At 38.5% G+C, this 69438-nt stretch overlaps 1 protein-coding gene across 3 annotated transcripts; it reads right to left on the bottom strand.

The window, feature by feature from the left end:
* Positions 1 to 24107: 24107 nt before the first annotated feature.
* Galc (galactosylceramidase) lies at positions 24108 to 60687 on the bottom strand. 3 transcript variants are annotated; one of them, XM_005390247.2, is made up of 17 exons: positions 60458 to 60685; positions 57444 to 57512; positions 57089 to 57152; positions 55798 to 55911; positions 53200 to 53339; positions 51311 to 51349; positions 49903 to 50033; positions 47990 to 48145; positions 45192 to 45316; positions 43202 to 43329; positions 41042 to 41131; positions 40290 to 40376; positions 38634 to 38784; positions 36911 to 37091; positions 31001 to 31164; positions 29302 to 29378; positions 24108 to 24852 (listed from the first exon to the last, which is right to left on the bottom strand). In XM_005390247.2, exons 1-17 carry the CDS (start codon positions 60650 to 60652, stop codon positions 24706 to 24708), a joined length of 2058 nt encoding a protein of 685 aa, XP_005390304.1. In that variant the 5' UTR covers positions 60653 to 60685; the 3' UTR covers positions 24108 to 24705. The 3 variants fall into 3 exon arrangements, with proteins under 3 accessions (XP_005390304.1, XP_013372684.1, XP_013372685.1); XM_013517230.1 differs by lacking the exon at positions 41042 to 41131 and having other exon boundaries at positions 60458 to 60687; XM_013517231.1 differs by lacking the exon at positions 47990 to 48145 and having other exon boundaries at positions 60458 to 60686.
* Between the last annotated feature and the right edge of the window lie 8751 nt (positions 60688 to 69438).

The raw sequence follows: 69438 nt of genomic DNA on the forward strand, positions 1-69438 counted from the left end.
TTAAATATTCTAGTTGGAGAAGAAGAAAATCTATCACTTGATTGTTTACTTCTGTCAAATCAACATTCAGTTACTACAAAGTCCTCCCAGCAGGAGGTCATCTGGGAAGGATAATGGCTCAGGTAAGATCAAGTCCTTCATTTGTCACAGTGACCACAAGCTACAGTGGTGTAAGCAAGATAGACGCCACTTTCTGATCACACAGATGACTTCTGCAGGACGGCTTTGATAAGAGAGGCTGACAAAGTTTTTATGTGGAGAGTACATGCCTAGCCAAAAATCGGGAGGCTTAGGATGAAGGAAGAAGAAAGAAGGGCAATTGGGAGACAGTTTTTAGTCTGCACAGGAAGAAAGAGGCAAACTCTTAGATAAAAGGACGTATTTGTACAGTGTTTAAAAAGTCAAAATCTGTTTGTCTATGTCTAGGTTCTTTATTTACTAGCTCTATGACCCTTAACAAATAGCTTTATTTTTCTTTTTGCACATTAATGTTTTCCTAATGAGATGGAAAAAAATATTTAGTAGAGAAGGGCTCATAACTTACTAAGAGAATCAGACAACCTAACTAATTGATTTATCCAGTGCCCAGGATATCTAAGCCACAGTCTTAATGCTATGGCAACAGAAACACCAAAACAACACCCAATTTGTAGGCAGATTTATTTAATGTCAAACGGGCACTGACAAGGAATCAGTTCTCCCTCAAAATGTCAGGTCTTGAAGGCCCAGAAAGGGAGGTTTTTAAGGAATTGAAAGGGGAAGAACAGAGGCAGAATACTTGGCTGTCTTTGATTGGTTCTTACAATGTGCATCATCGTGACCAGCTATGTATCACAGTGACCAGCCGTTTCTAAGAGACAGAAGCAACAGAAACTTGTAACAGGAACTGTTACCTAGGCAACTAACAGGACTGACTGTAGGGGAGCATTTTCTGCTACAATTAGTTGTGTCATAATTTGCCTTTGCTTTGTAAGGACCAATGTATTGAAGTATAAAATATAAGAGACAAGATAAACAACAAACAAAGCTTTATGGTACTTAAGGGATAGCAACAAGTGAGTTAAATATTAGCACTAAGATATACCAGAGAAGAGTAGTTCTAAATCTCATGGGAACTTGTAAATTTAAAACAGTTTTACTGGAAGCCTTGGAAGGTCCAGACTTAGCGAAACTGCAGATGAAGGTGACACCATCGTGCATAAGAGTACATTCACTTCGGAAACTACCTGTGAATCCAGAGGTCACACAAAACCCTCCTCAGGATTGACAGTTTGATGGAGTTCATAAAGCTATTACACACACAAAAGGATTACAGAGTACAAGGATATGGATGAAAAGGATACAAAATAAAATCAGCCGAGAGAAAAAGAACACAGGGTGAAGTTCGGGAGAGTTCCATACATGCAATCTGTGGAGTCCTCTCCCCATGGAGATGGACATGGTGTGTTCTCCCAGAATGTGACAGTGTACATGAAATATGCGAGTCTGGTAATCACCTGCCATCTGGTACCACTGTTTTTAGAGGGGCTTCAATATATAGGCAAGACGGATGGATGGCATGACTCCATACATTTTTTTATTTTTATTTTTATTAGTACATAACAATAAAGTACATACTGATTACATTTATTGCGTCGAGTTGGTACACGTATGTAACACACCTGAATCTCTTTTCATCCCCTAGCTGTCCCATCCCTGCCTGTACCTTCCACTTCTTGGTCTCCTCCTCATTTGCAAAAGCTCTATTTGCATTTTTCTCTTTCAATTCTTTTTTAAAATTCCCTTTAGCTCCTGATACCCTTCCCATCTAAAAAAGAAATCTCCCTGCTTCCTATTATCTATGCTTTGTTTTGCTCTTCATTTATATTTTGAGTTTCTCACATAAGAGAAAATGCAATATTTAAGTTTGTATGTCTGATTTATTTCACTTAAGATTGTGGTCTTACAGTGCAAATAACAACAAATACTGGCAAAGTGAGGGAGAAAAGGAGGCCTTATACGCGGTTGGTGGGATTTTAAACTAGTACAATCACTATGGAAATCAGTATGGGGCATCCTCAAAAACTAAAACTAGAAATTCCATTTGACCCAGATGTCTTCCACTTCTAGATATCTTCTCAAAAGAGTTAAGAGGATCATATTACAGTGATACATGAATAGTCATATATATAGCAGCACAACTTATAATAACTAAATTTGAGTATAGTCTATTTGCCCATCAACAGGTGAATGGATATAGAACACATGATATTTGTATACAATGAAGTATTACTCTGCCATAAAGAAGCATGTTGAACTCAGTCTCCATATGGACTGATACTTTGCAACCTCGTGTTGATGTTTATGGCACAGCTAGCCTCTACTCTGACACTATCACATGTGGCCATTACTACTCAAGACCTGTTGTGGCCAGCACCCACCACAAACAAAGACATTTTAGCAAGTATGACAGGTTACCTCTCAGAAGCCAAAGGCAATGGCTAGACTTCTCTTTGGGAAAAGCAAAATTCTTTACTAGTTAGGGAAAGATATGCCACTGAAGAAATGGAAGTTAGATGAAAGTCTAACATGACTAGAGCTGGGTGTGGTGGCACACTCCTATGGTCCCAGCATGGGGGAGGCTGAGGCAGGAGGATCACCATGAGTTTGAGGCCAACCTTGGCTACATAGTGAATTCAAAACTGGCCTGAACAACAAAAGGAGACCCTGTCTCAAGAAAAAGTCAAATATGATCTGTGGAAGATATCAAAATTAAAAATCTTAAAGAAAGATGATGTAGTGAAAATATAGGTGCCAAAGAGGTGATCCAATGTAATTTTTTTTTTTTTTTTTTTTTGGTTTTGGTTTTTCTCCGGTACCGGGAACCGAACTCACGACCTTGCGCTTGCCAGGCAGGCGCTTTTGCCGCTGAGCTAAACCCCCAGCCCCGATCCAATGTAATTTAAATACCTAGAAACTTATCTGCTAAGATGAAATTTGAGGAGCCATTTGAATGGCAGTAAAAATGAAAATAATATATACACAAGGTAGCTAAGATAATTGCTCTACTAATCTCTACAGTTCATTGAAAGGAACAGTTAGTGCTTATATTGTTTGAGCAATTTTGCATGCCTATATCTAATAATCTGAGCAACTACTTTGAAGATAACAATATGCAATATAATAACCATTTTTAATTTCCTATCATCTTGTTTTGAAATTCTGTATCTTTTTTTCTCTTTAAAATAAAGAAATTGAGATATATAGACTAGTGATAGTTTCTAAAGAAACTAGTGTAGTTTCTTTATTAAAATTTAGAAGAAAGGATTTTGAATGTTTTGAATTCAAAGAAAAAAAATTCCAGCTATACCTTGGACAGAGGACTAATACCTACAATATACAAAGAACTCAAAGAATTAGAACTTCCCCCAAATAAAAGACCCAATAAAAATTTGGCACCTAAAGTAAAGAAAAACTTCTCAGAAGTACAAATGGCCCATAAATACATTTAAAAAGTTCAACTTTGCTGGTCATTAAAGAAATGCAAATTTAAAAAACAGTAAGATTTCATCTTACTCTAGAAAGAATGGCTGTATCAAGAATTCAAATAATAACAAATGTTAGTGAGGATGTGGGGAGAAAGGAACCCTTCTATATTATTGGTGGGACTGTAATCTAATTTAACCACTATGGAAACTGGTATGGAGATTCCTCTTAAAAACTAAAAATAAAAATTCCATTTGACCCAGCTATTCCCTTTCTAGGTACTTTTTCAAAAGAGTTAAAGACACCATATTGCAATGATACTTGCATATGCATGTTCATAGCATCACAACTCATAATAGCTAAATCTTAGAAGTGGCCTGTATATCCATCAACAGATGAATAGATAAATATAATGCAGTATTTATGCATGATGGATGTACATTGTGTCAACTTGAGAAGGTTAAAAGGTTAAGTAACTCAGCAGTTACACACCCTAGGGTATAAAGAACATGCTCTCCCAGGGCGATGTAAGATCTAGGATGTTGTAATAATTGATTCACTGTGTCAATGTGAAAAGTTTGGAACTTTAACTAAGTGACTCAGCAGACAGCCAAGGTCCTCCTTAGTAAATATCCTGAGCCTGTGCAAGAGGAGGGCACAGAGATGATGTAAATGCTACACCTGCCCTAGGGCAGGTAGCCTGCATATAATAAGGGAGGAAAAGAGCCTTGCTCTTCCTCTTTTTTGCTCTTGTTGCTTTTGCTGTCTTTTGCCACCATGAACTCTTGTCCCTCTGCCATGCCACCTTGCTTTGGAGGCAGTTGATTATGCACTGAAAACTCCACAAACTGTGAGCCAAGTAAACCTTTCCTTCCTTAATTTTGGGCATTGGGCATTTTGCCTCACCAATAAGAGAAAAGTAACTAACACAATGGAGTACTACTCTGCTGTAAAGAAGGACAAATCTGAGGCATTTGTAGGCACATGGATGCAACTTGAGACCACAATGCTAAGTGAGATAAATCAGACATACAAGTTTAAATATCACCTGGTTCCTCTTATATAAAAAATCCAAAGTATAAATAACTTGAAGAGGAAAATGAAAGATAGATAATAGTAAATGGGGAGACAGAACTTTTGAAAAAGGGGAGGAGACCAGGAGATGGAGGGTGGTGACAAAAAAGGATTGTAAAAACAATTAAGATATGTATATGTACTGACCCCCCATGAAGAATTTAATCTCTATGTACTATAAACATGTACTAATAAAAGTAAATAAACTAAAATAAAGCCCCTTCAAACAAAGCATTCATCATCTTTGTGACCTCCTTACCACCCACAGGGGACAGCACTCCAGCTCCACTCCCTTATTCCTAAGCCTCAGCCTCTTACACTCAACTTTGCACTTTTTTTGGTTTCATGACTCCTGTAAGCCCTCTGTGCTCCCTGTTCCCTCCCAGAATGACTTGTCATGATACTTTCCTTTCAAGGAATAATTCTGGTAGCAGATGTTAAAATAATACATTTGTCTACCTCTCACATACCACTTTCTCCTCTACCTACTCTTTGACTTGATACCGGCTAGCCAAGACAATAAAGAAATGATGTATTTTAGATATGATAAATTTTGGTAGCAAAGGATTCTTAATTTCAAAACCATTCCAGCGCTGTAGGTGTAGCACTAATATATAGGACTTTACTGGCCTGGGGGCTATATATCCCTTGGCTTGGAACTAAATCCATCAAGAGGCCCCATTGATTCTGTGGCTCTCAGCTCCATTTAGGGTCAGCTGGTCACTCACCAACCACAAGATTCAAAGCCTAGAAGACAGATATTCACTAACACAAGAATGGTGGCAGCAGGTATCTAGTGCATGATTCCATGTCAAAAAACAGTGGTGTGGAAACTCTGTTTAGCAGGAGCTAAAGAAAGCCGTGCAACTGAGAGACATTTCAAAATAATTCAGTAGGAGTGGGCATAGAGGGGACAGCTGGAGCCTTGCTTTTAAACTTCAGTCCATTGTGCCAAAAACCCAAATTGAACAGAGGGGGTAAATATAGAACAAAGTTGTCTACAGACACAAGTTCAGAGCACCAGGTGTCATCTTTGTGTGGCAAAAAGAGGGAGAAGAAGATGACTGATTTCCTCAATATGTGACCTTAAACATGAAGCCAATTCTGTCAAAGACCCTGCAATAGCGCAAGAACACCCCTCCCCATTTACACCAGCACTCTCCACTTCTCCTTGGCTATTGTGTCTGACCTCTACCCACCTACTGCTCACTTCAAATTTGCATATAAACATACACACTCACCTACTCTTGAAAAAGCAGTCTTGTTACTTCCGTCTTGTGTGAAAACCAGAATACTTCCCTTACCTGTCAGGGTAGCTACACCTCTACCCTGTGAGAGGAGAAATGCTGCTGTGATGAGCATATTCCAAGATTTCATTCACCTCATCCCACAGAGCATTTAAAAGGACTGTGGGGCCACCATGTGGGTATTTCCAGTGCCTGCCAATTGGCTTTCCATGTTTACTTGTAGTTGTCTGAAGCTTAGGCACCTTGTCTGACAAGATAAGGCCACAGCTGAAGATGTTTGGCTCCAACCCCAATTACTACAAGGAGACTGCAGCTGCAGTCTCCACACTCCTACAATAAATACCAACCTAAAGATAAGGTAGTTCTCCTGACTGACATAATTTACTACTTGGGAAAATTCTCCCAAGGTCCTGAGAGATTCTTGTATTTTCTTGAGTATCCTCCTCCTTTGTTTGAAAACCAAGTAAATACAGGCCACCCAGAGAAGTGTTTGGCTAAATTCAGAGAATATCAAAGCTGTAGGAGAGTTAGTCCCTCCTGGAACAATAAAATCATTTCCATTGTCTCATTTATTCAAGCCTTCACCATCAACTCGCTTGGGAGATTGCGGGCCTGATCAGCCTGCAATAACTTAGGGTTATTTAACCCGATTTTCAATAGGTTCTAGCAATCATCTCTGTCTACTGCTTTTTTTTTTTCCAGAACAAAGCTGAGCAGCTTCTCCAAGAATTATGAGAAAGTGGGAAGATACAATTTCCCTGCCAAGTTACCAAGAAACGTAGCCTGTCTAGCAACAACAGCAGCTGGAAAGAGTAATGACCTGGGAGATCTCTGAAAGCAGCAGCAGGGAATAGGGGAAATGAAACTCAAGTTCCCAAGAGGAACACTAAGGGCTCTCCTGCTAAGCTTTTGTGCCTCATCACACAAAGCCCAGTGTATATCCCATTGGTGTAGGCATCTCAGCTCTGTCCCACCACCCTGGCTACTTCTCTGTCTCATTGATGGGTACCTCCTCCTACTACTACTCTCCAAGTACTGGAGCATCCCAGGACTCAATCCTTGGAGCTCTTATCTACTTCACCGACTCTTTAGCTCCAGAATTATCCATATGATGACACTCAAATTTGTAGCATAAGAACTTTCATTTAATCTAATTAGTATATCCAACTGCCTATTCAGCACCTTTAAGTGTCTGATCTCAGACTTAACAAGTTGCAAACAGTACTCTTGGTCTTCTGTCTTTCTAACTTCTATCTTCTCTCTTCTTGTTCTTGATCGACTCAGTGAGTGGAAAAGCCATGCTTCCAGCTGGAGGCTGAAGTCTTATAAACTTTGCCCTTTCTCATTTGCCTCGTATCTGGATTATCAGCAAAACTTATTGGTTCTAGCTTTTAAATCCCTCTAGAATTCAGTCATTTCCTACCGCCTCATTCATCACTAGCACCCTGGTGTAACCCACCGTCCCTTGGTACCTGGACCATTGCAATAACCTCCCAACTGTTCTCTGAATTTCCATACCTACTCCAGCATGCTCCACGCAACAGCCACATCTTCTGGGAGTCAGAGCAAACCATTTCCCTTTTCAAACCTCCCAAGGATTTTCCATCTCACTTAGCAAACTTCCTATGCAATCTGGCTGTCATGATTTTAATTCTTAGCACATAATTAAACCTTCCATAATGGCATATATGTGCATATAAGTATGTGTGTGTGTGTGTGCGTGTGTGTGTGTTGTAAATAAAAGTTCTTCCATTAGACAGCCATGTCCATTAACAAAGATCTCTCCTTGATCAAACTTCAATCATTGTCTTCATCTCACCTGGACCTTAATCTTGGCCTCCTAGCCTGTTGAAGCCCAGTTTCAGCAAGAATCCTCACTTTCGATATAATTCAAATTCCACCCTTAACCAAGTCTTTGCCTGTTTTTAGCAAGAATCTCCCTTCCCTTGAAACCTGAATAAGTTCGTCTTCATTTTCCATCCCCAAACCCCTCCTTGTGCCATATTCAGAGCTGAGAAGATCTACACTGAAGTCTCTTCTACTGCAGTAACTTTAATAAAACCTGTCTCGTGGTTGTTAAGCATCCAGTGAAATTTTTTCTCTTCTTCCATTTATTTACAGATCTTCCATGGCTGCTTTATTACTACAGTGGTAGAGCTGAATACTTGCCACAGAGACTGCATGGTCTGCAAAGCCTGAGATTTTACTATTTGGCCATTTACAGAAAACTGTGCTGACCCCTACTCCAGAATGCAAGCTCCGTGAAAACAGAGACTGTAAATGTCCAATAAATAATTCTCAATTAAATAACATGAAAATATGAGGTAGAAGTGCAAAGTAGTGAGAGGGTTCCTAACAAAGCGTCAGAATATAACATCCAAATGGGTGCTGCCCTGCAAAACAGCACTTGTGATAATAAGGCCATGGGTGCCTCTCCCTGGAATGGATTTAAAAGCTTTGATGCTGCAAATGGAGACAGTTTGAATTGATTTTCAGGGAAGATCATATTTTAGTTTAGGAAAACTATCCTACTCATAGAAGCAGCTTCTCATCTGCTGTCCTTGGGGAAAAAACACATGCAGTGGGGTAATCAGAAGGTTCATCTGCTCCATTCACTAATGCAGACTGAGCTAGGGGCTTCAGGAGAACTTTATATTAAGATGAGATAAGTGCGCGCACACACACACACACACACACACACACACACACATACACTCACTCCTATGCTTTCTAACTGCTAGAGAAAGCCTATCTTGGGGCCTGAGGACAGTGTCTGCGAATTTCCAATGTTGGATGAGGAACTACCCGTTCCTGTTTGTGGCCGGTCAGGGGCTAGACGGGGAAAAGGCCCAAGAACAACAACGTGAAGACAAGTGTAGGCCCAAGACTTTGGGTTTCATGACTACACAAGCTATAATTTATTCTCTGTGGTTTCTCAGTCTCTGAGGTGTTTTGGGGAGCTAGAAGAAGAACTTGGCCCAGGATTAGACAAAAGGGCAAAGGAAAGAGAACAGTCTGTGCTCCCCTGAAGCCAGAGGTGGGAACAAGAGAGGATTCCCGGCACAGGGCATCCATGCGCACTGGAAGGATGGTCTCTAAATGTCATCAGAACCTAGGGCAGCAGCACAGACGCAATTATGGGGAGGCTGGAGAACAGTTGGGAGAACTGGCCCTGGGCAGAGTTGAGGGACATCATCCCAGACAGCTCCTAGAATTATTCTGGGGACAGGACTTCTGTGCTCAAGATAGTATGGGATGTTACAGTGTGGATACTGACAACAGAAACAATCCTGGCTTTTATTAAAACCTAGTGAGAGACCAGGACACTAAGCTTACAATAAGTTCACAATTTAAAGAAAATTATTTAAATGACCACCATCCACTATTCATTTATTCATTCACTTAATAAATATTGATAAGTGCCTACCTGCCACATGCCCATCACTGAGTTGGTAATGGAGATCTAGCAATGACCTCAGTAGAGCTGGCTGTGTTCTTAGGAGCTTAAGGTCTAGTGGCAGAGGCAGAAAATAAGCCAAAGTTAAATATTTACGCATTTTTTTAAAATTCTACAAAGGATAAATACAGGGAGATGGATGGATGGATGACCAATAGGTGGGTAGGTAGGTAGATAGATGGATGGATTTTCTGATTGCCCCACATTCCTAAATTAATCCAGTTCCTTACAGGGCATTCCTCATTCATAAGAGTTGACTAGATCTCTCAATCTTACACTTCTGATGAATCCACTTCCCTTAAACAGACCCTTTCCTTCCGTACCCTTACCACGTCACACACCTAGAGTCAGAAGACAGCTGTTTTTTTGTTTTTTGTTTTTTGTTTTTTTTTTTGGCAGCCTTATTCACCAGACCAGACTGCTTCCAGGAATTTTTAAAGAATTTTTAAAAGGAAGGAAACCCACCCTCCCAGTAGCTTACCAAGCAAGTACCGTGCTGTGGACTCAACATTTACAAACATACCAAAAAAGCTGATAAACTAGTAACCTCACTCATTGATGGTATAAACACAGAATTTCTATTTTCTTCAGTTACCTGCCTGACCCAAAAGACTACAATGCAAACACCCATCTTGCTGGAAAGAAGGAAATTTTAGGAATATTTTATCCCAGTTCCATCAGGTTTTGCTCACTCTCAATTAGTAAAATAATTCCAGTTCTTAGAGATCTGTCTTCATTCTAACTTTTCAGAAAAAGCTCCTCCCCCAGGATGGGTAGACTTGGGCCTGTTGGGCCGTTCTACTGTCTCAGATGCGATCTCTCCAGTTCCTCCTGCTGTGACACTGGGGCAGGAAAATGGAGAGAGGTGGCCTGGGTAACGCCCACCACTGGCAAACTGCTTGTAGCCCAACTGCCTGCCTCTTTCTGTTGGTTTCTTTTGATTCTCTGTCCACCCCTGCCCACATATCAGTCCTCTCTATGTGATAGGAATTCTGCTTGGATTCTCAGGAACACATTTGTGAATTGTTGTGAGGAAGAGTAGCTTTTATACCCACCTTGCTGCACAGATCCCATTAAGGAAATCTGGCTGGATTTTTCTTTCCCCACCTCCTCTCCAATCCAGGGGGTGGCTTCAGGGATCCCTCATCCAAGAGGCTGCTGTTTTTGGAGGAGACCTATTGGACAACGAAGCCTTCTGGGACATCCACTAGAAACACTGGATCCTCATACATCCCTGGCACCCTTGTGGCCATGCAGGCAGCCACTCCAGCACTGTCTCTGTCTCCACTTCCTCTCTGTAGGTCCTGTCTCCACACCTGTCTGCACACTCCAGTACCATCAGAGCCCAGGAAGAGAAAACAGTAAATGGCCACAACTGGTTCCCAAGCCAAAGAAGATGGGAATGGCTTAGGCACCTTCTGTGGATCTGGGGGCCTCCCTACCTGCTGAGAGACTGCTGCTTTTCCCATCAGGGGAGATCATTCCCCTTCCAGCCTTGGAGATCTTACTCAGCAGGGACAGGGACTGCTCTTTAAATGGTATGTCTCATAAATCCATGCAGAGTGAGGCCTGCTAAGAGTTTTCTGAACTCAAGACATTACTACTTCTGGGTCTCATTTGCTTACTATTTCTGGGTATCATTTGTGGGGCTGAACCCACAACTTTAGGACCAGAGGATCCCATTCCACTCCTGACTATTAACTATGTTTAACAGCTCAACTCTAAGCAGGATGCGATTATCAAAACTGAAAATTTTGTACTGGAAGGATGAGGATCACTGTAGAAGCCACCGTGAGTTTCTGCCTGGAGTTCCCAAGGCCCTGGGACATCTCAGTAAAAGAGGAGAACTTGAGTCTATCAATAGCTGAACCACATGCTCACTGTTATAGACTCACCGGTCCCAGCATTGAACACCCTCCACTCAATGTGATGTTAAAAGAGGTGCAGCCTTTGGAGTGATTTGGCACAGATGGGTCAGAGGGTGAGATCCATGGTGAGATTAATGCTGCTCTAAGAGAGATACCTGAGAGCCAGCTCTCTCTCCATCTGGTGAGGACATAGGGCAAAGGGTAGAGTCTACAAGCCAGAAAGAGAACCTCACCCCAGACACAGATCTGCCAGCACCTTCATCTTGGTCTTTTACCCTCCACAACTATGAGAAATAAATACCTGCTCTGTAAACCCCCTAGTCTATGGCATTTTGTTATAGTAGCCCAAACTGCCTAAGACACTAACAACTAACAGCTCAAGAAACTAAGCATTATAGGCTATACTAGCAGGGGCACCAGATATATGGACCCTGTCTCCTTGACCTCTGTATCGGTCACACCAGACATTCAACACTCATCAGGTTCCAGAGAAGGACAAGCACTTGCAAATCAAGGATGTATAGTGCATCCTATTCCCCCCTAAAGAAGATAGGAGAGTGACCTGAAAACAAACCCTCACACCACATGTGAGAAGCAACAGCAGCGTAAGTGATTCCCTTGAGAGAACCAGGAAATGCAGAGGCACACTTGTCTTATTTTGTGAAGAGTAACTAGATCAAAAAGACAAGGTTAGCAGGTGATGAGGAGAAGCTATATCAATTTTTTAAACAAGCCTATGAAAGAGAATGGATATAATTTGTCTTTACAAATTAGTCTTAGTATTTGTTTTAGTATCTAAGGACTTCTAAGGTCCCTACCAGAGACAATAAATAAAGATCATTCCCAAAAAAGGCCATGAAAATGGCCTTTATCTATTTAAAGGGTTTTAAAGTAGGAAAAGCATTAGACTCCCAAGAGTTGACTCTGATCTTGACTTAGAACGAGTTGGTGAAATCCTAGAAAGGTGGATTTGAGGTCCAGAGTAAATCATTTCTAATGATCATAAGTCTTCCAAAATGAAGACATCTCCATGTGACTAAGAACAGCTGTCACTGGGTGGACCTGGCAGAAACTAAAACATTGCCAGCAACAGCTGCAGAAGAAGGGTTCCCCCACATCTAAGCTCCAAAGCAACTCTCAAATCACTCAGAGATTCACGAATGCTCTTTTGAAAAGAGCACCACTCCCTGGATGCCTCACTTTCAACAGACTTATTCAACAATATCCACAGTCTACAGGTCATCACAAGAAGGAAGTTCTGTCAAAAAGGAGCATTTGCAGAAAGAACTTATATGCCAAGTCATCTGATTGTTTGTGTCTATGACTAAAGGATTGGAATTCTTGCTCTTGAACTTTGGTGATGGAGGAAAAAGAATAGCTGTCAAAAAAAAATTAAAAGTGCCCTTTTTTTTTATCCCAGTTACAGAAAGCACTTTCATCCTTCAAAACTCCTCACTCTTTGATTATGGTTGCCATGGTTATCTGAGCTGATGCCTGACTTCTGCTAGAGCACCAGCCCCCTACTGGGGTACAGCGAGATTCCAAGCTTGGCTGACACTCAGCTTCTCTTCAGGGAACTCAGAGCCTGCTGCCAGTAGTGAGGTGTGTCTTAGTCAAAATGATCGAAGGAGGGATTTGAAGCCCCAGTCTTTTGTTCTTTAAATAAATGTAATACCTTTTTAAAACTGCTACATGGCACACTATAAATACATATATTTATACATTCAAAAATACAGTGTAGTAGAAATAAAGTAATATCCCCTGAATCCCAGTCAAACAGAATTTCACTTAATACTGAAAGCATTCTGGAAAATTCTGTCATTGCCTTTATCAGGCATATGTGTGAGAGCTAAAAAGTAGGCATTGCTATTAATTCATTTAATTCTTATAGAACCACAGCTGAGTAAATGATCTGTTATTGCATCTATTTTACTGCTATTATCTCTGTTTTACAAATAGCAAATGGGATAAATTAAAAGATTAAATTCTAGGATCACACAGCTAGTAAGTGATTAAAAAAAAATCAAGACTCAGGCCCAAGTGTCTTGTTCCAAAGCCAATTACACTTAATTGTCACATGATGCCCTCTCTGACCAATGCCCATTTCAACAGCAGTGTGACACTTCTTCCATTGATTATTCAGTCCCATTTTGATGAAAAGGGGACTTTTTTCTTTTGAGTTACCTGTCTTTTCCTAAACCATCTTTTAAAAATTAGTTGCTCATATTTTCCTGGTTCATTTTGCATGGCTCTCCCTATGTATGTACAATATGCATAATTATAGGCAATAGACTGCAGCTCTTTTAGTACCTACCCTAACCTCCATTCCAAGAGAGCTAAAAAAAAAAAAAAAAAAATCCCAGATTCCCTTGCAGCTAAGATTTCAAATGTGATATTGACCCACCACTTGGACACACCAGTAAGAGCAGTGAGACAAAAATGCAACAGGCCTGGAGGCACATACAGCATTTACCTTTGCTGCTGTGGAGTCGGTCAGTTCTGGCCACACCTTCCTGATCCTTGGCTTAGAGCTGAGGCCATGTCATCCAGTGGCCAGAGGAAACAGCAGCTTCCAGGGTAAGCCAGAGCAGCTGTGACCTTGGTAGACTAGCTCTAGAATCTCTTCCTTTGGCCCTTCCAATAATTTAATAATCACCTAATTCTGTCCATTAAATCTCTTCCCAATTAAAAAGCGCTAGTGGGTCCAATAATCTATAACTATACATTAAACTCTGCTAAACACACCCTAGAAATATGTTTCCAAGTTTTTCATGTCTTTTCCTACTGTTAAAAGACTTTTCATTGTCTTTTAATACTGTTTTCAGTTCCCTTGCCACTAAAGTCCCTTGAGAGTTCCCAGTTTATAGTATCTCTGGAAAAACTTGTTCTTCAAGTTTCCACACACTATATTTGCTATTGCTGTTCTTATTATTTGTGATTTGTGTGTTCCACTGATTTTTAAAGACCCTCATAGCTACCTGAATGTGGGTTCTGTTCAAGCTAGAGGTTGAGAAACTTTCTTTTGTAAAGGACGTGAGTATAAACACTTTTGGCTTCGCCAGCCACGTGGTCTCCACTGCAACTCCTCAGCTCAGCTGTGGCAGCATGGAAGTGGCCACAGACACGCGGATCTCATACATGGCCATATCTGACCTGTTAGCCTTAGTCTGCTGAAGCCTACTCTGTGCTCTGTTTGATGCGTATACCTTGGCCGTTATGGTCACTGAAATACCACAACTTAAATCCTTTTTCATCCTAATTCCTAACAGAACTTTTCTGGCTGTTCTTGAATCCACAGAGAAATATTAGATTCATTTTTCAAACTAAGAAAATTTACTGGCGTTATAATTGAAATATTACTTCATGCATAAATAAATTTAGAAAAAAATCTCATCTTTACAAAAATGTCTTCCAATCTCCCTTAATTCAAGTCTCCTATTATCATTAATTTTCTTCCTACAGGGGCAATATAGGAAAAGACTCAAATCCCAGCTCTGTCACCTCTGGAGAGTGTGACTCGGCAAGGTATTGCGCTGTGTTTTTATTTTCTCATTTGTAAAGTGAGAATGGAAGTGTATCTCTAGCAGGATTTGGGGAGGATTAGATGATTTGCTTGGTACACAGGAGGAACTGTTTACCAGATTCTCTAAACTTCTGACTACACCTGTTAGATAATAGTGGTTACTGTCATGAGTACTGTATCTTTGCCTATTTCTAACTTTACAAAATGGTTATAGTATTTCACCATTAAACATAATGGAAATAATTTAGGGAAATTTCCCTAATATGATCTATTACTATTTCACTGTTTATCAAGTACATATATTGGCTTTTACCTAGTGCCTTTGCATATCTATTGGAATCAACACTTTTTCCTCTTCGTTACTTATTAATATAGAGAATTACATTAGCAGATTTCCATTATTGATCCATCTTTGATACGTGGAAAGGAACCTCACTTAGCCATGCTACTTTTCTTTTATTCACTGCTAGATTCCATTTGCTTGTACTTTATTGGGGGCTTTCACATCAATATTCTAAGGAACAATTACACTGCACAGCTAGTTGGTTTTAAGTACTACCTTCACCCATTTATTTATACCAATGGTGCGCTAGCCTCATAAAAATAATTCAGAAGGTTCATTTTTCTCCATTCTAGTACAGTTTTAAATAGCCCAAGAAAAAACTGATCCTTAATAATTTAAAATTACCGAACTGGAAGCTATTTGTGGCTGATGTTTTATGGTAAATAGCTCCATTTCTATTATGATAATTGCTCATTTTCATTTTTTCACTTTCAGTCAACTTTATTAAAGCTGTTTCTTAGAAAGCATTCAGTTAGCCTCATTTTTCCATTTGTTGGCAGACTGTTTGCTTTTGGATTTATTTGTTTTTACAGAAAAACTGTAAAACTTTTCTTTCAATGCATTTGTAATTTTTTTATAAGTTCATTAGTATATATACCTCACTCTGTTATTTTATTTGAAAGAGAAAAAATAAAAGTAATAACAAAACAGACTTTCAAACCTTGTCTTTTCCACATCCTCCAACCCCAGTTTAATGAAGCCAGTGATAGCCCACAGAAAAGCCACCCACCGGAAGCAGCACACCTTGTGCCAGAGGCAGGACATATGAAGGAGAGAGAGAAAAATTATGGTTCCTTGGACAACAATTTCTAGTTCTATGAGAATGGCTCTCCATCCTGACTGCAGAATCACAAGGGAGGCTCATAAATTAAGTAACAGTGCCTGGAGGCTGGGGATTTAGCTCAGCAGCACAGTGCCTGCCTGGCAAGTGCAAGGTCGTGAGTTCGGTTCCCGGTACCGGAAAAAAAACAAAATAAATAAATAAGTAACAGTGCCTGTACTAAGCCCATAAAATCAGAGTATTTGGGACAGAACCCAAACATCAGTATCTCAAGTCACCTCAAATGATCCTAGTGTGTACCCAGAGTTGAGAACAGTTAGTATGCAGAAATATGGCACATGCTATGGAGTGTGGGGCAAGACAACATTTTCTTTAAAGGAATATGGCCATACAACATGATCTCTAGCCTACACCTACCACTCAAAGACTTGAACTTAGAAGCGCTGTTCTAGACACAACGACTTAGATTCTCTGTAGAGGTCTCAGACACAGGGTCACATCATCACCACCACCTCAGTCAGGCTTCAGGCATTAGAAGTATCTCAGAAAAAATAAAAAACATAAAAGTCTCACACACGCACACAAACACACACACACACACACACACACACACACACACACAAAATTCTCTCCCAGTGGAGGTAGAAGACCAGTGCCAGAAGCACTGAAGTCACAGCAAGGCAGTTCCGTCAGGTCACTTCTCTCATCTGCCCCTGCACAAATTACCATCTTCTTTGAAAGATTTAGATCCATGGAAATAAATCCTGGGACACCGGGAGTAAGATTCAGTGTCACCCATCCAAGATCTAAGTGTGAGAACACTATAGAACAGCACTTTCAAATTGAATGTACAGCTCAGAAGAAAGTCTCTCAGCATCTCAAGATAAGGGGAAAACTACAGAATAGCTAATTATTCACTATTTAGTGCCATCTCATTCCCAAAACATTCCCGAGTATTTTGGCTATTTTTGGCTAACAGGTCAGGCTTTTATTATTTTTTTCTTCCTATTTTTCTTTTTGGTCACACTAATTAACTTATTTTTAGTGCTGGGTTACATGCCAACTAGTCAGGCTTTTAAGATTCCTCATATTTAATCTCAGAGCACTTTATTCCTATGATAAAACTTTCAGCTTCCTTAATAATTCAGGCAGGAGTCAGGCAGACTACTCCAGGTCCCAACACTCACTCTGTTTGTATCCTTGGGAATGTCTTCAAATTTTAGTTTCAAACACCGTCTACCTCGTGGGGATGCTAGGAGAATGGAATGAAATAATGCACAAGACGAGCTTACCATGTCGTCTACCACCTCGTAAACACCACACCTACTCAACCAACAACTATGTATTTGTTGCGTTACATATTAAGCATCTAGGGATTTATTAGGCACTAGAGATACAGTGGTGCACAAAGTCAAATGTGAGCTCTGCTTCCATGGAGCTTGCAAACTAATTCTCAATAAATGTTCTATTATTATTTCAAGATGCTAAGAATAGGAACAATCTAGTCACTTCTAAAAGCAGTGTGAGTCAAATAGCAAGTGCTGTAGTTTGGGGGTTATTTGCAAGGGGAAACAATATAATACAGGACACAGAGTTTATAAGATTATTTATAATAGTCACCCAAAGAACGATACAGAAAAGAGGGCAGAAATCTGTCCACACACTAAGACCAAGGAATCTAGGTGAGGGTCTGGGTCCCATGGAAATGTCCTGCATGAGTCCTGCCTCAAGACCTAGATCTCATAACAATGCCTCCCATGAGTCCAACTGGAGGCCAAGAGCCCACAACATACCTCATGCAGACCTGGTTCACAGATCTGCTCTCGGAAGGCCCAAAGGTCAGTGGTGGAATCTAGGAAGTCTGTGCCAGTGGGATGAAAGATCTGTACTAGCAGGCTGAGAGATCTACACTGGAACCAGGAAGTGACATGCAAAGTAAGAACCAGAGTTCCCCTGAAAAGTACCACAGCCTTCCTCAGCAACACTGAGGTCCTGAGCTCCTCCAATTGAGTTCCCATCAGGAAAGCCAATGCAGCAAGCTTCTCCAGGAGACTGGCAGTGCACCATCTTCCTCTCCAGAGCCCGGAAGCTATGCTCAAAGTGAGGACCAGAGCTCCTCCAAAGTGAACTAAAGCTATTCTCAGTGCCAACAAGGTCCTGAGCTCCTCAGAGGATGAAAACAGCCACGTTCATCAGGAAAGCCAGCATGACAAGCTCCTCCAAGAGAACCGGCAGCTCCTTATAGCTTCTCTCTTATTCCAGCAGGCTCTGAACAGCTTCTACAGCTCCTAACAGCCTTATCGCAGCTCCCAACAGCCCAACTTCTTCTTTTCCAGTTCTGCCTTATGCTGCTGGCAACAGACCTCAGGTGGGCCTCCCACACCCAGCACCATACTTACACAGTTCAGCTGGGGGTTATAAATTGACCACCAGTTGTCAATCCACCACAGCAAGAATTTGTAAACTTGAGTGTGCTGATTCTCCAATGACAGGTATTTGTACAGTTAAGTTTCATAGAAAGAAGTAACGCAGCACTGGAAAGCTGGATAACTTCCTAACTTTGATGAATCTTGAACTATTAGAGATCACGGGTGAGCAGGTGACTATCTTCCAGCTCACAGGAATCCTTCCAGTGCACTGACTTCAAATGAAGTCACTTCACTTCTCTGGACTTTGGTTCTCTCTTCTACAAAGCGAAGTAGTTGGAACAGATTATTTCCAAGATCCACAGAACTCTGACATCTTTTAGCAGATTTAAGTATGTGTGGGTTTGGGGGATGTTTTAGGAGTTGTTTTTTGCAGTACTGCAGATGGAACCCAGGACTTCATGCATGCTAAGTGATCTACTTCCTGAGCTACATTCCCAGCTCTAAGTCTGTGTTTTTTGTTTTCTCCATAAAAACAATGATGCTTTTGGTCTGCCAGGTCTTCCCACCACTTGAAATTTTAAATTTCATCAATAAAAATAGGTACTCTTGTGGAGAGGAGTTAGTTGTCTACCCAAATGGCCATGTTCCCTTCCTCATTAGTAACCACCCTCTATTTTTTAAGTGTCTATGTATTCAGCTGAAAGACTGCATTTTCCAGTCCCCACATGATTCCCTGGCCAGAACTGTACTAACCTTTGGTTAATGGCATATAATTTGACCTAGCTAGCAAGTCTCCTAGCATCAAGCCACCCTCTTTTTCCCTAATTAAGAGCAATAAACAAAAGGAAGGTGTTAAAAGATTTTTGCTAGTGAAACATGCAAAAGATGTGGTTTTGAAAGCCAGTATTTGTTTCCCAAACTTTTCATTTACCTGTATCATCAGAAGTTCTAAAGGTTCTTACACTTTGGGGCCACAGCACCATAATTAGACCAACTGTAAGCTTTTCATTAGAAAAGAAAAATCTATGACCATTGACGATTTTCTACGCCTTTTGTGAGTAATGACTTCAACTGAACCCGTCCTTCCACAGTGAACAACAATCTCAGGGAGTACACAGTAAATAGCTTAGATTTATGACCCCTTAAATAAATGAAATGAGTCCTATTATTCCCAGTTTCTGTCTGAACATATTTATTAGATTCCCATATAAGGAAGGTAAATAATATAAATAAGGGAGAGCTGTGGAGATAAAAACCAGAATTCAAAGAAGCTAAGACATCTGAAATTTGCAGTGCAAACCACCTAAGAGTGGAGCTCTGCAGAAAAAGAGGTCCAGAAATCTCGAAGGGGAGTCTTATTCACATCTTTGACTCCAGAGTAAACTACATATTTATAGTGTGGAACTCCATAGGCCAGGCAAAACACAACCAGAGAAAGAACAGTGAACCCGAACCTGTTATCTGAACAACTACTAAAGTTTTCACAGGGCTGAAGGTGTTCACGATCTGAACAATTATAGTACAGAAAAATTTATTCAGCCCCCAGGGAAGCTCAGGGCAACACAGGGTGAGAAACCTTCCAAAAGAATCTACCTGGCACCCTGAAAGGAGAAAAACAAAACACACAATTATATCTGGAGAATTTCTGTTCTGTACTGTTGGGGGGCGGTATTTGAGAAGGAGTCTCACTATGGCTAGCCTCAAACTCACAGGCCTCTTTCAGCATCCTCAGTAGCCAGGACTACAGGCATGTGCCACTGCACTCAGCTCTGTATGGGAGGATGTTAATATTCATTTCAGTAACTGATAGATCAAGCACACAGAAAATCAGCAAGCAAAAGTAGCCTTATGGGACTAGGAATGTAGCTCAGTGATACAATGCTTGCCTAGGATGGGTTTGATCCTCAGCACCATACAAAAGAAAAAAGAGAGCATTCTTACCACACTGACATGGTCTAATTAGTATGTGTACAGCAGTACCGCCAATCACCAAAAAGGCAAATTATTTTCAAGGAACGCTGACAAGATAAATTGGGTCATAAAATAAATCTAACTACTTTGAAAATTGTATAAATTAATCAAGGCGTGTTCTCTGACCACAACAAAATAAGTTAAATATCAAAGATAAACAATGTCTGAAAACCCTTGAATTACTTGGAAATGAAACATCGTACTTCCAGTAAGCACAAAGATCAAAAAATTACAAAATATTTTTATCTCAATGAAAATATTAACATTAAAAATATGGGGTGGAACTGAATAAATATACAAAATTTTATTATTAAATGCTTGTGTTAAAATTTTAAAAGATCCAAAATCAAAGATCTAAGCTTACACCTTAAGGAGCAAGAATAAGAGCTTATTTAGCCCCAGAACAGAGGCACAAATATAAACATACATGCAGCAACGCATAAAACAGAAAACAAAGAAGCAACAGAACAAAAATCTAAGAAACCACACACTGCTCCTCTGAAAGATATAGAGATAAAAGGAAAGCACAAGTTGACCATATCATGAACATATTATAGAAATTAAGAGGGAATAGTTTAAACAATTTAATGCCAATAAACTAGTTGATTTAGATGAAATAAGCAAATTCCATGAAAGATACAATTTGCCAAGGCTGACATAAGACATTTACAAATGGAACAGCCTTTATATGTTAAAGCTGCTTGGTACCCCATCTACTACTCTTGGGCCTGCTTCCCATAGAAGAGCTGGGTCCTGTAAACACTTCTCTTGTGCCAGGCAGTGTGTTAAACTCTGGCAGCACAGATTCTCAGAGAGCTGTTGTAGGGGAAGTTTATCTCCCTTGTCTTGGTGTGCTTTCTTCTTCTTGCCCTTGTGACATAGCTGCTAGCAGCATTTGAAGCACCCAGTAAAATATCCCCTTTCAGAGAGAGCTGGGACAACCAGTGGCACTCACTAGGAGAGATTTTCACCAACACTGTGGGCAGGGGTTCCCCAGAAGTTTCATAAGCACCAAAAGAACAGATCCCTAATGAGTGCCCACAGCATCCAACAAGGACACTTCCCAAAGAGTCTCAAACATAACACAGAAAAAGCACAATCCTGTCACCAGCCCCAGCGCGTAACATCTCAGCAAACTTCCCTACCATCCCAGGTCACAGCCAAACCATCTCCAATGAGATCTGAATCTCAGCCTCTTGTGATAGGACCTCTTGCAAATTTGTTCCTGGTCTCTATAGCTATTCCTGCATTCTTCAGAGTTCTCTTTAACCCTTAGTAGTTAATATACCCTGCGATTAGGTAACAGTCTTTATATTAAGTTTATGCTACTGTGGTTTCTGTCTCCTGAACGGACTCAGGAGATACAAGAACTTCACAACTCTTTCAGAAAAATTAAAGAGGGAACATTTCCTAACTGATTTTTAGGAGGCATCATCTTGTTCCTGGCTGGGCGTGGTGGTGCACGCCTGTAATCCCAGCTCTCAGGAGGCTGAGGCAGGCGGATTGTTGCGAGTTCGAGACCAGCCTGGGCTGCAAAGTGAGCTCAAGGCCAGTCTGAACTACATAGTGAGACCCTGTCTCAAAAAGACAAAAAAACCTTGTTCCCAAAACCAGACAAAGACATAACAAGAAAATGAAAGTAGACCAATACTCCTCATGAGCGTAGATACAAACACCTTTTGCCAACTCCTGACGAATGGAATCCACAAATCTGTAAACAGCTGAAAAGATCCCACTTGGTTACAACTTACTAGGAATGTACTGCTGCTTTACCTCTGAAAATCAAACAATGTGAGATATACAGCATTCACAGAATAAAGGAGAAAAGACATGTAACTAACTCATTAGATGCAGAAAAGCATTTAACCAATTTAATACCTATCCATAATAAAAATCTCAGCAAACCTGAAATGGAAGGAAATTTTTCCCAGATAAAGGGATCTGTGGAAACAAACACAAAACCTAAACTATCACATTTAATGGTGAAAAATACTCTTCTAAAGTCGAGAATAAAGTGTAGACGTATGACCTTGTTACTTTTCAACACTGTACTTAAGAGTGCCAACCAGTGAAATAACAACCTCAGAAGTCAAAAACCTCAGCAGAAACACGAAAAGTAAAATTGTTTGCATTCACAGATGGCATAAATGTATACACAGAAAATCCTCAAGAATTTTTAAAAGAAAAAAATGCTAGGAAAAGTGAATTTTGTAAGGCATAAAGATTGCAGGCCAATTACAAAAACTGACTATATTTCTATGTATGAGTAAACAACTTAAAATGGAAATAAGAAAAATAAATACTATATAATAGCATCAAAAACATAAAATATGTAAGAATAAATTAATAAAATATGTTCAAGCCTTGTACCCTGACAATTATTGAAATTATAGGCCTTAAATGCATGAAAAGACACAGCTGTTCATAGACTTAAAAGACCATACTAGTGAGATATCAGTTCTCCTCACACTGACCTATGTTCAGATGCACATAACAATCAAAATCCAACAAGCTCTTTGCAAAAATAAAGAAAATAACTTGTAAAACTTCACTGAAAAAATAATTGCATCTGGAATATATAAACAGCTCTTTCCAACTCAGTGAAAAGATAGCATACTTTTTAAATGAGAAAAATATGTGGGCAGAAATTTCATAAGGCAAATTATAAGAATGGCCAACAAGCCCCTAAAAGATAGTCAACATCTTCAGTCATCACAGAAATGTACCTACTATACAATCACAATTCAAAAATTAAGTTAGAAAGAATGATAACATGAAACACTGACAAGAAAATGGAGTAACTAGCACTCTCAAATACTGGTTGGAATACAAAATCATACAATCAGTTTTAGAAACAGTTTAGTGATTTTTTTTTATAATAAAGATAACATAAGACTCAGCAATTTTACTCCTTAGTATTAAGCCAAAAAATAAAAAATACATGTTGACTTAAAGATCTGTATGAAAATGCTGGTAGTTTTTTTCTTTTTAATACCAGAAACCAGGAAAAGAAAAACTAAATTGTAGTCAATCCATGCAATGGAATACTCTTCCAAAATAATAAAGCAAACCACTGACACAAACAACATGACAAGTCTCAAAAGCATTATGCTGAGTGAAAGAAATCCACATATGCTTCGTATGACGCCATTCTTGGAAAAAAGAAAACTAACAAAAATAGGAATCATATCAATGGTTGTCTACAATTTGGGAATGAGAGTTGTTTATACAATCATACAAAAGAACTTTCTTGAGGGATGGAAATATTCAGTACCTCGCTGGAATGTTGGTTCTGTGGGCATATCTATTTATCAAAACTCACTGAGTTGTACACTTAAAGTGAAAACATTCTATTTTAAATAATTTATACACATATGTTATTTTTAAACCATATTCTGAATAAAAAATCACTTCGACTTGGTTTTAAAAATTTTCTCTATAAGCTGGTTTACTCGAGTAATTAATTTTTTGTCTTTAAAAGCAATGCGAAAGTTCACTGCAGCTTCACCTATATTACACCATTACAAATTCCTAAGTACTAAAAGTAGTTCATTGAGTATTTATTTTTAAAGAATTCTATAATTAATCATATGAATAACTGACTTGCTCCTAAGAACTATGATAATGCTTAGATATAAACCATACTAATGAGAAACATGCTCATAAGTAAATACACTGGGGCTGTAAAAAATACCTTAACCATACAAAACGTTAGGAGATGATCTAATTCTGTGAACTGGGGAAACAGTTAAACATTTTCCTGCTTCCAGACCTAAGGAGATGAAAGCATTCATTAGCTGTTTGATCCGCTCTAACACGTCAGGTCAGACCACGAAGGTCACAGTGAAATCAGACCCACTACAGCTTTGTCTCGGGACCCGCCTACAGCACTGCCTATGATGACAATCCCTCACTCTTCCAGCAACCCGGGAAAATAGTCACAGAAAGTTACAACTGTTACAAAACTAAAAGTCAAAATCAAACCAATTAAAGAATGCAAATAACCCAATTAATTTGCTACAATTTATTGTTGCAGAAATAACATTAGAGGTAGTTTAATAAAGAGGCATTTTTCAAATCATCCTATTCATCATTCAAAACCATCATCTTAAAAATTTTTAAAAAAGACACTTGTTAGAATGTAAGGGTAGCATGATGAAATGGTTTTCACAAAGCAGCACTTTATGTCCTCAGCTTCCTCTGCGGTAGCATCATCCTATGACAAGGACATGGCTTGGACACATGGAGAATCTCACGAACACATCTCAGTGAGGTTAGTCATGGCCACCTGTACAGTCCTTCTGCAAATAAGAGATCTACCTCAGTATTCGCAAGACGGCTTCGAGATCTGAATCACTCTTGAACACAGGACCAATGAGGAGTCTGAATTTTAAGAGACACACCAGATAATATTAACAATTCACATTCCTTTGGAATTATTTCTAATAAAACCTTTCTCAGGATCAAGTAAAAATACATCTTTCTTCCCAGATACTCTTCCTTGCTTTTAGCCTCCAAAGGCTCGTCTATCAATCTGTCAACACAAGAATCGGCTCTAAACCAAGTCCAAAAGGAAGATAATCAGGAGTGTTCTCTAACACTCCGTCTTAGCGCATGACTTCCACATGAAAGTTGTCAAACTGTGCGAATTCGAACGATTGAGTTCCAATCGCAGCCCAGCCATTCTTCGGGTATTTCACATGGATGTTTTCCCACAGAACCTTGCCGTTCAACTTGCCAGAAGATAAGTGACCCTAGAGTAGAGAGAAATACATCGCTTGAAAATACATGGAAACGCTCCTCTGAAATGTTTCTTAACACTATATGGTCTACATACAGCAGTGGACTAAATGTCTTCCTCGCCTAAGACTTACCAATTGAAACAAAATTCTGTGAGTTTAAGCAAAAGTTTGAAATACAGGGAAATTTTTCTGGGAAATCTAGTAGGAAGTACTTATTTAAATAGGTCCCAAGGTATAAGGAATGCTCCAGTACTTCCTGGAGCATTCCTCCACTAAAATGTAAAACTGATAAAACTGCAACACTTTTTCTAACATTATGATACAGCTTTTTGAGCTTTTAGATAAAAGCTCACTGAAACTTTAAAAAGTAAAACATTTGGCATTTTTAGGAGTTGCATATACAGGTACTGTGGCTCATAAGCATCCATAGAGCCAAACACTGGACTCTTCTTCATTATTTAAGGTCTTCATTAACAACCCTCCAACTAGCCAAAGGAGAAGTGACTACCCTTAGTTTAATTCTTCTGTCGCCACTTATACCTGGTCATTACAAAGCCATACGGAACTGCTATCCTTAAATTAGAGAAATAGTAACCATCAGTTAAAATGGTGATGGAGCAGGGGTAGGAGGTGTGGAAGAAGGGAAGTATCCAGAAGGTCACTGACAAAGGAAGAAGAACTACGTCTTCCTCAGAAGGCTGCAGTTCTATTTAGTTCGGTGCCTGGCACACAGTGAGCAGTGCATCTTCACCGTAGGATACGGTGCGCATGTACTCACAGCACACCACCTCCACCCAAACATTGAAAACCACCTGCTTATTCTTAGGAGGTGAACAGCTGGAGACCCAAAGTGCTAGGCCAAAAAAACCAAACAAACCTGTTGTCTTAAAATGATGTCTTAAAATGGGCCTTGATTTGGCTCTTCCATTTGATGAGTAGAAATGCTGAGTTTTAACAAGATCAAAGTTCAAAGACAGAGATATAGGGCTGAAACCTGACTCCAAGGCACTCAATTTCAAATACAGAGTCGTGTTACTATTGGTACCCACCTTCAGCTCTGAACGTGTGTACTGCACATCCTCTGCACTTACGGACAGTAACAACTCACGCTGAGCCACGGGACTCATACACGGACTGTATAAAGCATACAGCCTGCCTAACGGTGCTTTATCCCTGCTGCGTTCTGCCCTCTGCCCCTCAAGGCCACAGCCATCCCGGCCTCCTCACTGCTCCCTACCCAAGGCAGGTGCTGCTCGCCGTTTGCATGAGCTGTGAGGTCTACTCGGGTTGTGCTTCCCCTCTCGGGTCTAACTCAAACACCCTCCCCTTGCTCCCTAGTTAAGAGAATCAGAGCATCACCTCATCATACCACTTTTTTTCATAACTGCTTATTTACAAATAAGTAATAATTTACTTCTTTGCCTTAGGACAAACTATGGGCCAGCCACCTATGTGAAGTAAAATTTCATTGGAACACAAGCACATCCACGCATTTACCTCTTATCTATCCTTGTCTTCTCACTAAAACAGCACAGCTGAGCAGCTGCAGCAGCCATCCCATAGATTTACCATCTGGTTCTTTACAGAAAAAATTTGCCAACCCCTGCCCCAGAAGAATACGTGCTCTGGGAGAGTAGGAATCTGTTTGTCTTCTTCCAAGCTATATCCCAACACTCAGGGAAGTGCATAGAGTAGGTGCTTAATAAAAATGTGTTATGTAAAAGAATGAAATGCACTTAAACCTAAAACAACCTTACAGAAGTTATCTCTATAGATAAAGAAATAGAACCTAGTCTCAGTATTAGGGAGGAAATATGAATGCTGGTCTGGCTGGTTTCAAATGCTCTACTCTGGGGAAGATTAACTTGATTCACTCAGTGCTTATCACGTCAGATCCTATACCAAACTTCCATGTGTATTATCTTATTTAATCTTCATAAGGGTGTTTCTTTGTGATGTTCCTGATGGGGAAATGTTTTATTTCATTTATGCAGGAAAGGTTATATTCAAATGCTGTTTAATGTCCTGGGAATTTAAGAGAAACAAGAGAGACAAGGTCTTGCTTTTATCGAGCTTATATTCTCGTAGGAGACACACAAAAGTATGTACAATGAAGAACGCACTAGGCAGCATGTGAAGAATCCAAGCAGGACGATATGAGGGTGGGTGTTGGAGGCTACTTTCGAGCAGACAGCAGGAGGAAGACCCTCAGACTGTGTGGCACAGAGCTGGGATACGAGCTAAGAGCAGAATGCCCACAGCTCAAGGAGGGCAGTGAAGAGGGCTTGGGGGTAAAGTGGGTGTAAGTCAGCAAAATTCCTCTGTCCTAGCAACAGCCAATTTGTGAAATTACTACAACATATTCTGTTAAAGACACACCAAGAGAAACAAGCTAAAATAGGCATGGCTGCATCCAAGGTCTACAACACAGAGTCTGTGTGTCCTCAGGTGGAGATAAAAGCTTTCAGGTACAGTAAACCGACAGAAAAGGGTCAGTGAGTGAGACGGCTGCTATTTCCTATCAAAAAGTCAGGGAAGAACTTGGAAGGAAGTGAGGGAATAAATTAAATAATTGAAAATTTTGGAAAACTAAAGTGCGATATTAGCTAAAAGCACAGCAACACGAAAAATCAAGTTCAAAAACAAGTTCATGCACAGATGCTGATCTGTTTTCTCACAAAGGTGGACTTTATACACAAAGGAGAAGCTACACAGTCAATAGTGACAGCTATCGACTAGTTTTAGAAAACATTAAACTGGGTACCTCACCTTGTAATTCACAATTCCAGATGGACAAAAGATGTAAACATAAAAATAAACCTTTTTTTTTTTTTTTTTTTTTTTTTTGGTACAGGGAATCAAACTCATGACCTTGTGCTTGCCAGGCAGGCACTGTCCCATGGAGCTAGATCCCCGGCCCAAAGTAAATCTTCAGAATTAAGCTGTGTTATGTACATGCCCCTACTCTTCATGAGGAATGCAATCATTATGCACTGTAAGCATGCACTAATTAAATATAAAAATTGAAAGAAAAGAATTTAAATTATTACAAAAATAAACCTGCCATTTATTTTGAGTTCTGGAAAAAAGTTCTTAACCATCAGAAAGTGGAATACCCACTAAATAAAATGGAAAACATAAAACATACAACACAATTTAAGAAGTAAAATATTTGACAATATCAAAATTTGAAACTGCTAGTCATCAAAAATATTATAAGCAAAATTAAAATACATGTGACAAAAGAGGAGAAAATATTTGTGGCACATGACAATAGCTTGCTATACAAAACATATAAATAAATTTATACAATTCATCAGAAAATGATAACACAAAGGAGAAAATGAGAACAATCACTTCAGAAAAGAGACCATACAAATAGTCAATAAAAATAATAAAATGTGTAACCTTCCTAGTAATGAAAGAAAGGTAAAGCATATTGATTTGTATAGAAAAAATTTAAATCAACAATATCAAATATTATCCCAATTACTGCAAAAATCGGTACAGGATGGCAGTATCTGTTAAAATTTAAAATGCAATGCTACTTCTATATCTGCCTAAACAGCAGTACTGCAGGTGTACCCCAAGCAGCACATTTAGGATCCCCCATAAAAGGAAGCAATTGGAAACAGAGTTATGTCCATCAGGTGGGGACTGTTAAATACAATGCATCCCAGTCAGATCTTCAAAACATACTATTAATGCTTGAAAAATGAGTATTGTCATTTAGGGTCATTGGGTAGGAAGAGAAAATAAGTCCAAAAGTTATTTGAATTTCATTTCAATTTCTATCACAATCTAAACAAGATTATGAGGGGACCTGCTGGCTAAGAGCAGCATATTACACAGAAGGAGCTCTCCATGTGGAATCCTTTAGAAACACTCGCCATCAGTACCTCATAATCAAATAGTGACTTTGATGACTATGGTGGGACTGCCTTTATGCTACGATTATTCTGGAATCTTCTCTAACAAAAATATTCATGAACACCAACTTCTAAAATACTGTGCTTCCAGCAGATAGCCATGTTATTCTACACCAGTAATGGCCAATCTCTTAGAAGTTTTAATGATACCAACAGCCCACCACAGCACACATGCCACAGGTTCACCATCACTGTTCTAAACCATCCAAAATAAATTTACGTGACTTTGCAAGTAAGTTTTGGCTCAAGTAAGGTGGAAAAATACTGTAGTTCAATTACTGACATTAACAACTATTCCTCAGTTTAAAAGAATAAAATTTTTAAAAATAATGGTCTGATGAAGTCAACTCAAGTGATTATGTGGGTGACTGTGACATCTTCATCCTATGGGAAGTGGATCACTGGTCCCATGATGCAGTCTCTTTGACGCTTGTCATTATTTAATATATTTCCCCTCGCTTGTTTTGTAATACAAAATTCTAGAAAGGTACAAGAACACTTTTCTCCAGGCATTCTGATCAGCAACACTTACCTCAATTGTTAACGTAAGTGTGTACCATTTTTTTGCTGTCACTTCAACATATCCTGAAGAGTATACGATCCATCCAGCTGCAACACAAAAAGATTATCCTAATGGACAGTTTTTATATCTAACTCACAGAATCCTATCAGTGGGCGTTCCCAATGGCATTTGTACAAAATAAAGTCAGCCTTAATAAAGAACTATGCCTTCATTTCTAGATCTACAACTGATTTAAGACAAAACAGCCCTCATTCAATCACACATTCCATCAGCATGTACATAGCATGTACTGAGCTCCCATTCTGAACCATGAACTACCTGAGCTCATAACAGAACTAGTGAGATACAGCTAAAAACTAGCCATAGTATAATGAGTTAGCATCTGTACCTTAGAGTGCATTTAATACTTGCACAGACTGAACAGAGACAGTAAGAGCAAGTAGTTCAAGGCTTCTATGAGACTTCCCGCTGGTAGAATCATTGCTTACATGGTAATAGTGTTAACTTAGAATTCGTCACAGAAAAAGATGACCTAATTTTTAGACTTACTGTGTTTCAATACCTGAACAAAAGCCAGGAAGAGATGTCAAGCTGGCAGTTTGAAACACAGAACAGTGCGGACTGAAGATACAGATTTAAATCCTAGTTCTAATTCTGCCGCTAACTAGTTTTTAAGACTGGGTAAATCAATAAATCTGTCTGGCTCTCTGTTTTGTTTCGGAAAATCAATGAGGTATGTTGTGGATGGGTCATGCTGTAATTATGCAATCCCTGCTCTGATGTCCATACTTATTTGTACATAAGTATGATGTCCGTACTTATATACAGTTCCTACTCTGATGTCCATATCTATTTTGTACAGCGGTACCTTGCTTCGTGAACTAATTATGTTCTACAATGTTGGAAAAGATGGCCACATTTGTGTCTGTGTGGAAAAGATGGCACAGTCTTGTGTACTACCAGATACGGAGTTTGCAAATGAAAACAAAATTTGGCCAAACGCTTCTGTTTGCAAACCAAATAGTTTGCAAACAACAGAGTTTGTGAACCATGATGGTGCTACTATATTTTACTTTAAAGCCAAGGTAAAAAGGAGAACCATAAAAAGGGGGAAGTTTTTAAATTAATGCAGGATGAAACTCAAGTGACTGAGATCAAGAAAATGTACCTCCAGTAAAGTCTCGTTTCAACAAAGTGGTGGGCACAAAACCCAGTTTAACTTCAACGCACTCTAAGTGCTGTTCTAGCCGGACAAATGCTATTAAGATGAACGAGAAGAGTGCGATTCTTTCCATGTATGAAGTAAATCAATAAAACAGGCTTCTCCGGTGTAAGCCTATCAGTCCCTCTCCTCATACTTCTGTAAGCACAACAGCAACCCTCTTATAGTCTTGCTTTCATTCTTGGTGGTCCCTCAGCTTTCTCACATCATTCCACTCAAATCCCATGATCACCCAACAATACCTAAAGCACTTTGCATAACTGTGTCTATGTTCACTCAGCTGCCCATCTCTGTAAACATTAAATAACTCTACAGTTTTGAATGGTTTGGTATTTGCTTACATGTGTTACCTCTCTTCCCAATTAGATATATGAGCACCTTGGCCTAGAGCTCTTTTGTTGCTTCCACCAATAACAAGCAGATGCTCAAAGTAACTCCACACAGTAAGTCATGTGCCACTGAGAAAAAAAAAAAAAAGGCACTTACCCAGATCACCCGTAACTCTGTACAATCCGTTTGTAAAAATCCAGAAGAAAACTCCCTGCGCAATTCTAACCAAAAGACCGCCTTTGTTTACTCTTCCTGCGATGAATACACCTCCCTTCTCAGGCGTCTCTATGTAAACATCACAGCTTATAGTCAAATTGGTCCTGCGGAATGAAGCAGTTGATTAGCACTCTTAAAATACATTCTACAAATTTGCCACATCACAGCAAATGCCTCTAAACTTCTAACTGAGGTGGGAGAGTCACTTGTAAGGCTTGAGCTTACAGCATGAAAAGAATTCAAAATTTGTCATTGATGACAGTTTCAAGTTTTATGTGATTTAACTCACTTTGTTGCTTCTTTTAATAAGTTACAAAAGCTGGGTATGGTGGCACATGCCTGTAATCCCAGCACTCGGGAAGCTGAGGCAGGAGGATCGCTGTGACTTCAAGACCAGCCTGGGCTACACAGTGAGCTCAAGGCCAGCCTGAACTGTGTACCGAGACCTTGTCTCAAAAAGACCAAAAAAAATAAAATAAAATAGAAAAATAAGTTACAGGACAATAATATTTACTATTTATTAAGAGCATACTTCCCACCTCTTTACAATAAAATAATCTATCACAGTCTCAGTTTCCCCCAATCCCCAATTATTCTTTCTCTCACTAGTAGGTCTTTCCCACTCCCACAAATATTCCTTCACACTCAACACTGGTCTTTTCCTTTTTCCGATCTCCTGTCTGTTTTTCATCTGCTGATATTTCTCTTTGCTCTTTCTCTTCTTACTGACTAACCCCCTGCCTTTTTCTCTTCCCTTTTCCTTCCCACCTTCCTCTACACTCCAGTCTAGCTGATAGTAGAAGTACAGTACAGTCTATATGGGGCACTGATAAAATAGTGAATTTGATTTTTAAAAAAGTTTTACAGTATATGGTGTACGTGACTGAGGTAAAGCTGGATCTGTTGATGTGGATGTAACTGGTAGGGATTTTTTTCCTTGCAACACAGCCACTGCTCTGATCCAATTAAAATGAAGAGGCTGATAAATACCAAAACACAAAGCCAACATCTTATCACTGAAAAGCAGATACCAAGTAAAGACATCTCCATACTAGCAACCAAGTCCTTCAACTCATAATAGATCCTCAGCACTCAGCACAAAACAAACAACAGATACATGCAAAAACGAGATGACAAAGGCCTCTAAAAACTCCCAACTCCCCAAAGCAGATATACGAGGAACTGATGGCAAGAAAATTAAAAAACCAAATGGCTGAATTACACAAATTGATTTTTTAAAAAGAGGCAAAGTTGATCAATAAAGTCCTGGGAGCTCAAAGATAATATAACTAAACAGATTTAAAAAAATGTTCAAGAATATCATAGATAATGAAGTCAGCACTATCAAAACATGTATTGGAATGAATACATAACGCAGTGTTAGCAGTTAAGCAAAGGGGAAAAATAAAGGAGTCAACAACATTAAAAAAAACTGTAATAAGTCAATACTGAGTAGTAATAACTGTAAATGATCTCAACTCCTCAATCAAAAAAACATAGATGAGCAGATTGAACTAAAAGATCAAAAATCAACTCAAAAAAGAAATTAATAAACTAAAAATCAAAGGACAGAAACCAATACTCTAAGCAACAGGAGCCCAAGAGCAAAGAGGAGTCGCTATCCTATTTTCAAACAAAACGGACTTCAAGCCAAAACTCAGAAGAGGAAAGGGTCACTACATATTCATTAAGGGAACAATTCAACAGGCAGAGATAACAACTGTAAATACATATGCACCAAATATCAGCACACCCAACTTCATCAAACAAACACCACTGGACATAAAAGATCAGGTAAACATCAACACAATCATGGTGCGGACCTCAGTGACACTATCACAAATGGATCAATTAGATCAAAAATCAACAATGAAATAGTGAAACTGCATGCACCTTTCAAGAAAGGGACTTAAACAGACCAGCAAGATAAAACTCTTGAAGACATAGGTACAGATTTCTGGACAGGCAGCATCCACATGTTCAGGGGCCACACCAGACAGAACAGATCCCAAATTCTTTCTGAACAGATCCCAAATTGCACAAGAAATAACACAGCACAGGAAGCAACCAACAAACTGAAGAGACAATCTACAGAATGGGAAAAAATTGTTGCCTGCTACACCTCAAGACAGAGAACGAATAGAGATAATATATAAAGAATTCAAAAAAGTTAGACACTCCCCAAATAAAAGACCTAATTTAAAAATGAGCAAACAAAATGAACAGAAGTACTGAGGCAACAGCAGAAGCCTCTGGGAGAACATTAGCTAATTTGGGGTCAGTTTTTACATTTAAACTTAATAGGACTTAAAATCACCTCAAAAAAAAAAGATGTAAGTTCTTTTACTGCTAACTCCATGTTGCTCCTGAAGCAGGGCTTTGCAGGCCTGAACAATTATGACCTCTTAATCCACCCTCAATACCCTACTCACTCCGAGCACCCAAGTCTGACCCAGTCTGTCTGGTGTGGCCCCTGAACATGTGGATCTAACAGCTTACCAAGTGATGTTGATGCTGCCTGTCCAGAAATCCCATCTAGAGAACCATTTACCCTACAGAGCTTCTGTCTAGACTGAGGCAATAAATCCTTGGTTCTAGGCTCCCTGACTCACAGCAGTACGTCAAAGGAAGGAAAAGATTCAGCAAACAAGGAACAAGCAGAGCTTTTACAATGAGCTGACCTCTGGACTTCATTTTAAACGTGCTATCAGCTATAAAACTTTCTTCCTGGGACAATAAAACCACCCCAAACCAATGTGATCTCTGAAAAAAATTCACTTCCTATTCAACATCTAACTGCACATGAAAAGAAAAAACACTTGCATACAGCCAAGTAGTAAGGGCATTAATTTATCTAAAGTAAGATTAGAAAAAAATATATTTTGGAAGTTAGGTAGGACAATATTGGATCTAGAATTATGTGGTCTTCACATTCCTTGGAGTTTCTTCTTAGAGAATTTTGCCCAGTCAAATTTTACTTCATAAAAGAAGGTAGATACACAGGTGGGCAGACACACAGAAATGAAGACAGAGAGACAGATGGAGATATATATGGAGCACCTACAACAGGCACACAATCAGGAAGATTCACATTTAATTACCTAATCACAGCCAGGCTGCTTTATAGGAAGATCAAATACTAAGGAACTCCAGCCCAGTCTCTACAGAGAGACTGTACTCTGACTTCAAGAGGAGCTTTTCTCTCTATAGATTATGACACCAAGAAGCCACTAAAGATTAGTATCATCATGTAAATCCCCTACCTCTTTTCTGGCTCATCAGAATTTTGGAGGTACAACTGATACTGTCAGTACCACAAACTTATTCTATTCACAGCTAAAATAATAGAAAATGAAACTTTTCCCTGTTTCCCGCATAAGTAATTCTTGCATCAGAACCTGCCAAGCAATTTTGTAAATAATGAATGAAATAGAATAAAAACATGGTTTTGTTTTTCCACCACCACAATCTCTCAGTCTTGCTGAGGGAACAAGAACCAGGCAATATATTAAGAAACTGATCAAAGGGATGGAAAGTTCAATTGCATGAAAGGAAAAATAATTTTGTGATTGTCTTCACATCACAATGTAAAGCTTACTAAGGTAAGAGAAAGTCTCAGGTAGCTTCAGCATAGTCAAATTACTGTTTTGGTACTTAACAGAAATTAAATCAAGAAGCTGGGGATATAGCTCAGCAGCACAAGCATCTGCATGGCAAGCACAAGGTCCTAAGTTCGATTTCCGGTACCAAACAAAAAAAAAGCAGCTAAATCAAAAGAGAAGGTTCACGACACAACACAATTCCATGAACTACGTGCTGGCACTGTGCACACTTAAAACTGAATGTCTAACACAGTACTACAGATAAACTATTTCAATTTAACTTAAACTGAACATGGAGCTGCACGGATCTCTGAGCAGATGTGGCTGCCTCAAGCAGAAGATGAAATATTGGGAACCAACAGAGAATAAACAGAAAAGACTAAACTAGAAAGAATCTTAGACATAAGCATACAAGTACAGAACTGATCTGGTAGCAAGGAAGAGGCACTCCATATTTCCGGCAACGGGATACCATGGCAAAGTGGAGTCTGAGAAAGATAACAGCAGTCCTTTTGGTATGAATCCCCATCATTCCCCCATTCCTTTTCTTAATAACATACCACTCTTCTCTGTCAACACTGCCCCATCTCTCTCTCCTTCGCTTACTTACCCTCCACCCTTTGCAGTGGATCATAGCCGAGACTGAGTAGTACTACCTAAGAAATGTAAAATCTTTATTTTTTTTTTTTTTTTTTGGTTTTTCTCCGGTACCGGGAACCGAACTCACGACCTTGCGCTTGCCAGACAGGCGCTTTGCCGCTGAGCTAAATCCCCAGCCCTGTAAAATCTTTAAATACATAAGGAATTTTTTGTTGTTGTAAATCTCAGGATCTCTCTACTACAATTAAGGGGCCTCTCAATTGTTCTGAAATCTGAGTCAAATATAAGAAAGTTTGAGTAGAGAAAGTTCTCTACCATGTTCAGAGGAACAGAGGACAGGGTTTGACAGGGTTTGCTGCAGAAAAGTGAAAGGTTTCCTGTGGTGGCTGGCTTTCTCACCGATATTCAAAACACTGAGGTCTGTGGTTTTGCTTTACGACTTAAACCCCATCTTACAAAACTGTTTGTCACAAATGAAGAACTCACACGCCCCAGTGCCATGATCAGAGAGCCCGGGTACAGTGTCTACCTTAGAGAGAGTATGATAAGCAGTACTTCTGTTTTATAAGAAGACAAGCTACCACGATCCACTTAAACTACTAAATAATTCTTCACTCTGCCTCAATAACATTCCAAGGGCCATAAGAGCTCCAGAGAGTCTGGGTAACTGAGTTTCTTAAGACTTACAGCAAAGCGTGACGCAAGAAAAAGGATTCACAACTGGGAGTGAAGTGATAATAGAGGGAAAAGACGGGAGGCTGAGGAGGAGGAGGGTGGTGAGCTCAAGGTAGCCTGCATATCATAAGAGACTGAACCTCAGAAAACAAATCAAACAAAAGGGAAAAAGTCTTTCTGTGGCATTCAGCAGATAAGAAAGTCAAGAATCTTTCCAGGTTAATTGTCCCAGGCTCGTCCAATTTCCAGGCTTCAGATATGGGTGTTTTGTGGCTTGGCATTATTTATTACCCCTAAACCTTCAATGCGTGTGTGTGCATGCACATGTGCGTATGTCTGTGTGTGTGTATTTCCACGGTGAAGTTATACTCATTATAGAGAAAAATGGAAAATAATATAACTCAGCACACTGAAATCTTATAACAAAATTAAAGTGAAAAGTGAAGATCTGGTAATTAAATTTGAGGTGAATAAGAAGTACAATTTGCCTCTTTACTGAATACGTACAGAAAAGAGTTGAAATCTCTAGCCAACAAGAGCTGATTTGCTTTTTACTATTGCCGTCCTCCATTAGCTGGTAGATTCTCTATGAAAGCTGAGAGTGTAATTCTATTATTGGTCCAGCAGGTGGCAACACCAGACCAACAAATTAACTCTCCAGAGACCAAAACACTCAAATCACAGTCTGTAAATAAATATCAAATTATAATTGGGCCCTAAGTCCTCAGTGTTTACACAAAAATCAACTTTCTTCTATAATAATAACTACTGTTTGAACAAATGTGAAGGCAGGCCATTAAGGCAGCAAAACAATATGCTCATTTGTGACCACTAGGAGACAACAATGCCACATGGATTGGGTTCTTGCACAAGGACGACTTGGGAAAGCGCTCCGCTTCAGAATGTACCTGAGAACATAACATTACAAGGCTACGTCAGCCGGATCTACACTGAGGACCCCCGTCTTACACACCACTGGTAGTCTCCTATGATGCTGATCGGGCTGGACGCATCCGCAGCCCAAGTAATAGGGCGCTGGTTGAGAACCTGGCGCAGAGTGAAGCGGTGCTCCCCCGGGTCCTCGGGGTTCATGTAGTACTCAAACACACCAGTCTGGTCAGCAAAATTCGGAGCTTCACTAAAAAATGGGTAATCTGTTCAGAGAGTAATAAATCATCTGCTTAGTATCAAATTCTTACACACTGTCTCTCTCTGATACTGTATGGTACATTTTAAAATACTTTACATTTTTTTAAGATAAGTAATACAACCAAGGTTTAGGGCTTAGGGCTAACAGACTGATTTCTGTATCATTTCATTTTTGCCTGTTGTTGTATCATTCTGTCTTAGAACAGTTGAGGAAACTCCAGTACAACCCATCCACAGGGCTTTATATCACAATCAGCTGGGAGACCGTTTCCTGGGAAAGGAAGCTGACACCCTGCAGCAGTGACTGACAGGGACAGGCTGGAGTCTCTCCTTTTGATGGAAAAGCCTTCCCACCCTGCAGCCCAAAGATTTAAACTGCTCTCTTAACAGTATCAGTTTCCTCTCCTTTACTCTCCTAGAACTATAAACTTTAGGAACAGATTATAAAGCCGCCTGGTCTGTCTCTGACCCAATTAATCCTACAGAACATCACTTATGAATCACAAATTTTGTTGCTTGGTACGTGATCTAGAAATATATGGGCCAGTCATGGTGGCTCATGCCTGTAATGCCAGCATTTGGGAGGCTGAGGCAGGATGATCACTGTGAGTTCAAGGCCAGCCTGGGCTACAAAGTGAGTTCCAGACCAGCCTAAATTGCATAGTAAAACCGTGTCTCAAATAGACAAAAAAAAGAAAAGAAAAAAAGAAATATAACGACCATAACCACAGTTTCTAACTTTTCAAATGGTTTTTCTAAATTATCTGTGATCAAAGCTTTTCTAACAGCTTTAGCATAGCTCTTCCTAACCTCTAGGAGAACTGTCATATAAAACTTCTAGGCACATCTGAAGCGTTTAACGAGCTGGGTTATCCACATACCACATAACTACCCTAAGCACCCAATTTACTGGCCCCGTGGAAAGACAAGACATTAATGTGGCTTAATCTCCACACAATAGGATTTTGTTTGTTTGTTTGTTTTGTTTTTCTTCTGGTACCAGGAATCGAACTCATGACCTTGAGCTTTCCAGGCAGGCACTTCTGCCGCTGAGCTAAATCCCCAGCCCCTCTCCACACAAAAGGAAAATGCCAGTAAAGGCTACAAATCTCAACTTTCACCAAAAACAAGTTCAAAGTAACTTTCATTCTGACAATGAACTCTACAATTTTCCTAGCACTGAAAAATACAGGGTCCTAAATGGGCACGGTGGGGCATAACGGCAATCCCAGCAACCTGGCAAGCAGAGGGTAAGAGGATCTTGAGTTTGAGGTCAGCTTGGGCTACATAACAAGTATAAAGGCAGCCTAAATTATATAGTGAGACCCTGTCTCAAAAAGAACAAAACAAAAAGAAAAACATAGGGCCCACAAGTTGAGGTTTACCTTAAATATAAAAATTAGGTCTCCTTTGAGCACACAGATTTGAGAACTGAGTGAGTACACGTCTAACAGTCACGCCATCACGTATCCAGTCAGACTGACAGAAACTGACTACAATGCTGCTGAGAATCCAGACCACGTTACACGTTAGTGAACAAGACTTACCGACATTGAAATTATCCTTATAGACAGGCGGGAAAGGCTGGGATTTGGGAGGCAGTGGGTAGCTTCCTTTGCGACCTGTGGGGAGGGTAGTGAGTGTAAACAGCTCATCCTCTTGCAGTTCCAGTGTGAAAGTGCCATTGCTGTCAAGGAGCTGAAAAAGAAGACACCGGTGTAGTCAAGGCCGTGTGCCACGGCTCATCTTGGCTAGAGAAAAATAGCTTTCAAAAACAAAAGAAAAGCCCAACTCGTTTCTACTGAGACTTCTAAATACTTGTGAAAGACACACCGACAAGGCCTGTAGAACTTGCTTTTTCTTACGCATTTTAGATGACCTTACAAAACTCCATTGTAGAAAGGAGTTCTAAGGAATTCCACTTCATGGAGGAAGGACTAAATGATCCCATTATACTTCTATTAGCTTACACTTTCTCATTACACTTTAAACTCATTAAAACTTGTACGTATTTACTTCCCTTCACGCTAAGAGACCTGCTTATTTCTCTTGCAGGACTTTCCAAAAGGAGAAAACTCTATACAATCTCACTGTTGGCTCAACTTCTAATTATAGGAGATTTTCTATGGGAAAAAAATACACACATCACAGGGCTGCTGGGAGGATTAAACAATATAATGTTCTCTTTCATAATTTAATATGTAGTGGGTGCTTAATTATTGATGTGACTAATTATTTGAACATTAATAATTACCAGGAAAAGTAGTAAATTTGTTCCAGTGAGGTGAAGTGCTAAATTTGCTTGGTACAACTCATTCTTTGAAAAAGAACCTTTCCTGAAGAGGCCACTGGGCTGCAAGTCTAAATAAGGCAAGGTGTGCAATATAATAGGACATGTGTATCGAAGCATAGTCCACGGTGGCCATGTGCTAAGACGGGAGAGATGGAGGGCAGAAGCTTCAGAGGACGTAATGCAGAAAATGAGTAAAAGATAACAAAGCTACAAAGAGAAGTCATTCTAAGAGAAGGAAAAAACGCTTGAAAAATGCTTTGAAAAATGCAAAAAGTTTAGTAAGTGCTGAGAGGCCAGTTCCACAGGCTGTGAATCTAGGAAGGACAATGAGGATCATGTGCTATGCTAAGGAATGTGAACTAACAGCAGAAAATTACTGCTGCCTTCTGAATAAGGTATTGACAACAAGCAGACCCACATTTTAGACAGATGCTGGCTGGTCTTGAGAGAGTCAAGACTGCAGGCTGGGAAAACGGGAAGTAGTTTGTGAAATGCAGGACAGCGCTAATGAGGAATCAAAACAGGCAAGTGCAGCACAGTGAAAAATAGGGATTGAGTAAAAGAAATACACGATGACAGAATGATCTACACTGATTGCCAGGAGAATACAGAGGGTGAGTGAGAAAATCAAAGAAGACGAACTTCCCACTTGGGCAACCAGGTGATGGCACCATGCACCAAGATAAGCTAGTATCTAAGAGCAAAAAACATCGGCAAACAGACATTCTTCTATAATGCCATGAAAAGAAGTTGTACATAAGAAAAATGGGGAGGGGCAAATGCATCTCTCTATGATCAGCCATTAACTCCTACAGAAACAAAAATCTTGAATTCCTTAGTCAAACTTCTATTCATTTTTACTACTCAGCTGTTGTAGTGACTAAAATATAGGAATTTATTTTAAAACTACCCATAGAGAATCCAGTTGTTTAAAAAGAACTCTCTCAGATGGCTCTCCGAGTTTGGTATACCACATCTGTAGCTCTGGTATTCCACTCTGGGGGAAAAAAAAATACAAGAAAGCATGATTGAGGAATCCATCACATTCTCTCTAAGGATTTCCAAAAGCAGTTCCAGAAAGGATAGAGCAATGATAGTGCATACTCTATTTCTATTTACCAAAAGAACTATTTCAAATTTTAAATAGTAACATTTCTGAAAGTAGAAAGACATTCCAGCAAATACTTTATTTCCTATAAACACTTAACATATTCTGGAAAATGTTACAAAAAGAAATTGTAGTGTCTTTGCTTCAAAATACTCATCATTCTTATGACATTAGTAAGCAGAAATGATACTGCATTTTTTTAATTGAAATATAACAAGAGGTAGAAATACCAAGAATCTGGCAGTTAGGGGACTTATCATTTTAAGTACAGAATATTCTAAAGAGCAACACTTGAAAGTTTCTTAATGTTTAGACCACCAAAAATAATTTTCTTGTAAGTGTGTTTTGTACGTGCTCCTCAAAGCGTTAGAGAGCTCTACTTCCTATGGTCTTCTCTCTGATTAAAAAAGTCAGAAGACAAAAGACACCAGGGAAGGTGTCCACTGATCTGTAAATCAGTAGTTCCTAATAATACGATTTCACTTAAGAACTGTGAGCCTTGATAGACTACAGAAATTCCCAAATTAAAATAAAAGGCACATATATGTACTTACAAAAGATCCCTTAAGAACAAAGGTAGCCAACTGTGCTGACACATTGTAAAAAGGAAGGAATGGCCGAATACACTTAGAATGGCTGTGACTCTGAGGGGATAAAGAGAGTCATGTCATTCGCCAAATGATATGCAAGCTATTTTAGGAGGGAAAAGTTTAAGTAATAAATGTCCCAAGATTAACAGAAATGCTATATATTAGGTAACAAATACAAATATACTTTAAATTTTAAGATTTTTTTTCTAATATAACTTTAATGAATGTACATTGTGTGTGCCTACTCAAAGCAAATGTCAGAGATTTTTCAAGTGACTCAAACTTTGAATTCATAGCTAAACTCCAGAGACATTCACTCTCAGCATTATTTTGTGTTATGATTTTCAAGTAAAATACATCAAACAAAAAATAAAAGTTGGGATATTTTCACTGAAAAGGATCTTAAATAGTTCTCATATTGCTGTCATCTTTTACTAAATAGTCACTGTTATAGGCTGGAGTCAAGATAGGTACAAGACATAATTTCTGCTTCAGAAGATGCAACAATCACAGAGCACTTACAGTACAAGGTCCTACCCCAGGCTTTGCAGACAATTTCTAAACCATCATCATAATCTGTCAGTTTAATACCACACTCTCAATAGTTGATGCAACTAGGCAGAAAATCAGTAAGGATGTAGGAGATTTAAATAACACTGTTGAGATCACTCCATCCAACAACAAAATGCACATTCTTTTCAAATGCACATGGAACTCTGACCAAGCAACACCATATCCTTATCCACAAATGAAGTTTTAATAAATTAAAAAACATTCAAGTCACCCAAAGTATATTTTTACCACATTAAGTTAAAACAGAAATGAATTACAGAAAAAGAAAACCTTCTAGAAAATTCCAAACTATTTAGATACTAAATTGTTAAATAATCCTTGGACCAAAGAAAAAGTAAGAATATTCAAAGAAATAGTAACTGGAAACTTCTTAAATAGGATTCAAAAAAATCAACCTATATATCAAAGAAGTTCAACAAACTTCAAGAATGAATGCAAAGTGATCCACACAGAGATACTATGCAAATGCTGAAGACAAAAAAAGTCTTGACAGCAGTAGGAAAAAAAATAATTTATCACAAGGGAATCTCAGTAAGTTTAACAGTTGATTCATAATCTTAAATAGTGAAGGACAATATATTCAAAGTACTCAAACAAAAACACCACCAGAAAAGAACCTTTATCTATTAAAATTATCTTTTAAAAAATGAAGGAGAAAGGAAAGATGTTCACAGATAAACAAAAAGCTGAGCGAACGTGTTGAAATCAGACCCAGCTCTCACAAAACTAGTACTTCAAATTGACAGCAAGTGACTCCAGATAGTAATTCAAACCCACAAATGAATGTATTGGTAAAGGTAACTGGAATTCTAAAAAACAGTAAATAGTACATATTTCTTCTCCCTTCCACTCATAACAGATTTTGAAAGCAGTTTATAACACATCATGTATGTAACGGTATAGTTGGGCTGACAAGATATAGGGATGGAATATAATTTCCAACAGCACCAAAAAGGAGTCCAAAGGAAGACTTTTCCATCTGCTTCCACTCCTCCTTCCTGCTTTTGTCACCATTAATCTCCTACTTACTCCCCTAAGTCCTTGATACACCCCACTCCAAGCCCTGACCTTCTCCATCCCTCTTTCCACCCATCAGACCTCTGTTCTCCCTGCTGCAGCCTCTGAGCTATTTGAACTTTAGAACCTCTTTTCTCAACAGACCAAAGATCCTCCCAAAGCAACTACCATGCTTGTGATGAAAACGGAAAAAGGACAGTCTCCATGGAGTTGTGTATCAGTGCAAGGGAAGGTCCTGAAGGTCTGCTGTGCACATCTGTAAATGGGTCCATCACCTGACTTTGCCCCATTTGCCAGAAACACAAGTGAAGTAAAGATGAGAGCTAACTATTTTATATAAACCAGTGAACTGTACTGCTGTATTTTACTGACTTACAGCTAAAATGATAAAGCAAAAGCTGTAAGACCTTGGGGTGTGTGTGTGTGCGCGTGTGTGTGTGTAAAACCAAAAAATAAGTGTGCTCTGTCTTGCATTATGCTATGTTTCCAATACAAAAGAAGTGAATTAATCCAGTATCAACAACCAAAAATTACCATAGTTTCAACGATGATAGTGAGGTTACCTAAGCCATCAGTCAGAGCTACGTAGCTTCCTCCTTTCTCTAAATGGCCCACGGTCTTCAGGTAATACCAACCTGGTTGAGTGAACTGAGTTGTATGAGCTACAAAAAGAAGGGAGAGGGAGAAGGACATGAAAATGGTAATGATAGGTTTTAAAAAATAACTATCTACCAATTTTGAGTCTGATAGACCCTAACAAGCTATTTTCTATATTGGAGGAGAGTACCTGAAAAACTCTTGTTTCTATTTTCAAAACTCAATCTAGTTAAATATTGTAACTACAGGTAGATTCTCAGAATGACAGGTAAAATAAACTAGAAAGGTATATTACATAGTAGTTTGCCTAGGTAAGTGGGACCAATGATTTCAACACTTAAGAGGTTAACCTGCTACGGCAAGCAGGAAGACTGAAACACCACCCAGGATTTGGAGGCAGATTTATTTACATCACTGGGTACTGATTGGGATCATTTCCAGAATATCAGGCCCCAATCTCTGGTGGTCTAGGGCTTATATGGGATAAGCAAGCAGGAAGTACAGAGGCAGAATGGCTTGTCAATTAGGGATTGGTTTCTACAGTGTGCATCACAGTGACCAGCCATTTCTAAGAGACAGGAGCAACCAGAACTGGAACAGGAACTGTTACCTGGGCAACTAAGAAACTGAAATATACTGGTTGGGCAGGAGCATTTTCTGTTACAAACTGACACAAGTCCAACTCAACTTTTCCATACATTTGGAATTTAAGGAATTTAGGATAATGTCATGATGATATAATTAATCTGATTACAAATCTGAGAACTAAAAAATACCAAAATATTGGTTCAAAATTAAAACAAATTCATTCTAAATTCACAGCTTTTTCTGAAGGCCTTTTATTTGTAAAGCAATTTTTAAAAATATTATTATTTTAAAACAAAATTATAAGTTAGTTGGTTAATATTTTCACCAAAAGAGCAGGAAATTTTTTAGTATTAATGAATGATAGGTTTTTAAATTTCATTTAAATTACACTGATTAACATGGTTATATCACTTCATAAAAAAGTGAAACCATATCATCCACTGTATGATCTCAACTTCCCTTGTGTCTAATGGATAACACTGCTGAAAATATTTTACTTTTGAATGAAAATGAATGTATTTATAGCCTTGTCTTTGAGCTATGAAAATTATAACTTGTCTAACAGACAGACATTCAGTTGATTTCCTCCTGGTTATAGGAAACAGTTTGTTTCCATTTACAATTCATCTCAAATTTCTTTACTCTCCCAAATTTATGCTGTGTTGAATTTTTCTTTGAACTGGCTCTAACATCTGCCTGGTTCTTTTATATCACATGAATAACACAAAATCTTCACCATGTGCTCGTTTTTATCTAAATGAGTCATGATTTTATTGTTTTTTGAAAATTGGGTCTCAACAACGCATACTAGTAGATTTAGGAACAATCTAAAGCCATGTTTCACACAAGGCTTATAATTACTACATTATTTAATGATTCAATAACTATAATATTTGTTAATCATTTAATTGTCACTCATGCATCTTGATTTTGTTAGCTCACCATTCTAATCCATAAAAATGTGTTAGTATTAAGCAATAAAGTATCTCTAAGACAAAGTTTAAGATTTTTAGATACTCTGCTTTGGGAGGTGGAATGAATCTTTACATATATACTATTTTATTGCAATTGTCCTAATTTGTGATTACATACTTAGATGGTTATTTCTCCAGCAGTAGACACTCCCTGTCCCTCTGCCTTATCTACTATTTTCTAGGGCCTAGTCTTAGAATAATCCAGTATGAGATACAAAGAATAGAGGCAAAATATGGGCAAAATCTCACTGACAATAGAAACACACTTAAAATATGGACATACACATAGAGTTTGTATAATCTCCTCTCCATATTTTCTGTTTTGCCTCTTAGGCATTAAGACAGAGATGGAATCTCAACCATACCTGATACCCAGATAGGAGATTCTACTACATAATGCCCACTCCATGGCTCCTGGGCGGTCATCAATCCACATCGCCCATAAGGCAACTCTTCATAATAACTAGCCACCAAATTCCAAGCGATTGTGCTGAAAGATTCATTTGATAAAAAAGAAACGCCAAAACAATTTGTGATAAAAATATAAATGTCTAAAAGCCTAGAGTAAAAAGCCTATATATAATACCTAGATATGTAATGACCACAAAATGACCATTCAGAAAGAGAAAACAGAAGTTGCCTTAAGATCACTCACACTGTTAAAAAAAAATACTGTATGAGCTCAACATTTTTAAAGGTGACTCACAGGATGAAAAAAATACAGATATCTTTTTTTAATGTAAGATGCTATAGCCAGATTCATACCCTATCAGTACCAGATGTGTCACAACTTTGATCACATAAAAGCTTCATCCATACCTGCTTTCCTTTTGACAAGTCAGGCTTCTTAATGTTCAAGTTTCAGGACATAATTTTAGGAACTTGACTTTGAACTGCTGCAAAGTTTTACAGCTGAAAACTCTTAGAGGAGTTTGTGTGGGTTCAAACCATGGTTCTACCACTTAACCTCTCTGGACCTCAGTTTCCTCATCTGTAAAATGAGACGACGATTGTACCTAGCTCGCCAGGTGGTTGTGAGGATGAAACGTACTACTGTGTACAGAGTACGAAACAGGGTCTTCTATTATTTTGCTTTGTAAGTACTAATTGGATCAGCGTGGTGGTCTACTTTTTGACCCTACTAGTCCGCAGCAGACACTGATCCCCAGACTGCACTCTGTGGTTCTCAGAACGTCCTCATACAAACAGGAAGTTCTCATATCTGGATGCCTCACCGTCATAAAACAAGCAGAGCTTACAGAATTTTGTTTTTCTGATCAGTCCTCATCCATCATAAAAAAAAAAATTAGACAGGCATTCTTAGCAAATCAAAGGCTTCTAATTCTCTCGACACAAAGAAGAAACAATAGTCCTAATTAAAAATAAAACTACCAGCAAACATGGTAACAGTTCTCATGATTTTGCTCAGTTTGCAAGGTGTGTGGTATCCTCTCTAGCTAACGGCACAAGTATAAATGGAGACAAATGAAGCTGTTCTAAAACATGTACAAAGGTCTTCACAGTCTATATACATGTTCCCCAGACATTCCATTTTTAAGAATACACCCTAAGAAATAATTATAGATGTGTATAAAAACAGTTGTACACAACTGCTCCTTTCAGTTGTATTAAGCTCTTCATTAGAAACAAATTCCACATGTAGGCAAAGGAAAATATTCGAAGAGATATATTTTCTACATTGCTGTTTCCCAAACTTTGGAGACATCGGGATCACCTGCAGCACTGACTAAACAGAGAAAATCCCAGATGCCTTCCCCATGGTTCAGTTAAGTACAGGCAGCTGCCTAGGAAAGGAAAGGCAAATTCGAGAAATACTACTTTATGTAACAGAAAACACATATGCATGAAAAATGATGAGACAGAAATATACTCAAATATGAGGAAAAGTTCATAATGCCATGTTAAGTAGCTTACTTAACAGATTATATTCTATGATCTCAATTTTGTATTAAAATGTATACATGTAAGTGAAAAATAGAACAGATACTGACATTTAGGGACATTTATTTCCAGATGGTAAGATTAGAGGTCATTTTGTTTCATTCTTTGTATTTATTTTCAGTTTCTAAATTCTCCTCCAAGAATATGTATCATCTTAATAAGCAAAAAAGACATGATAGGCATCTTTCAAAAAAAGAAAAGGAGAATTTGCACTATATAGGTCAACATGAATTAACATCACAAAAGTATATGTATTGGTTTGCTTTCACTCTATCATTGCTTTAGAAGGTTAATTTGAATCTAATTACAATTAATGTGTTGTCAAAGCACTTAAGAAAGGCTTTAAGGGCATCTGTTTTGTAAACAGTTAAACAAATTAAGAGATCCCAAAGAAGTCAGTCAGGCAAACTAGGCAGTGGTTAGTCCATAGACAGCTGGTCTATTTGAAAGGTCACTATCTCACACACACACACACACACACACACACACACACACACACACATACACACAAAATGGTGCAGATGGAAACTCTGTACATTAAAAAAAGACTTGAAGTCCATAAATTCTTCCCCTGGTACTGGGGGTTAAACCCAGGGCACCTCACACGTCCTAGGCGAGTACTGTTTTGTTGAGACATATCCCCAGCCCAAGAGCTATAACTTCTAAATGCAATGCATGCATTTGACTATACCTTTGTCTTTTTTTAAAAAAAAAAGAAGAGGGGCTATAAGTGACATTTTGAAGGACAATTGAAATCCTGACGATACACTGGATATGAGAAATATTTTTAAATACCTATATATGGGAAAATACATTATAATCATGTAGGAGAATATCCTTATGCTTTGAAGAACCACAATGAAATGGTTAGGGTGCAGTGTCAGGAATATGAAGTAATTAGAAACAAAATATATGCAGCTTGTCAAGATTCAAGTAACTGCATGTATTTTACTATATAAACTAGACATCAATAAAAACCAACATTACTTAATGTAGACTATATTCAAATATAGAAAAGTAGGTATAGATTTGACATAAAGTAGGTTTAGGTATAGGGGTAATTAGAGGAAATAAGACAAAAATGTTTAGAAACATTGAATCTACGTTATGAGTATACAGCAGTCCACTGTACTTCTTTCTACTTATTGTAATTTTTAAAATTTGTTATAATAAAAATTCTAAAAGGTTTTTCATAACTTACGACGTCATATTGCCATTGACGTAATTCTGATTTAATATGCGTCCCCAACAGCCTGCACCCACGTCACTATTAAAAGTGCTAAAATCTTCAGAAGACCAAAGTTTCTTGTGGGTCATCTTTGCATGCAGTGATACATGGGTGCCTGGATAATGGGCCCTGGAAAAGAGGGTAAAGGTAATCAGGGAAGAGCAAAATATTTTTACAAGAGTAAAGAGACTAAATAAATAATTTAAAAAGCAAAAAGAAGTGAAAAAAATAGTTTAATAGTGTATTTTAATATATCCAAAATTATCATTCATATGAAACAGTTTTAACATTTGACTTTTTAAATATCAAATCTTCAAGTTCCACTGTGTATCTGATAAGACACCTAAATTTAGACTGCCACGTTTCCAGTGCTCCTGTAGTCAGACCCATACGCCCAGGCCCTTAACGATCTCAGACACCAGTGGCAAACAATCCTCAGGAATGGTAGAGGCTGACCATGCAGATGAGCTGTTTGAAGTTGGATCCAAACTGAAGAAGGAAGCAACACTCAAAGTGAAGGAGGGAACACTCAAACAGTAGGAATAACAGCAGCACAGACCCCAGGAAGTACTGCACAACAGAATCCCACAGACACACCCAAGCCCATGATGAATGGGGCAGGCAGGGAGGTGTGCTCTCTCGACAGAGGTGAGAGCCATAAGGCCTGAAGTTTCTCCTGAACAAAAGTCCAATGCCCCGCAATGATAAGAAATGGCAACAACCCAAACTGCATGTGTGCACGTGTGCACGCGCACGCACACACACACACACACACACACACACACACACACACACAAACTGAATGAAGCCACAAAATCCCTTATCAGGGAAACTATGAGGCAAGTGTCTACAATCACCTAGGTCATTCTGACCCAGAAGAGCAGTTTCTGCAGACTGTCTACCGCGAAAAAACATAATAAACAATCTCAATAAAAGCCTTTTCATCGTACCACAACTCTCACACAACACAGAAACATAAGTGACTAACTTCCTATTACCACTAAAGTCCCAAGTTGTTCCTGTCACCCAACACAATTTTAACAACCAGTTTGCTCTAAGCGCCTTTTTTTTTTTTTTCAATCTCTAAAAACCATGGCTAAACTTGACTCTGAGGTTGACTCTGTTATAATAAAGAACAGACTGATAAATTGTGGTAGATTCCTATAACTGAGGACTAGCCAATTAATAAGACCTACATCCATCTGGTTACATGAGTTAATTTCACAAGTATAATGTTGGCCAAAATAACAGAAACCATGAGATGCTAGTTTAATATAGTTTTTAAATATGCAAAATTAGTCTACAGTGTTAGAAGTCATAGTTGTAATCATCACAAGGGCAAATGGAGAGATTAGTGAACAGAAAGATTTCCAAGGAAAACTTCTTGTGTACTGTCAGTTTTCCAGGTGGTGGTTCCATTGGTGTATTTATTTTGTGGCAATTCACTCAGCTACATTCTTATGACTTGGGCATGTACATATTTATGTATGTTGTATAGTGAGTGGGCATACCAAACTGTCTTAGGAACTAATTTCACAAAACTGTCTTTATAATTTCTAACATTAAACACTACCTTGCCATTCATCTAAATAAAGCCCTATTTTGTTATCGCAAACATGAACACATTTTTAAAAAGTTATGAATGAATTTTATCATCATAAAAAGATCCTCAAATACATAATATTTCAAAGAGAAAGCAATGAATTATGAGCTATACCTGCTTTAGTTCAGTAAACACCTTATAATTGGGCAACAGGCAAAAACAAAAACACAGTCAACACCAGAGCAACCAGAAAACTTACAGCATGCCTTACCCAATAGCATGTCTTAAAGATTAAAGCATGTCTTACCCAATGGCATGTCTTAAAGATTAAAGCAGGCCTTACCCAATAACATCAATCACTTCAAAGAGATCAGGGTCCTGCAGCATAAATGACGAAATGGGTTCCCACAGATTATCACTTGCTATGATTTTCACTCCCTGGAGACCTTGAGAGTCCAGCATCTTCCTTAATACCTTTTGATATGTAAAAAGAACACAGGAAAGGTTACAAAGGAGTGTTTAGCTATTGAGTTATGATGAAAAAAGCTGAAGTATCTGTTAGGGTTTGTCTAGATGTCCCCCCAAAGCCCCATGCAATCATGGACTGTTTTCAGAAGTGGCTGAATCTAGAGTGTATGATTGACTGCTGGTGCAATATTAGGATAAGAGTGCTGGGATTAAGGGTGGGTGACTGCTGGATCAGTCCACAGACTGGATTAGCATGGCCTTGATCCCAGCAGCCTGGATAGAGTATAAAAGGGGCAGAAAGATGCTACTAAGGTTTACTTATTAACTGTGCTGTCTTCTGCTGCCATGAACTGTTCCCGTCTGCCACGCACCGAACTTGGCTAGCACATGAAGCTAGCCAATTATGGACTGAAACCTCTACAAACTGAGATAAATAAACCTTTCCCCTATTATCTCTGGGTGTTGGGTATTTTGCCTCAGCAATGAGAGAAAAGTAAAACAGAATCTTAAAATCAGTATTCTAGATGACAGCTCAATATTTTCACAATGCCGTCACCCTGGTCATGGGCTACTACTACACATGCACTAATGTGATGGTCTCATCAGCCCTGCATTTGCAGCAGTTGCAACACGGCACCAGCAAGCCTTCTTCCTGAATTTTATAGCAGTTTCAATGCTCCATCTCCATGTCCAGTCCATGCCACTGACCAGCGTGCTCTTAACCCTCGGATGGTACCGCTGAATTATTTGGTGCTGGCCACAATGGACCCTCTCAAATCTATGCCCTCTATTCCTTGCCATTGCAGATTAGTTACAATGTGACACCAGTCCAGCAAACACGTTAACTTGCTGATTGGGCTCAAATTATATTACTCCGAGAAAAGTCAATTAAAAGTAAACCAGTGAATAGCTCAACCTGAAGCAAAATTGCCATTTGTTTTCCAATGATAGGAGGTACTATTTTTAGCTTTTTACTTCCTGAAGGACAATAATAGTGCTTTAAATATGAGGGTTTATAAGAATTAAAATGATATAAGTACATTTGAAAAGTGGCTCAAAATTATTATTTGCAAATGTAAATGCTACCTCTTTGATGATCATGCTTTAACATCAGAAATTAAGCATTACTGAGATTTTAATTTTATGCCACAATTAGTGTAATACATAACTGATGCTAAACATATGGTGTTTCTACTATAAACTTCCTACTAATTTCTGTATTTGGAGCAACAGAAATTATTTATGAATATCTTTTACACTGAAAGATACTAAATTGCACAGACCTTTATGTAGCTGGTATCAAATGTCCTTTCATTCCAAATCTGCAAAACAGAAAGTCAAAAAGCCTGAATTGAAAGTTTTCAAATATCAGAAAATAGATGTCATCATTAAGATGCCACTTCTCATGCCATTTTTATCTCAGAACATCTTTTTACTTTTCTTAACTTTATGGAGTGTATCCCCATAGAATTTATAGATACTTGTAAGACAATATAACTTTTTAAGATTAAAATGTTATCTTTAAAAATCTCCAAATATTTGGTGGGCATATTTTTAAAGCCATTTAGTCCAGAGATTTACAAAAATGGCATACACATTCATTCAACAAATACTGAGAGGTTAATGTGTGCCAGAACTGTATTAGGCACTGGAAAACTAACACACATGAGAATTTCTCTATCATTCTGACAAGATCTCTACAGTCATCTCGTAAAGCCAAGAATGAATAAGGATATTTATAGATGAAATGTTTTGATGCACACAGGCAATCAGAAGGTGCCAGAACACAAAGGAAATTCTTAATGAGGAGGAATAAAAGGAAACACATGTAAGTCTCAGGTTCAGAATCATAAAGCATGAAAAATAACTTCTATGCCTTTGGTTTTACAGTTGAAAAAAACTGTTAACAAAGGAGATAAGTCTAGAATCCAGGAGCGATTTTTAATCAACGAAGTTCCTTATCATGTGATTATCAAGAGTCTAAGTGAGATATAAATTTCTCATTATTTACCAGAAACATTGTCAAAATATTACTGTACTATAATAAATTGTGTGTGCTTCTGCAGAACCTATACTATAATAAAAAGTTATTAGATCCAATCCTACACTGAGGCTCACTATGGGTTTAAAATGCCCCAACACTGAGGAAACTCTCCAACACAAATTAATTTGCAGTTATAATGAGGAAAAGGATAGCAAAAGCAAGTACATTCATACTTCTCCCTTCCTACAGCCCTTGATTCACCCTCGTGCCCTAACTATCCCGTGATACTGCAGTTTATCTGTTCCAGGGTCTATCTCTCAAATTGAACTCACGAGTCTATGAATCTTTATATCCCTAGAACATTACAGTCAGAGTTCTGCAATACAGTAGGAGCTCAGTAAGTGCTTGCTCATAATCTAAGTCATGATTTCATTGAAAACATCAGTTTGGGCAGATGGCATATTGACAAGCCAATATTTAAGGAGACCTACCATGTGTATGCCCAAGGTTGTGTAGGGTACAGTGCAATCTGAGGCACGTTTCAGCCTGCCAACATACTAGCTCTGAAAATACACGTTTTATATTTTTTAGATTATTAAAAGATGTTATGCAACCATTTAGGACATGGGAAGGCAGATTTCACCTAGCCTATCAAATCTAGGCCACCAGAGCCTGAAATCTAAAAGTGGATTTTAGTTTGTATTTTAAATGGTTATAAAATTATCCTAAAATATCCTTTATTCTGCCTTTAGACTTACAAACCCCAAGATATTTGTACTCTCTTTTAAAAAAAGTTTGCAAATACCTAACTGAAGACAATAATGGAAGGCTCACAGAATAAAGTGAAAATAATCATAGAACTAGACAGGAAACACAGTTCTTTGTGAGAAGTAGAGAAATACAGAAAGCCTTGAACTAGAAAAATCTGAGTTAGGGTGCTACAGTAACATTTAAAACATTGCTTGGAGATGGTATATACTCTATATAGTTTCAAAAGTGGGAAGATATGTATGAGCAAAGTTCAGGAATAAAACCACATGTAGTTGATTTGTGTTTTTGTCAGACACCACCAGAACAAATTAGTTTTATAACACAAAATGGTTAGTCAACAAATTGATGCAGAATCAAATTACTTTTAAAAATCAGAAACTCCCAAAAAATAATTTATATATTAAACATATTACTAACTCCAATATAATCTATGTTCAAATCATGATAATGCTTGGCGCCCAAAATCCAGCTCACAACGTAGTAGGCAGTCAGCTGAACATTTACGTAAGGCCAGTTGAAACCTTTTCCCAGCCATCCAGGGAATGACCATGGTAACCCTGTAGGGAGAAGAAAGAGCCAAAGATGAAGTAGAGAAAACTATGCTGCACTATGGAAAACAAAACCAACCAAAACAGCACTCAAATAAAGGGCAATGCACATCTGACCAAATAAATGATTACATACTGTAATGGTTGATACACTGTGTCAACTTGAGAAGTCTGGAAGCTTAACTAGTAACTAAGCAGTTCTACATCCTAGGGTATAGAGGACATGCCCTTACCACTCTAGGAAGCTGTTCATTGTGTCAACTTGAGAAGTATAGAAGTTTAACTAAGTGACTCAGCAGGGGACCAGGGTCCTCACTTTATAAACATCCTGAGCCTGTGCAAGAGGAGGGCAAGGAGAGGGTGTGCGTGCTACACTTACCCGAAGGCAGGTAGGCTGCATGCAATATAAGGGAGGAAAAGAGGCTCGTTCCCCACTTTTTGGGTCTTTCTTCTTTTGCTCTGTTGCCCTGAACTGTTGCCCCTCTGCCATGTGCCACCCTGCCTTGAAGCCAGCTAATTATGGCCTGAAACTTCCACAAACAGTGAGCTAAATAAACTTTTCCTTCCTTAATTTGGGGCATCAGGTATGTTGTCCCAGCAATAAGAAAAAAAACTAAGACATATACCACACACAAATTCTTAAAATCTCTTCCACACTATGGACACCATAATTTCTTAATGATCCACTGAATCAGACCCCATAATTCTAAATGTTCTTTCAAGAAAATGAAATAAAAACTACAATGAGCACTTTACTCAGACATTTACTAATTAGAAAAATGTACATTTTAACATCTCCACTCTCTATTGGCATGTTCAATATTAAATTTCTGTTCTCTGAGGTCAAATCTAAAGAGTTCTGAAAGTCTTATGCAAACCTACCCCTCTGAGGTAAGTATAATGCAAATTTCTCATTTCATGAGTATATCTTCTTATGATTTAAGGCTACTTAAAATATTCATATGTCAGGCAATCAAATTTGGCAAAGTTAAGCTTGTCTTTTTAAAAATATACATACCAATGGCTCAGTAGGAACTATAACTTTGGTAAATTCTATATATCAAAGGAGCTGGGGATTTAGCTCAGCGGCACACCACCTGCCTGGCAAGCGCGAGGTAGTGAGTTCGATTCCCGGTACCGTAAAAAAATACAAAAAAAAACAAACAAACAAACAAACAAACAACAACAACAAAAAAAATATATATATATATATATATATATAAAATAAATTCATAGTCTTCTAATAACCCTGGTTAGTAAAATATTTAAATCTTAATAGCAGAAAACCACTAACTACAATTCTAAATTCTCTGTCAGTAATACGTAGTTCCATATCCGTTAAATATATTGCCAATATAGTTCACCATTGAAAATAATCTAAATCAAAATGATAACACGTTTATTTTTCTAAATTAAGCGTATTACATAAAACGTATGACATTAAAATAAAGGCATGTTTGAAAACAATGAACTACTAAATACAATCTAAAGGCCCTCCATGTATAAGTCTTTGTTGGGACAGTGGCTTAGCATGCCAGATTTTCTGAATATAAATGAGGCTTGACCTTAGAAACAACCTAGTAGGGGAGCATTTGCCCATTCAACGATGCTTTCACTGCACAAAACATTTCTGGAATGTCTCACAAAAGTCCATTTAAAAGAGCACATTCACTCCTCAATTGTTTTGTTTTTTAATTTAGAAATTATTACTCTTTTCCTTTCATTTGATTGCTAAGGAAATTATTTTTTAAATAAATTGAAATCAAGCCCTCAAAATTAATTTTACTTAGTCTACTTCAAAACTGATTTCAAATGATAAACATATCCCACTGCTCCGGTGTCCAAAATACTTCACAGGCTCTGTAGGCATTGCTATAGAACAGGGAAATGAAGATACTACCCCTTGAGCCTAGAACCTAAGCCCAATATGGGCAAGAACTGAGGACTGGATTGTACAATATCCCAGTCCCTGGAACAACCTGCATATCACTGAGGTTTAAAAGCAAACAAACAATGTTCTTGTATATAACTCTTCTAAAAATGAGGTCTACTACTACATATGGCATACAAGTTTATAAACAGTACTATTCTTGTACAAATCTTGATGAAAGATTTTGTCTAGTTACACAGTTTAATCACCACAGGGGAGGGGCAGAATGGAATTAGTTTTAAACCTCATATTGCAATTTAACATCTGTGACCTCAGGCCAGTAACATAACTTCTCTAAGCCCCACCCTTCTATAAAAACAAGAGTAACAACTTACTGCAGATGTATTATAGAGCACCAATACAAGGTACAAAGGCACATAAAGATCATTCCTGGCACATGTTTTGCTGCTGCTAGCATACTGGTAATATTAACAACATTCTTAGTATTGTAGTATTAGTAAAAAATACCCCAACATGATTCAGAATTTAAGAGTTAAAGAAAAAGAAACTACAAAAGTTATAAATATACTACATTACCCATAAGTATAATATTGGGGTTCCTCTTCTTAGCTTCCTTCATTAACCACCACTCATACCCCCGAAAAAAATTCTCATCTAGTGCATAGTGCATGTGGGAAGGTTCAGTGCCATCTGAATAGGAGGAGAGAAAAAGGAGTAAATAACCCATGAATGGTATTTCTCTGACCCCTTACACACACTTCACAAGGTACTCCAGTACCAATTTTGAAGTTGTGCACATAAGAATAACCTCATGTACTTGAAAATGGATAATCAAAGCATATTATTTCACTGTTTTCATTATCCTAAGCACTAGTAAGGTTTCCAATAGTGTAACCAGAACTTTCTATATTATGGGAAATGTTAACACTTCACATAACTGAAAATCCCTAGGACTATATCCTGCTAGACTTTTTGGTCTTTCTGAAATTTTACAATCCCCATTAAATAGATTAAATAAATACTAACATCACCACATAGATGTGTACCTGTTAAAAGTTATTTCCAAATCACTAGCAGAAAGACAAGTGTTCAGAAGTTATTCTAGTCTAGAATTAATTATAATGGAATCTAACTTATGAGTAACTAGCTACATCTAATCATGAAGAGCATTATGTTTTCTTCTTCCTGGAAACCACAGGGCTATAAACTGCTAGTTGATGACATATACTACACAAAGCTGATCAAAATGGTAACCATGAAGATTAAATATTTAATGATTAGAAACAGTTTTGAAGCCAGGCATAGTGGTACATATCTGTAATATCAGCACTCTGGGAGGCCGAGGCAGAAGTATTGCAAGTCTGAGCCCAGCTTGGGCAATTCAGACATTTGGTAAGACACTGAAACTATTATACAATACAAATAATTTTATTTTTAATATAACAAAAAGCTATATCCCTAAAATATCCATTGTTACGTTTTACCATATATTTTAAAGTTAATGAACACCTTATATGGTCTAAAAAAATTTAAATCTTTTTTCTTTTAATGTCTCCACAAAATTCCAAACTGTCTCTATGTTCTGTCTAGAATGCACAGAATTTAGAAAACTGGACTTTTTTAAACCACTGATTATTTCAATTAAATAAGCAATCAAAAGTCTGAAAATTATTTTGAAAAATTCATATTTCTATATACTGTAAATTTTTTAAATAATTTCAGGGAGGAGGAAGAAAGGAACAATGTACTAACAACAGTCAAACTCAGAAGAGCTGGTATTATTTATATTCTAAAATCGTAGCCCAAAACTTTAAATATAAATTAAAATGTTGGAGGAAAACAATCTTATTCCTCCACATACTCCTACCTGTTGTCTGCCCGTCACCACCTATTTCAACTTTTAGAATATGCAAAGAGGCACCAAAGTTTGGCTGTGGAAAAAAAATTAATACTATTAACACTGTGTTTCATCTTGGCTGTGGAAAATAGTAACAGCATTAAAACTGTCTCACAATATAAAACTTCAAAATAATCACTAATAACTGCCTTTCATTTTTATAGATCAGAAAACAGAAGCAAAACTTCAAAGAGCATCTTATTCCAAAAGTAATTTGCCACCTTTTCCAAAGCGAAAATTGTGAAGCCTATAAATTCTATGGCTGAAGTTCACTACATAGTTCTAAAAGTATCACTGTACTGTTAAATAATTATTTTCTCATTACCTTAAAGAGAAAATCCAATATTTCAGAACGATGGGGCTCTGGGTAATTTACTAGAAGTCGGGAGGTGGCCTGAAAAAAAAATTTCCACAAGTATGAATAAAATAAATCCCAAAATGAATATTTATCTATAATTAACACATAATACCCAGGATAGTCCCACCTAGCCAGCTCTTGGGCAAGATGAAACTGCAAAGGCGTTTCCTAGGTTGCTTGTTTGCCTGCCTTTGCTTTGCCAATCACCGCATAGCTAGAGCTGTTCTTTGCCCAACGTATAAAAGCTTCTCTCTTCCGCTGAGATAACAGCTGGGTGTACCTTAGGATTGCTACAGGTTATTGTTGAACATTCTGACTATGCACTTAATTTGACACTTAAATTTCCTATCTTGACATCATTTGTCAACACTATTCCTGTGCTAGGATGACAGGCTGAAAGTCAAGATTGTTTTTCCCCTCAGCATCTTGCAGGAAAATATTTTAAGCAGCAACATTAAAAAGAGCACTAGTTTTTATAAGTTGTGGTATTACTGAGAAAGAGCAAACAACAACCCATGCCAGGCTGTACTTAGGGAACCTCACACAAGCTTGGCATCAGAAAGAAAGAGAAGGGGCTGGGGATTTAGCTCAGCGGCAAAAGCGCCTGCCTGGCAAGCGCAAGGTCGTGAGTTCGGTTCCCGGTACCGGAGAAAAACAAAAAAAAAAACAAAAAACAGAAAGAAAGAGAAAGATACATGCAGAAAGTGCAGGGACTATACAGCCATACCTAGACCATGACACAGAGAAGACTGCTTGAAAAAAAACAGAAAATCAGAAAGCCAATAACTGAATAAAAATCTGTCATTGGGGGAGCATTATAAAGGGGGAAAAAAAAAATGAGAGAGGTTTTCAGCTGAAAGAATAGCATGTCCCTAGGCCTGGAAACTGGATGGCCCTAGTGTTCAAACTGCCAACATTGACAGAGGCTCAATCCTCGGAGAAGAAAACTGAAGCAAAGAGACATTAAATAACCTCCTGAGGCAATACAGAGGGTGGCAGGACTCAGAATAAACTAGATAACCTTCCTGAGCCTATGTTCTTAATCACTGGACCAAAACGCCTGCCCTATGACATGGAAATTACATGACACCATTTTAAGTATTTACTGCCACCAACTCTTCTGGGTATAAAGAGTTCCACCAAAAAAAGCAACAAAAAACTGAGTACAATGCTGAAACCATTTTCATTTATTATTTATTGAGCTTCTAGGATGAATAATGCACTATCTGTAGGCACACTAGTAATTATTGAGCATCTTATCAGATTAGCTACGAGTTTCCAATTCTAGGTTATGAAATTATTCTTCTCATTATAACTTTAAATTAAGCTTTCAAGCTTAATTTAAATTTTCAAGAAGCTTATATACTAGATTTAATATCACCTGTAAAGGTGTCAGGAGGAGAGACTGGGGCCTTACCTTGTGAAAAACTGGCCATTTCAAGTTTAGGCCGAAAAATAATAAAAAGAATGATAGTAGTGAAAAAATAAATGTCCACCAAGGTGACTCACTGGCCCAGAGGTTACCCCTGAAATATCTAACAGGACCTGTAGGTAATATTTTAAATTAGAAAATGAAAGTGTAAATATCAAGAAGGCAGGGTAAAGGGAAAGATTTTTTTTTCCCCCCCGGCAGAAAGGTCACAACCATGATCAGGCTACCTTAGGAATCTCCTGCACACAAGCGAACATTCAAGCTTGTTCTGAGTTGAATTTAAAGATTCATGTTCCATGTGACTCAGCCTAACAAAACCAGAAGTTTAAGAGTTCATCTTTACTATTTTCAAACAAATTATCTTTTGATGTGATCTGGGATACAAGACCAAAAAAAAAGCCCTCTCCTCCGAAGAAAAGACCTAGCAACATAAACCCCACTGGCCCAAAAGTTACATACAAAAGGAGGCAAAACAAAGACAAGGGTTAGCAAGAGTGTGGAGTAGGCCAAATACTCTTAGGACCCAAGAATGATCGTGCCACTGAGGAAAGCTCCCGGGCCGGTGGTGAAAGCCACCAGCTGGCATGTCCAGAGAACTAAAAATGCCCAGCTGTGCCCATTCACAATGACACAGAGCCACAACTGGCTTCCGGTTTCCTTTCAAAGAATGTATGCCAACTGATGTGGTATCCTGGTGGGAATCCAGGAACGGCAAAGGAGCATCAAGTAAAAACTAAGGAAATCTGAAAGTGTGAACTTTAGTTTAAAATAACATACCAATACTGCATTGTGACAAACACAGCACTCTACTACGGACGGCTAATAGTAGCAGAAACTGGCCACGGTGACACAATAATACAGCACTGTCTTCGTAACCTTTCTGTAAATCCAAAACGACTCCAGAAAGGAAAAACAAAACAAAACCAAAACAACCTCTTCCGCTCTCGAGATGGTTAAACAGGAAAAATAGCTCTCCATACCCAGTATGAGATCTGAATAGTGCATTTGTTAAAATGTAGATTCTCAGCCAGCTCCAGAAATACAAAGTTAGAACTGGGAAGAAAGAATCTACGTGTTAAGCACACTGGTCGACCCTCACGCACCCTAAAAGTGAAGGGCCAGCACATCCCACGGCCTCCCACAAGGAAATCACCATCAGGAAATCATAAAGAGTCCCTGGGGGATTAAGTCACTCTCCCCACACACAGGACAACCCCGACCCCAAGGAGAAAGAACCCTAGATTGTCAGCACAATGGTTCCCAGGGCCTCTATGGGGGCGACTCTCCCGGAGCGGCAGCCCCTGCCGGCCGCGACCTACACCTGTCACAGCCTGGGACTTCCGCACCCGCAGCAGCCAACGCCAGCCCCCTCCCCGATCCATCGCTGGTCCCCCGCCGATGGCTAGGGGCGCCGAGGGAACTCTCTCGTGCCCGAGGGCGTCGGAACGCGGGCATCCGCGGGGGCCTGCGGGGCGGCACTGGCCCGGACGGGCCGGGACACGGCGGCCCGAGGTCCGCCGCTCACCCCGCCGCTCACCCCGCCGCTCACCCCGCCGCCGCTGACCGCGCCGATGCCGTCGAACTCCCGGCCCAGCCCGCCGGAGTCGTCCAGCACGTAGGCGCCGCCGGATGCCAGCAGCGCACACAGCAGCAGGGACACTGAGGTGCGGCCAGCCGAACCCGCGGCAGCCGTCATAACTTCCACTCCGCGTTGCCTGGACGCCTCCAGTGCACCCCCGACCATTGTGTAGGTCACATGACTCCGGCACCCAGGGAGGCGTGTCCGTTGCCGCCATGATGCAGAAGGGCAGAGGCTGCTGACGTCGGTGCCGCCATTTTGAGTGCGGGCCGCAGGGTGCCCAGGCGGCTGTAATAGTGTGCAGGGAAGGCTGAGCAACCTTTCTGCTGTGGCTTTTACGGGTACTTGCTTCTCGGTTTGTCTTCCAACCTCATGTGATGGAACGTGTTAGCGAAAGGGAGGTGGCTGTCGAAGGCCTGCCAAAAGAGGGAAACAAATGGTCCTACCGTGAATCTGTCCCAACATATGAGGATGCGTCTACCGTGTACCAGTCAGTAGCAGAACAAGAAAGACCAAGTTGTTAGCTCCTAACCAAACCCGTTAAGCTGTCACCTTGGTTGAGTCACTTAGCTTCCTCACATGGGAGAACATATGATTAAATAAGGTGATAGGCAGTCAGTACACCTTAGCTGAATGCATTACATACTTGGCAAATGTTAGCTGAAAAGGTTCATTCTGTTAATTGCCACACATAGGCAAGGCATTTAATAGCCCTGAAGGAGTTAAGAATATGCCACTCTAAAATATACAGCTCTGGCATACTATTTTGAAATGAAAGCATCTTTTAAAAACAGCAGGTACAAGATCATTCTGACCTTCATTTTATTTCTTAAAAGCAAGGTGAAATTCCCATATGGAAGAGGTCCTCAGCATCAAATAACATTCTTAGCAAGGAGGGAAAGTCGAAGCCCAGGGGAAATCCTTGCAAACAACTCTTGGTAAAACCTAGACACTTCTCTATCCAATTAAATACATGACCCAAACCCTTTTGTATTACATTTCACAATTTAAATGGTTTTTGATCCAACTCAGTGTTCAAGTGACTGACTCTAACCCAGGTTTTGGTTCTTAATTTCCTTATGAGGGCTTCTGTGACACATTAACTTGAATAAACTTGTATTTTTCTGTCCTATTACTCTGTTTTATGTCTATGCAAGTTTTACGCCCAGCTAGAACCCTAAAAAGATAGAATCCCGTATAGCCTTGTAAACTGTGTTCCCTGACAGTTGAAATGATTCCAAACTAATAACCCTAAATAGTTAAGAAGATTGTGAGTTGTCCTGGAATTTCTGTCACATCTGGCATGGACTTGAGATTTCTGATTCCCTTGTTACTGGAACAAAGTGAAGAGACTCTGAAGGGCTACAGAGAAAGTTTTCTTATCCAAAAACCTCCCTTGATAGAAGCATGGGATTTGTTACTACTACCCACACAAGCCCTGAGACACCAACACAGCAAAGAGAAAATGCAGTGGCTTTAGAGCACATGGAGATTCGTCTGCAGAGCTCAATTTGGAACCTGATTGTTTTGTCCCTTAACCACAAACATAAATTTAAGTTTCAGGACCACAATTATATAAGGAAATCAAATCTCTGTCTGGGTAATCCCATAAACAACCTCATCAGGCCTCCTGAACTCCCTAGATTTTTACTGGACAATAGTTAAGTTTGTTCTTTCTCTTTTTTTAAATTACTCTAGTTCTATTATGACTTACCAGAGGCAGTCCTGGTTTATATCTGTAGTCCCAAAGTGATTATTAACAGTGCACCATTCACCCTCAAAAGTGTTCTGATTTGGATAAGTCATAAAGTCCCTACATATGAGCCACTTATTTTTTTCAGTTTCTTATTTTCCCAAGACAGCACATATCTGAGCTTTCTGTTCACCACCTACGGCCACATTCAATGATACAAGTTACTAATGCTGCACTTCTATAGATTTAACTTTGCAGAATTCACTTTGATGCATTTGTTCTAACTCAAAGTGTTAAGTGTGAGCTGGAGTAACCATGGTTGTAAGCCACAGATGCTAAACCAAGTGAATGTTATACTTTCCACTAACCCTGCAATTTAATATCTGTGGCATGTATTAGCACGTAAGGACAACATGATAATGTGGGTAGATGAGAAGTACCAAGGTGATTAACAGGGGAAAACATTATGCATATGAAATTAGGAAGTTGAAGCCAATACCCAACCTATATCATCCTACAGCAGTGCATCACTGTACATTGCATATGGAAGACAGGCCACAAATATTTGTGCAATGTGCAGAAGAGGAAACAAAATCATTAACAAACAGAGTAGCTTCCTCACTAACAAGTACCACCCATTCCCTTTACTTCATATAATACCAAAGTCATTGCTTACTCAAGAAAATATTTTTGTTTCTGATTTCTAATCTATACTCAGGAGATCGTGAAGCAAGAAAGTTTCTAATTAAAAAAGACAATAAACAAAAGTTGAAAAAGGAAACATTCAACATGTGGAAGAAAGGGAACTAGTTATCAAAAAAAGTGATCATGTGGTTTCCCTTACGTTCTGTGGTTTCAGGGCTACTACAATCAAGTACTAAGAGAAGGGTTCTAGTTTTCACATTTCAAATATATTTTTAAAATAATGAATTTTTCTTTTAGAATTTTTCAGAATTTTTCTTTTTCTCACAATTTTTTCTGAGCTCACAACTATATTTGTCACAAATATCTCCATTTTCTACAGCAAAACTTTGATTAAACTTAGATGATCTTTTGAGAAAGATGACCTTGCCTTTTAAGGAAAATGTAGAGAGTATGATCATCTGTTGCCTCTTTTGAAGAAGTGGTTTTACTCCTAGAAATCTGACAAAGGCTTCAGAAACAGAGAGGGAGAGACCATGTCTTTTTTTGTATTTGCACAGGGTCCAAACCTGAGTCTATACTCTGTGTATATTAGTTGACTGGAACTTAAAAATGTTATGAATGTTCACATAACATGAAAAGATTCTTTTAAGAAAGAGTTGGAGGCATTCCTTGAAGGAGTGTGAAAGGGCACCAACTATTTCCCTTGTGTCCTGTGTCACTGTCCTGTGACATCTACTTTTATCTTGTTTTTTAACTGTGGACAGAAGTTGCTTGATTGCACCTGTTAATCACATCATCCTGTTCCATGACTCCTCTCTAAAATATGTGAAAGATTTTGTTAACAAAGATAATGAAAATTGTTCAGGGAACAGATTCTACCTCATATAACAAATTAAATTTTGTTTACTGAACATTTCTTAAAAGTACATACAAATAAAAATTTTCACTGTAGCAAAGTGTAGTGGTTATAACATCGATTCTGAAGCTCTAGAGTGCTTGATTTTAAATCTCTCCCCTACTACCTACTGGTGAGTGATTATGGCTAAATGATTTAACTTGTCTGGGTTTCAATTTACCTATCTCTAAACTAGGAGTGGCAATGGCAATGTATTAACATGTAGTTCTGTCAGGGGATATTCATACAAAATTTAGAATGACACTGTGTGTTATACGAATGACATAGAAATTTAACATTAGCATAACTTTTATTACTCATATCTAAGATAATCCAGGAAAAGTGATTATTGCTATCTTGGCAATAGTCTGAGTATTGGCAGGCTTGGAACTGGGTGCATTTTTTTTTTTTTGCTTTTATGTTGCTTGGGTTTGCTTTTTTTTGGTCTATAGGCATGCAAACCCATGTTCAGTGTAGCAGATCCCCGCCATGAGATGAATGAAGAAGCCAAGTCCTCTCTCTTCCTGCCCTTAGCAGCACAGGCTCTGACAGTTCCTTAAACCTACAACTTCAACCTTGGGGGTGACCAGATGTACCAGCAGTTGGGAAATCACACTGGAGCCATGACAGAGTCCAGAATGGGTAGAGGCATAGAGTCTCCATCAGAGGTGCTTTCAAAAGCCTGGCATAGTGGGGTCAGCAGGACCATCCTAGTGTGAATGCCAGGGCAGGGTGATCTCACTTTCTTATGGTCCTTTGGCTCAAGCTACTTTTGTGAGCCAGGTGCTGAAGCCTCTGCATCAATGCTACACCACTCCCTGATTTCTCTCTAAATCATTCACTGTCTGGTGAGTGATTACTGCTAAATTATTTAACTTGTCTGGGTTTCAATTTACCCATCTCTAAACTAGGAGTGGCAATGGATAAGGGTAGCTAGGATGTTTTTGTTAAGCTATAGCAAGAGAACCTGACTGATCTACCAAGTCACAATCCAGGGATAATGGGATCACTGCAAAGAATTCTCAGTCTCTGTGATTGCATTTCCCCACTTTAAAACTGCCTTCACCTGTAGTTTTTTCGTGATTGTTCTTGCATAGTTTTTTTAAAAAATATACTGGAACTCCAGGAGGTTTTGCGCTCCTCATGTACCACACCTTTGATATATATGTTTAGTCTCATTTGGATCGTCAGTAAGCTTTGCTTTTCTTTTTTTTTTGTTTCACTCCTGTCAGGGAAGAATTTTAGAATCTACCTAACTCTAGGACCTAGGCATGAAGATAATGACAGGAGTCTCACCACTGAAAAGATTTTTTAAAACATCTAGTACAGTCCTATCCAACAGAAATATAATCCAAAGCACACACTAAATTTTAAAATTTCCAGTAGCCACATTAAAAAGTAGATGGGATGAGCTTTCATGATATATTTTATTTAACCCTAGATAGCCAAAATATTCTCACCACAATATACAATTAATTTCAACACTTATACTGTGTTCTTTTTGTTTTGAATTTTCAAAGATCTAGATTATGTTGCATACCTGAATTTGGATTAGCAACATATTGAGTACACAATAGTCATGCCAAAGGTTCTAGCTGTATTGGACTGGGCAGATCTGAGATATGCCAAGTCCTAGACCAGGCACACTCACTAAATACCCACTCCTGGCTGCCAAAGTTAAGGTTGAAGCATATTCACTCAGGATCTGTATTGCTTCACTAGGGTTTCATAACAAAATACCACAGCCCAGGCCGAGGGTGCTGCTCAAAAGTAGAGCACTTGCTTAGCATGTGCAAGGCCTTGGGTTTGATTTCCATGTCTATCTACATACCACTTAATCAACGCCCCCCCCAAACCACTCCTTCCCACAGCTTCTGTTAACCACTATGGTACTTTCCACTTTGTGAGTTCAACTCCTTCTACACTTATGTGTAAATGTGATCATGCAGTATTATTCTTTCTGTGTCTGACTTAGTTCACTTAAAATATTGTCCATCAAGTTCATCTTTTTTAAGGCTTAATAGTATTCTTAATAGTGTGTACATCACATTCTCTTGATCCATTCATCCACTGGCAGGCACATTGATTAATTCCCTACTTGGCTATTTTATATACTGCAGCAATGAACTAAAAATGCAGATATATCTTTGACTTATTAATTCCATATAAATTTCATTTCCTTTGGATATGTAGTGGACTAACTTAAGCATACGGCAGTTTCATTTGTAATTTTTATTAGGGTATACCAGTTTATAGAATAATGGGTTTCATTTTGGCGTATTTATAATGCATTTACCATACTTTGATCATTTCTACCCCATATTATCTCCTTTACCCTTCCCTCCCCACTCTCAGTTCCCTTTCTCTTCTGTAATAGTCTCCCTTCACCTTTCATATCAATTCACTTTGATTCCACTCCCTAGATTGATTCCACTTAGAGAAAACAAGAAATATTGGTCCTTGTGATATACTTGCTTATTATACTTAATGTGATTATCTCTAGTTCTATGCATTTTCCTGCAAATAGCATGATTTTGTTTTACATGGGTGAGTAATACGCTACCCTGTAGACTTAACACATTTTCTTTATTCATCTGTTGATTGGTGGTGCCTAGGCTGTTTCCACATTTTGGCTATTTGTAAATTTTGCTACAAATAAACATGAGTATGCAGATATCACTATAACATATTGATTTGAATTCTTTCAGGTACATACCAACAAGTAGTATAGCTGGGTCAGAAGGTACTTTAGATTTTTTGAGAAAACTCCGTACTTATTTCTCTAGTTGCTGTACAAATTTACATCCCCACCAAAAATATGAAATATTCCTTTTTACTCACATCCTCACCAGTATTTTTGGTTTTGTTTGTTTGTTTGTTTCTGTATTCGTGGTAATAGTCATTTTAACTGAGTTGAGATGGAATCACCATGTTGTTTTTGTCTGAATTTCCCTGCTGGCTAAAATTGTTGAGTATCTTCTGGTCACTTTTGCTTCTCTTTTTGAGACATGACTGTTCAGTTCATTTGCCCTTTTATTGACTGGGTTATTAGGTTTTAGTGCTAAGTTTTAAATTCTTCACCCGTCCTGAATATTAGTCCTCTGTCAGAAAGGTAAATGGCAATGATTTTCTCCGATTCTGTGTACTGTCTCTTCACTCTCTTTTTCCTTTGCTGTGAAAAAGCATTTTTATTTGATGTAATCTGATTTGTCTATTCTTCCTACCATTTCCTGTGCTATTGGAGTTCTATTAAGGAAGTCATTGCCTACACCTGTGTTCTCTATGTTTTCTTCAAGCAGTTTCAAAATTTCGGGTCTTATATTTAGGTCTTTGATCCATTTTCAGTAATTTTCTGGACAGGGTGAGAGACAGAGTTCTTTTTTCAATCTTCTATATATGGATATCCAACTTTTCCAGCACTCTTTGTTAAAGAGGTTGTCTTTTCTCCAATGAAAGTTTTTGGAACCTTTACTAAAAATTAGGTGACTGTCCCTGTGTGGGTATTTTTCTGCATCTTCTATTCTACTTCATTAGTCTATGTATCTACTTTTGTGCCAGTACCATGCTTTTTTGTTATTACGGCTTTGTAAGTGTATTTTGAAATCCATTATTGTCATGTCCTCAACATTATTCTTTATGTTCATGAGTGCTCTGACTATTCTGGGACTTGTATGCTTCCATATGAACTTTAGAGTTGTTTTTGTACATTTTGGGAGAATGTTACTGGTACTTTGATGGGGTATTTGTACATTATTAAGAAACTTCCATATAGTTTTCCGTAATGATTATATTAATATATATTCCCACCAGTAGTATTCATGGTTCCCTTTCCTCCACATCTTCACCAACATTTACCTTCCTTCTTGCAGGTTGTAGTCATTCTAAAAGCATGAAATGACACTTCACTGTGTTTTAATTTGCACTTTCCTGGTGATTACTGATGTTTGAGCTGGTTTGTTGCTTTTGCTTTGCTTTTTTGCCTGTTGCCTTTTGCATCTGTATGTCTTCTTTTAAGAAATGCTTATTTAGATCTACTCTCCATTTTAAAAGCAGACTTTTAAAAAAAATTTCTTTCCATTGAGCATAGTTCCTATTATGTATTTGTATACTACCCCTTAGATGAATGGTTTGCAAACATTTTACAATACTTTCTCTCATTCTGCAGGTTTTCTCCTTGCTCCATTGATTGTTTTCTCAGATGTGCAGATGCCTTTTACTTTAAGCAATTCTGTTTGCCTATTTTCATTTTTTGCCATATACTTGTAGCTAACCTCCAAAAATCATTGCCTACAATGTCATGCAGCTCTTTTTCTATGTTTTCTTCTAGTAGATGAACAAGTTAAAGTCTTCCATTTAAATACTATTCCGTTTTGAGTGTATTTTTGTGTATGGTGTGAGAAAAGAATCTAGCTTAATTTTTGCAGGTTTACATCCAGTTCTTCTAAAGCTATGCATATTTCCTGATTGCATGTTCTTGGCACTTTTGTCCAAAATCAATTGGCCATAAATGCTGGATTTATTTCTGGGCCCCTTGATCTGTTTCATTTACCTGAGTTTCTGTTTTTATGTTAATACCATGTTGTTTTAATTATATATGCAGTAGATTTTAAAATTGGGTTATTGCAACACTTCCATTGTTATTCTTTTTGTGCAAAATTGCTTTTCATATTGAAGGTCTTGTAATTCCATAAAAATTTCAGATTGTTTTCTCCTATTTCTGTGAGAAATATTACAGGGCTTTTGATAGAGGTTGCATTGCATATACAGAATCTTTTGTGTTGTATGGACATTTTAACAATATTAATACTTTCAATCCACGGATGTAGGATATTTTTTCATTCCTTTATGTCTTCCTCAATTTCTTTTGTTAATGTTTTATAGTTTTAGTGTGCAGGTCTTTTTTAGCCATTGTTTTTAAATTATTTTGTTAAGTCAGTATGTTTATGTCATACATGATGATCACGTTCATTGTAGGGAATTTCTGCCTGTATATAATATATCTTAATTGTTCTTCTATTCCTTTTCCCCTCCCTTCAACCTTTGTTCTCCTCCTCATTTACAAAAGCTTTGTTTTCATTTTTTCCTTCCATTCTCTTATTTTCCCTTTCTCTTCCTTCCCTTTTCCTTCCCTCTCCCTTGTTCCCTTTCCATTTGAACATGTTCTTCCCTCTTTGCAATATCTATCCTCCATTATGCTCCTTGTTTACACTTTGGGTTTCTCATACCAAAGAAACAATGTAATATCTAAACTTATGTGTCTGATTAATTTCACTTAAGCGTATGGTCTCAATGTGCATCCATTTGCCTAAAAATAACTCAAGTTTATCCATCTTTATAGTAGAATTGTATTCCATTGTATGTAAATACCACATATTCTTATCATTCATCTGTTGATGGGCATATGAGCGGTTTCAAAGATTTGTACTATAAATTGTGCTGATATAAACCTAAGTATGCATATATTACCATGGTAGGATGCTTTTAACTCTTTTGGGGAAGATATCCAGGAGGGGAAAACCTGGGTCAAATGCAACTTCTAGTTGCAATATTTTAAGAATTCTCCACATTGATTTCCATAGCAATTGTACTAGTTTACATTCCCACCAGCAAATGAGAGGGGTTTTTTCTCCCAGGCACCCTTGTCAGCATATGTTATAGGTTGATTTCTTTCTTTCTTTCTTTCTTTCTTTCTTTCTTTCTTTCTTTCTTTTTTTTTTT

This window comes from Chinchilla lanigera, unplaced genomic scaffold, assembly GCF_000276665.1.
Source record: "Chinchilla lanigera isolate Chin_1 unplaced genomic scaffold, ChiLan1.0 scaffold00037, whole genome shotgun sequence".
Taxonomy (NCBI): domain Eukaryota; kingdom Metazoa; phylum Chordata; class Mammalia; order Rodentia; family Chinchillidae; genus Chinchilla; species Chinchilla lanigera.

Coding starts and splice junctions, on each gene's coding strand:
- Galc (XM_005390247.2), bottom strand. CDS start 60,652: ATGGTCGGGGGTGCACTGGAGGCGTCCAGGCAACGCGGAGTGGAAGTT. Junction 57,513..60,457: donor GCGCGGTCAGCGGCGGCGGG/GTGAGCGGCGGG, acceptor TTTTTTTTTCAG/GCCACCTCCCGACTTCTAGT. Junction 40,377..41,041: donor TTGTTCTTAAGGGATCTTTT/GTAAGTACATAT, acceptor TTTTTCCCCCAG/AGTGGAATACCAGAGCTACA.